The sequence below is a fragment of the Diabrotica virgifera genome, chromosome 6, assembly GCF_917563875.1.
Source record: "Diabrotica virgifera virgifera chromosome 6, PGI_DIABVI_V3a".
Lineage (NCBI taxonomy): Eukaryota > Metazoa > Arthropoda > Insecta > Coleoptera > Chrysomelidae > Diabrotica > Diabrotica virgifera.
In genome coordinates this window covers 143,255,425-143,327,513 of record NC_065448.1, presented here as the reverse complement: position 1 = coordinate 143,327,513, position 72,089 = coordinate 143,255,425, and the positions used below count along the sequence as shown (strand labels likewise).

Genomic DNA, 72,089 nt, shown 5'->3' with positions numbered 1-72,089 from the left:
AAATAACACAATCGTAATAAAACAATTACTTACTTTTATTATTCTCCAACAAATCTAGTCAAAATAAACAAAACACCAACAAAAAACAACAAAAATGAAGTGATATTTGCTCGCCGCCTAACACACGTCTAATATTTCAAAGCTAAACTGACCGACACGGACAGTTCACAATATTTTATGTTATTTGCTGGGACACCTAAGGTGCTTGAATAGTATTTCATGTACGAAAATGTTCGTGGTAAGCCGCCTTGCGTTTTGGCCGTTCTCAACATTAGACGGGATATCGCGCTTTGTCCCAGAAAGTAGAGCGGCATATGCCGCTTTGTCCGCGAACGTGTTAATCACAAAAGTTGAGTGACAAAATTTTTAAATTTAGCTTTCTTAAAAATGGTACAGCTTTTAATTTTAAGAAAAGCGTGATTTCTGTTTTTTTTTTATTTTTAGAGAAAAATTGCGATTTTGACAATGTTTCCCCACTTAAAATTCAGAATGAACTTCATGTTCGTTTTCAGTACCATCGAAAATATAAAGTATGATAAAAATTAGCCATTCACCACACCATGATCAGTATCTCGAGAAATAAGCGTTTTTTGGTGGAGTGCCACTCGTGTATAAAGTCACATAACTGTTTTCCTACTGCATATTTTGACTTGAAATTTTCCAGAAAACTGCGTCATGATTTACTTTTTAATGCTGTGTTGGTTAAAATTATAAACTAAAAAGTTTGTCACTCCTCTGTTTTAAGTAAATTAATATGAAACTAGCGAAATCTGACGACTAAACGTTTAAAAATTAACAACTCCTCTTTTAATTTGTATAAATATCTCGGATAAATCTCATTGTTATCTAAATACTTAAAAGATAGTGCTGTAAAATTTTCAAAAGAAAATATTTACAGCGGCCAAAGATAAAGAGAGTTAAAGTTGAAAAATCCTAAATTGATTTTTCGCATTTTTTTAAAAAAATTTGATTTTTGAACATGTTTCACCAATTCTAGATAAAAATAAACTTTATATTCGCATTTAGCAACCTCGAAAATATAAAGAATGATCAAATTTGGTCATTCATTTTAAAGTTGATTTTCGTGGTCGGTATAACGTCGTTTTATGGGTTGCTGCCGCTTGCCTATTATAATAAGCAGTAGAAATTTTAAAAAAACTTTTGTCTGTTATACAGTGATGAGGGCGCTAATAACCGGAAAAATAGCGCAAAAGATGGAAAATATACTACATTGCGAAACAAAAAGAAATGAAACTATTGGAGCTGCAAATGATCGTTATAAACGTATAAATTAACATTACATTACATAGTTTCCCACCTTTAGACGTCTGTGACAGGAGTATTTTATAAAATTCTACTGTCACAGTGACAGTTGCCATACTCCTCTGATACGTTTAAAGGTGGTAAATTATGTAATGTAATGTTAATTTATATAGGCCTTGGGCCCGCATATAGAATTATTATTTATGACCACACCGTTGAAACTTTTTGTACTTGTTATTTGGGTGGAGTCGGACAAATTTTGAGCTTGGCGCATTATGGTAGTGGGGCGTTTGTCTGTCAAGCGGTGACGAAGTTGTCAATTTTATGCAAGAAAAAAATTTATTACCACATTGGTCATTCTATTTTAATCAATGGATTTTGTCATATAAACAACGAAAACAATTTTGTCGGACAAAAATATTGGGGCATATGACGCGTCGGACACGCTAAATATGTCAAATTTATGAAAATAATAAATTTATTACCACATCGATAATTTTAACAGTATCTATCATAAAACCTTTTTACAATAATGTGGTAACCTTGTCGGACAATTTTCACGGGGCATATGCGCAGTCGGACGCGCCGAAGATGTCAATTTCCTGAAAATTTTTTATTTATTACCACAGATGTCATTTTTATTTTGTACTGTTCTTTTACATGTGTAATGCATATTGGATCACTTGTCGGACAAAAATAATGGGGCGTTTTGGTACAATTAAAATAAAAAGTAATTTTTATGCATACAGGGTGTTTGGTAAAGAATGGGCCATAGCTTAACCTCAGGTCCCTGAGGTTAAAATAGGCCGATTTAAGCTAACTTACCTTAGTACAAAGTTTATAATAGCCGAGATACAGGGTGTCAAAGTTAAACTTTTTTTTTATTTATTATTGAATATTTCCTGATAGGTATGAGATAACAACATGAAATTTTATATCTGGGGGTTTCTTGGGTCGAGAAATCTATATTCCTTACCAAAAATTATGCATTGCCCAGAGGGCGCCACATATGCCTTTCAGCACTCATTTATTACGTTCAATTTTTTTTATCCCTCACTCTGTATAATTTTGACATTAAAATTTTTATTTTCCTATTAGTTTTACTTAAAAAAGGTATACCTCTTTCATCTTCCTAAACTCAACCGTTTTCGAGATAAACGCATTTTAAATATGCGATACACCATCATTTTTAGCATAATATCATTGTAGTTACACCCGAAAAATAACTTAAAATTTATGAAAATAATAAATTTATTACCACATAGCTAATTTTAACGAAATCTACCATAAAACCTTTTTACAATAATGTGGTAACCTTGTCGGACAATTTTCACGGGGCATATGCGCAGTCGGACGCGCTGAAAATGTCAATTTCCTGAAAATTTTTTATTACCACAGATGTTATTTTTATTTTGTACTGTACATGTGTAATGCATATTGGATCACTTGTCGGACAAAAATAATGGGGCGTTTTGGTACAATTTAAAAAAAAATTAATTTTTATACATTTTTGACTTCATATTAAATTACGTATTTTTCGGCTCATATTACCCGTATGCGCGCCAATGGTGAATATTAAAATCTTAACTGTAGTTAAAAAATGTAGTTAATAATGTAACTGTAGTTAATACCCAAAATTAATTTTGGGTACAACTCTAAGTCATCATCATCATCATCATCATTTGGCTCTACAACTCTATGTGAGTCTTGGCCGCGTTTACTATTTCCCTCCATTGTTGTCGGTCCTGAGCAGCTATTTCCTATTGCTGTACTCCCATTTTGCGTAGATCGCTGGCTACTGCGTCCTTCCATCTCTTTCTTGGGCGACCAACTGACCTATTTCCATCGGGCCTTTCCCAGAATGTGGCGTTTAGAAGTCTTTCGTCACTTGATCTTAGTACGTGACCCGCCCATCGTATTCTGTTTGATTTAATGTAGCGTACTATGTTTTCATCTCCGTATATTGTCTGGAGTTCATCATTGTGTCTTCTTCTCCATTCTCCAAGTCATACCCTTTTAAGTTTTTTACTTAATGTGTGTAACAATTTTCAGCTAAATCGATCTAAAAATAACCGAGAAAAACTGTTTTAAAATTTTTTTTGATAATACCTCCTCGTCGATAGCCTAAAATAATGAAGTTTTCTGTTCGTTTGCCCCAACATTTTTGTCAGACAGTTACATGTTTTGGTTAAGAATATAATTAGTTGTAACTTACTACTTTGTCGGAAAAATGGTTGTAAATATAAGGGATGCACGAACCCAGCATAATTTAAAAGTATAGTTTATTAATAAACATTAAATTTTTTGTCCGACTTTGGATTTGCCCCAATATTTTTGTCCGACACTTAGATTTTTTGATTTGGAATAAAACTACTTATAACCCGATTTGTGACGGAAATTTTTTTTATTTCGAGAAAAAATACTACAGAACTATGTTTGTCGTTGTTCAAGGAGTATGTACGCAAATATCAGATCACAATTTTTCTAAAATTTTCCCTCTTGTCGGAAATTTTTTTGGAAAAATTTTGAGTACAGCTCTGCGTCTACCATTTTAAATGTTTTACTTATGCCCGGTTGCACCAACAGATTTTAAGCTTAAGTCGAGAATATCATAAGAATTAATATAATATAATTATAATATATTACAAAAAGAATAGCATAATATAATAATAGATATAATTGATAATAAGGTAAGAATCTAAAATTATGGTGCAACGTAAGTGATACTCAAGGAGGCCCTATTTATAAGTAGAGCTTAGCTAATCTGGAGCTTAAGATCTGTTGGTGCAACCAGGCATTAGTGTGTGTACCAATTTTGAGCTAAATCGATTCAAAAATAACCAAGAAAACTGTTTTAAAAATTTTTTTGATAATACCTTCTCGTCGATAGCCTAAAAGAATTAAGTTTTCTGTTCGTTTGCCCCAAGATTTTTGTCAGACAATTACATTTTTTGTTTAAGAGTATAATTACTTGTAACTTACTACTTTTGTCGGAAAAATGGTGGTAAAGATAAGGGATACACGAACCCAGCATAGTTTAAAAGTATAGTTTATCAATAAAAATTAAATTTTTTGTACGAATTTGGATTTGCCCCAATATTTTTGTCGGACACTTAGATTTTTTTATTTGTAATATAACTACTTATAACCTGATACTTGTGTCGGAAATTTTTTTTATTTCGAGAAAAAAAACTACAGAACCATGTTTGTCGTTGTTCAAAGAGTATGTACGCAAATATCATATCACAATTTTTCTAAAATTTTCCCTCTTGTCGGAAATTTTTTTGGGAAAATTTTGGGTACAGCTCTACGTCATACCCTTTTAAATGTTTTACTTAGTGTTTGTACCAATTTTCAGCTAAATCGATTCAAAAATTAACGAGAAAACTATTTTAAAATATTTTTGGATAATACCTCCTCGTCCATAGCCTAAAAGAATTAAGTTTCCTGTTCGTTTGCCCCAACATTTTTGTCAGACAATTACATTTTTTGTTCAAGAGTATAATTACTTGTAACTTACTACTTTTGTCGGAAAAATGGTGGTAAAGATAAGGGATACACGAACCCAGCATAGTTTAAAAGTATAGTTTATTATTAAAAATTAAATTTTTTGTCCGATTTTGGATCTGCCCCACTATTTATGTCGGACACTTAGATTTTTTGATTTTTTAATATAACTACTTAAAACCTGATACATGTGCTGAAATTTTTTTTTAATTCCAGAAAAAAATAGAGAACGATGTTTGTCGTTGTTCAAGGAGAATGTACACAAATTATCAGATCACAATTTTTCTAAAATTTTCCCTCTTGTCGGAAATTTTTTTGGGAAAATTTTGGGTACAGCTCTACGTCATACCCTTTTAAATGTTTTACTTAGTGTGTGTACCAATTTTGAGCTAAATCGATTCAAAAATAACCGAGAAAACTGTTTTAAAAATTTTTTTGATAATACCTTCTCGTCGATAGCCCAAAAGAATTAAGTTTTCTGTTCGTTTGCCCCAAGATTTTTGTCAGACAATTACATTTTTTGTTTAAGAATATAATTACTTGTAACTTACTACCTTTGTCGGAAAAATGGTTGTAAAGATAAGGGATACACGAACCCAGCATAATTTAAAAGTATAGTTTATCAATAAAAATTAAATTTTTTGTCCGACTTTGGATTTGCCCCAATATTTTTGTCGGACACTTAGATTTTTTGATTTGGAATATAACTACTTATAACCTGATACTTGTGTCGGAAATTTTTTTAAATCGAGAAAAAAAAAACTACAGAACAATGTTTGTCGTTGTTCAAGGAGTATGTACACAAATTATCAGATCACAATTTTTCTAAAATTTTTCCTCTTGCCGGAAAATTTGTTAAGAAAATTTTGGGTTCCGACCTACGTCATACACTTTTAAATGCTTTACTTAGTGTGTGTACCAATTTTCAGCTAAATCGATTCAAAAGTAACCGAGAAACACTGTTTTAAAATTTTTTTTTGATAATACCTCCTCGTCGATAGCCTAAAAGAATTAAGTTTTCTGTTCGTTTGCCCCAACATTTTTGTCAGACAATTACATTTTTTGTTTAAGAATATAATTACTTGTAACTTACTACCTTTGTCGGAAAAATGGTTGTAAAGATAAGGGATACACGAACCCAGCATAATTTAAAAGTATAGTTTATCAATAAAAATTAAATTTTTTGTCCGACTTTGGATTTGCCCCAATATTTTTGTCGGACACTTAGATTTTTTGATTTGGAATATAACTACTTATAACCTGATACTTGTGTCGGAAATTTTTTTAAATCGAGAAAAAAAAACTACAGAACAATGTTTGTAGTTGTTCAAGGAGTATGTACACAAATTATCAGATCACAATTTTTCTAAAATTTTTCCTCTTGCCGGAAAATTTGTTAAGAAAATTTTGGGTTCCGACCTACGTCATACCCTTTTAAATGCTTTACTTAGTGTGTGTACCAATTTTCAGCTAAATCGATTCAAAAGTAACCGAGAAACACTGTTTTAAAATTTTTTTTTGATAATACCTCCTCGTCGATAGCCTAAAAGAATTAAGTTTTCTGTTCGTTTGCCCCAACATTTTTGTCAGACAATTACATTTTTTGTTTAAGAATATAATTATTTGTAACTTACTACCTTTGTCGGAAAAATGGTTGTAAAGATAAGGGATACACGAACCCAGCATAATTTAAAAGTATAGTTTATCAATAAAAATTAAATTTTTTGTCCGACTTTGGATTTGCCCCAATATTTTTGTCGGACACTTAGATTTTTTGATTTGGAATATAACTACTTATAACCTGATACTTATATCGGAAATTTTTTTTTATTTCGAGAAAAAAAACTACAGAACGATGTTTGTCGTTGTTCAAGGAGTATGTACGCAAATATCAGATCACAATTTTTCTAAAATTTTAACTCTTGTCCGAAATTTTTTTGGGAAAATTTTGGGTACAGCTCTACGCCATACCCTTTTAAATGTTTTACTTAGTGTGTGTACCAATTTTCAGCTAAGTCGAATCAAAAATAACCGAGAAAAACAGTTTTAAAATATTTTTGGATAATACCTCCTCGTCCATAGCCTAAAAGAATTAAGTTTCCTGTTCGTTTGCCCCAACATTTTTGTCAGGCAATTACATTTTTTGTTTAAGAGTATAATTACTTGTATCCTACTACTATTGTCGGAAAAATGGTTGTAAAGATAAGGGATGCACGAACCCAGAATAGTTTAACAGTATAGTTTATTAATAAAAATTAAATTTTTTGTCCGACTTTGGATGTGCCCCACTATTTATGTCGGGCACTTAGATTTTTTGATTTGGAATATAACTACTTATAACCTGATACATGTGCCGAAAATTTTTTTTTTAATTCGAGAAAAAAATACAGAACGATGTTTGTCGTTGTTCAAGGAGTATGTACACAAATTATCAGATCACAATTTTTCTAAAATTTTCCCTCTTGTCGGAAAATTTTTTAAGAAAATTTTGGGTTCCGACCTACGTCATACCCTTTTAAATGCTTTACTTAGCGTGTGTACCAATTTTCAGCTAAATCGATTCAAAAGTAACCGAGAAACATTGTTTTAAAATTTTTTTTTGATAATACCTCCTCGTCGATAGCCTAAAAGAATTAAGTTTTCTGTTCGTTTGCCCCAACATTTTTGTCAGACAATTACATTTTTTGTTTTAGAATATAATTACTTGTAACCTACAACTTTTGTCGGAAAAATGGTTGTAAAGATAAGGGATGCACGAACCCAGCATAATTTGAAATTATAGTTTACTAATAAAAATAAAATTTTTTGTCCGACTGTCGAGTTGCCCCAATATTTTTGTCGGACACTTTGATTTTTTGATTAAGAATATAATTACTTATAACCTACTAATGTTGTCGGAAAAATGGTTTTAAAGGTAAGGGTTGCACGAACCCAGTATTTTTTAAAAGACAGTTTATTAATAAAAATTAAATTTTTTGTCCGACTTTGGACTTGCCCCAATATTTTTGTCGGACACTTACATTTTTTGATTTGGAATATAACTACTTATAACCTGATACTTGTGTCGGAAATTTTTTTTATTTCGAGAAAAAAAACTACAGAACGATGTTTGTCGTTGTTCAAGGAGTATGTATGCAAATATCAGATCACAATTTTTCTAAAATTTTCCCTCTTGTCCGAAATTGTTTTGGGAAAATTTTGGGTACAGCTCTACGTCATACCCTTTTAAATGTTTTACTTAGTGTGTGTACCAATTTTCAGCTAAATGGATTCAAAAATAACCGAGAAAAACTGTTTTAAAATATTTTTGGATAATACCTCCTCGTCCATAGCCCAAAAGAATTAAGTTTCCTGTTCGTTTGCCCCAACATTTTTGTCAGACAACTACATTTTTTGTTTAAGAGTATAATTACTTGTATCCTACTACTTTTATCGGAAAAATGGTTGTAAAGATAAGGGATGCACGAACCCAGAATAATTTAAAAGTATAGTTTATTAATAAAAATTAAATTTTTTGTCCGACTTTGGATGTGCCCCACTATTTATGTCGGGCACTTAGATTTTTTGATTTGGAATATAACTACTTATAACCTGATACATGTGCTGAAATTTTTTTTTAATACGAGAAAAAAATACAGAACTGTGTTTGTCGTTGTTCAAGGAGTATGTACACAAATTATCAGATCACAATTTTTCTAAAATTTTCCCTCTTATCGGAAAATTTTTTTAGAAAATTTTGGGTTCCGACCCACTTCATACCCTTTTAAATGCTTTACTTAGTGTGTGTACCAATTTTCAGCTAAATCGATTCAAAAGTAACCGAGAAACACTGTTTTAAAATTTTTTTTTGATAATACCTCCTCGTCGATAGCCTAAAAGTATTAAGTTTTCTGTTCGTTTGCCCCAACATTTTTGTCAGACAATTACATTTTTTGTTTAAGAATATAATTACTTGTAACCTACTACTTTCGTCGGAAAAATGGTTGTAAGGGATGCACGAACCCAGCATAATTTGAAAGTATAGTTTACTAATAAAAATTACATTTTTTGTCCGACCGTCGAGTTGCCCCAATATTTTTGTCCGACACATTGATTTTTTGATTAAGAATATAATTACTTATAACCTACTAATGTTGTCGGAAAAATAGTTTTAAAGGTAAGGGTTGCACGAACCCAGTATTTTTAAAAGACAGTTTATTAATAAAAATTAAATTTTTTGTCCGACTTTGGATTTGACCCAATATTTTTGTCGGACACTTAGATTTTTTGATTTAGAATATAACTACTTATAACCTGATACTTGTGTCGGAAATTTTTTTTAATTGGAAAAAAAAACTACAGAACGATGTTTGTCGTTGTTCAAGGAGTATGTAAGCAAATATCAGATCACAATTTTTCTAAAATTGTCCCTCTTGTCAGAAAATTTTTTAAGAAAATTTTGGGTACAGCTCTACATCATACCCTTTTAAATGTTTTACTTAGTGTGTGTACCAATTTTGAGCTAAATCGATTCAAAAATAACCGAGAAAACTCTTTTAAAATTTTTTGATATTACTTTCTCGTCGATAGCCTAAAAAATTAAGTTTTCTGTTCGTTTGCCCCAAGATTTTTGTCAAACAATTACATTTTTTGTTTAAGAATCTAATTACTTGTAACTTACTACCTTTGTCGGAAAAATGGTTGTAAAGATAAGGGGTACACGAACCCAGCATATTTTAAAAGTATAGTTTATCAATAAAAATTAAATTTTTTGTCCGACTTTGGATTTGCCCCAATATTTTTGTCGGACACATAGATTTTTTGATTTGGAATATAACTACTTATAACCTGATACTTGTGTCGGAAATTTTTTTTATTTCGAGAAAAAAAACTACAGAGCGATGTTTGTCGTTGTTCAAGGATTATGTACGCAAATATCAGATCACAATTTTTCTAAAATTTTCCCTCTTGTCCGAAATTTTTTTGGGAAAACTTTGGGTACAGCTCTACGTCATACCCTTTTAAATGTTTTACTTAGTTGTGTACCAATTTTCAGCTAAATCGATTCAAAAATAACCGAGAAAAACTGTTTTAAAATATTTTTGGATAATACCTCCTCGTCCATAGCCTAAAAGAATTAAGTTTCCTGTTCGTTTGCCCCAACATTTTTGTCAGACAATTACATTTTTTGTTTAAGAGTATAATTACTTGTATCCTACTACTTTTGTCGGAAAAATGGTTGTATAGATAAGGGATGCACGAACCCAGAATAATTTAAAAGTATAGTTTATTAATAAAAATTAAATTTTTTGTCCGACTTTGGATGTGCCCCACTATTTATGTCGGGCACTTAGATTTTTTGATTTGGAATATAACTACTTATAATGTAATATATAATGTGCTGAAAATTTTTTTTTAATTCGAGAAAAAAATACAGAACGATGTTTGTCGTTGTTCAAGGAGTATATACACACATTATCAGATCACAATTTTTCTAAAATTTTCCCTCTTGTCGGAAAATTTTTTAAGAAAATTTTGGGTTACGACCTACGTCATACCCTTTTAAATGCTTTACTTAGTGTGTGTACCAATTTTCAGCTAAATCGATTCAAAAGTAACCGAGAAACTCTGTTTTAAATTTTTTTTTTGATAATACCTCCTCGTCGATAGCCTAAAAGAATTAAGTTTTCTGTTCGTTTGCCCCAACATTTTTGTCAGACAATTACATTTTTTGTTTAAGAATATAATTACTTGTAACCTACTACTTTTGTCGGAAAAATGGTTGTAAAATAAGGGATGCACGAACCCAGCATAATTGGAAAGTATAGTTTACTAATAAAAATTAAATTTTTTGTCCGACTGTCGAGTTGCCCCAATATTTTTGTCCGACACTTTGATTTTTTGATTAAGAATATAATTACTTATAACCTACTAATGTTGTCGGAAAAATGGTTGTAAATAAAAAAATTTCAGGAAATTGACATCTTCGGCGCGTCCGACTGCGCATATGCCCCGTGAAAATTGTCCGACAAGTTTACCACATTATTGTAAAAATGATTTATGGTAGATACCGTTAAAATTATCCATGTGGTAATAAATTTATTATTTTCATAAATTTGACATATTTAGCGTGTCCGACGCGTGGTATGCCCCAATATTTTTGTCCGACAAAATTGTTTTCGTTGTTTATATGATAAAATACATTGATTAAAATAGAATGACCAATGTGGTAATAAATTTTTTTCTTGCATAAAGTTGACAACTTCGTCACCGCTTGACAGACAAACGCCCCACTACCATAATGCGCCAAGCTCAAAATTTGTCCGACTCCACCCAAATAACAAGTACAAAAAGTTTCAACGGTGTGGTCATAAATAATAATTGTATATGCAGGCCCAAGGCCTAATACGTTTATAACGATCATTTCCATCTCCACTAGTTTTATTTCTTTTTGTTTCGCAATGTATTATATTTTCCACCTTTTGCAATGTTTTGCCGGTTATTAGCGCGCTCACCACTGTATATTTATTTAGGCAATAACATTATTTATGAAAACGGGTTTTCATGAGTCCATGTAGAAACTAGAAACGGTGGTAAATTGGTAATGGATATCTTTGTTTATGCCGAACAGAAAATTGATGTATGTATTTGTTTTAGGTTTTCAATTACCAGATCAAAAAAGTTTAATAAATTATTACGTCCCATACATCGATTGTCAGTTATAAACGATTCTGTACGAAATTATCATATTTAGTATGATAGAATTGATCCAAAAAATGGCATAACCCAGACATCCAAAGTGAAAGTTATCCTCCAACACCAAATTGTTCTTTATGGTCCACATAATGTTCAGAAAAAGTCACACCATTTTGAGCGTCGGGTTTGGGGGAGAGAGGGGTGAGAAATCGGCAAATTCGTAGTTTTTTAGGTTTTACGTCAATATTTCTAAAACTGTGCGGTTTAGCATGAACAACCCTCTATACAAAAATATTCTACATTAAATTTGAAATAAAAAAGGTCCTATGCATAATCCTTCTAAAATAAACGGTTCCAAAGTTACGGAGGTAGTATAGTATAATTGGTCCAAAAAAAGGCCTAACCCAGACATCCAAAATAAAAGTTTTCCTCCTACACCAAATTGTTCTATATGGTCCACATATGGTTCAGTAAAAAGTTACACCATTTTGAGCGTCCGGTTTGGGGGTGAGATGGGGGAGAAGTCGGTAAATTAGTAGTTTTTTAAAGTTTTTCGTCAATATTTCTAAAACTATACTCTAGCGTAAACAATGTTCTATACAAAAATGTTCTACATGAAATTTAAAACAAAAAAGGTCCTATACATAATTGTTATAAAATCAACGGTTCCAGAGTTACAGAGGGTGAAAAATGGAGGTTTTCGAAACTTTTTATATTCTTTGTGCAATTGATGATGATTTTGGGTGGTGAGGTTGACGTTTCTTCAAGGGCTTATCACTAACATACCATCGGCCACTGAAATAGCAAATTTTATTTATAAAACACAATCCTGTTAAAGAAAATCAGTAGGAAATTGCCCAAAAAATATAAAAAGTATCAAAAACCTCCACTTTTCACCCTCCGTAACTCTGGAACTGTTGATTTTATAACAATTATGTACACGACCTTTTTTGTTTTAAATTTTATGTAGAACATTTTTGTATAGAACATTGTTTACGCTAAAGCATAGTTTTAGAAATATTGACGAAAAACTTAAAAAAACTACTAATTTACCGACTTCTCCCCCATCTCCCCCCCAAACCGGACGCTCAAAATGATGTAACTTTTTACTGAACAATATATTCAATTCTTTGACGGATCTACCAGGATGTTTCCTCAATGTTTTTTTATTTCGCGTAAAAAAGAGGGGCAAACTTTTTCTCGGCGACAAGTCGGAACTGTTAGAAACGTATTCCATACAGTGGTCACCAATCAAGTTTAAACTTCTTTTTGAGGTATGGGAACCTACGCCATCTCGTTGGAAGACAAAATCTTTCGCTAATTTAAACTAAATTGAAACGACTTTGTTCCGCAGTCGGTAAGAAATTATTTAAAACCTTTAAATAATATTTGCCCGTATTTAAGATTCCATCGATAAAATGCAATTTTTCCAAACTATTCGATGACACGCTGCCCCAGACCGTGATAAACGTAGGAAATTTGACTTTTCTGTTAAAACATTAAGCTGAAAAGCTTCGATTTTCCTGCGTATAACTCGACTCCTACTGTATCCAACTCGACTCCAACACAAACTTCAAATCTGGATTCATCACTCCATCACTCTATGATAACGGCAGATCAAAAGTGATTTTTCGCAAAACAAAACATTCTTTGTATTTTTTGGGCATTCTAGCAAAAAATGTTCTTACAAGTTTTTTCGTAAAATGCATAGTTTTCGAGATAAACGCGGTTAACCTTAAAAAAATCGAAAAACTGCAATTTTTGAACCCGAATAACTTTTGATTAAAAATAAAATAGAAATTCTGCTTTTAGGATTTGAAAGTTCAGGTCAAATTATAGCCTATTGGGTTATTTGCATTCCTAAAAATGAATTTTTTTATTGTTAAACAAAGCTAAAAACAAACAGTGTTTGAACGTCTTGTCGCATGCCCGCACCGCGCCAAGGAAGTCCTACCTAGTCGGTTCCGTTCAGTTTCAAATCTTGGCGCGGTGCGGACATGCGACAAAACGCCCAAATACTGTTTGTTTATAGCTTTGTTTAACAATAAATAAAAAAATTTGAAAAAAAATTTAAGAAACGCTTTTCTTTAGTTATGAGTCACTAAAATTTAAAATATTATAAAAAAATCAACTAAAAAGCAAAAAATAAAAAAATCAAACTCCAAGGATTATTCGAAAAATGTTTGTTAAAAAAATGAAAAAATCGAACACATTCGTTAAAGAAAAGCGTGGGGGCTATCCTCAAACCGTTTATTCGATGAAGACCCGCCCCACGCTTTTGTTTAACGAATGTGTTAAGATTTTTTCATTTTTTAACGAACTTTTTTTTTCGAATAATCCTTCGAGTTTGATTTTTTTTAAAGAGTTTCTTTAAAAAAAATTTTTTTCAATTTTTTTTATTTTTTACCTTTTAGTCTTACATTTTTCAAGCAATAAACGATATCGTCATGTTTAGAAAAAAGGATGTAAGTATATGACAGATACATTTTTTGCATTTATTTCAACTTTTGATACATACATTGTACATTTTCTGTAATTTCTTCATACATTTCTTAAATCAAAATCATTATTTACACCTGTTACAGTTTTCGCAGTCTTTCCATCTTTTTTGTAATGCTCTACTATTGCACGGTGTAGACCCTGTTAATTTCTCGCAATGCAGTTCTTCGATGCCCAAGCCGTCTAAAGGTTCGTATGCATACAAGGGTAAACCTCGCTCGGTGTAGCAGCTCCACATAGTGGATACGTCGGTGATCGCCGCTCGGCGCTCACCCTCTTCGATTCAACCGGTTTATATGTAGGGGAGCGCATGTTGTATCCATTTGAGCAGCTACACCGAGCGGGGTTCACCCTTGTATGAATACGTACCTTAATGCTCGCAATCGGCTCAATGAAACGTAAGCTTTGCAGGCTCAATGCAGGCTTTTAAACCTGTCCTTACGCAAACACTTTTGGACCAAGTTCACGACAGCGTAGTCAACAGTCAAACCTTGCGTTTTATAGACAGTCGAAGCCCACGAAAATACTAAGGGCAGCATTCGTCTCTCCGTGGTGCCATAATTTTTTTTCGCTGAAAACTGGATAAAAATCAGACAGAAACTGGATAAATTTATATAATAAAGCATAACGTAAACAATTAATGTAAAAAGTGAAATTATGTATAGTTCATATAATTACCTACAATCTGTAAAAGTTTCAAGTTTCTACATTGTAAAAATAAGACAATTTAAGCATTTTCCTTTAAAACCTTTTTTTTTATTTAAACAATTCATAAAGGTAAAAAAATTTTTTTGGTTGACTATTCGTGTATTGTTCCCACGACTGCGTATGTCTGCAAAATTTCATTCATTTGCATTGAAGAATAGGCAGTCAAATTAACGTCTAAAAATTTGACGCAAACGATTGAACTAAATAAAAGCGTTTAAAAATTAAATTTTGAGGAATACAAATAATCCAACAGGGTATAATTTGACTTGAGCTTTCAAATGCTGCAAGCAGAATTGCTATTTTATTTTTTAATCAAAAGTTATTCGAGTTAAAAAATTGCAATTTTTCGATTTTTTTAAAGTTTAACCACGTTTATCTCAAAAACTATGCATTTTACGAAAAAACTTGTAAGACAAAAAACTTTTTGCTTAGAATGGCCCAAAGAAATACAAAAAATGTTTTGTTTTGCGAAAAATCACTTTTGATCTGCCGTTAACATAGGGGGGGAGGGGGTAACAAGACATCATCGCACCTTCGGCCAAAAATCAGTTTTTCATTGTTAAAGGTCTCAGATAAAAGAATCCGAACATAGTTGCCGGTCCTCAGGTTTTGCATACTCAAATGCTTCCAGGGCCCGGTCTATTAGTGAATTTGTCCAACATCAAAGCTCTTTTGACCATTTTTACTTATTTTTCTTGTGTTATAATGTTAAGACTGGATTTTAGTTAGTCTGAGACAAAATTAAAATTTTCAAATTCAAAACTTTATCAATCACTTTGTAAGTAGAAAATCTTAATTTATGGACCTCTCAGTGACATTTCGATCTAGAAACGTGTGTTCCAACCAGTTTACTCCAAAAATTACTTATATCTAGATAAGTTTCGGTTTTTCACTATAATGCGTCTTAATCCCCTTCTATCTGCTTCGCTTTTTTTAGTTTTTCCTACATTTATAGGTTTTGTGATGACAAAACCTAAGGTTTTGTATCTCCTAACTATATTTCTTGCACTACATTATGACAATTGAAACATATTCGCGATTTTCGAATTGATTTTCGAGAATTAAAAAACCTATTGATGACTGAACAAATGTCCTCATCCATAACTTTACCTTCACTCATTCCCATCGATGACTTTATCCCGACAAACAGCAATAGGCTTTATAATGCCAAAAAATATATTGGACATTAATTGACAATTGTTTTGCTCTGAATTTAAGATAATAATGAAAAAATCAATGTATGTTGATGTAATTGAATCAAAAGCCACGATATAGCGATTTTTTTTATTATTTTTTGAAATAAATAAAAAAACCATTAGGGTAATGTTTTCAATAAATATTAGTAAAAAATTCAGTAATAATTAATATGGGAACTTATAAAATGTGTTGATTATCACCTGTTTATGGTAATCGTCATAAACTGCAAATTCCAAAGGTGGACCAACTGAAATGGGAAGGGGCTCGTAATTAGAGTAGTTACGGTTTTTATAATACATGACTCTCTAATAACTACATATATTTAAATATTACCAAAAATTTAAAAATTGTATATTAAAGCACGTATAAGTGAATATTGAGGTCTTTAAAACACGCGCGATTTTGCGAGCACAACGGCGCAGCTGAAGTGCTCAAAATAGAGCATCTTTTAAAAAACAGCTTTTTTTATTCGTACAATTTAAACTCATGTATTATAGGATGTTGAGGAGTATGTTGATAATAAACCTAAGGGGTCGATTTTAAAATATTTGTGGAAGTGCATGCATTCATGAAGGAAATTAGCAAGAATAATGTGGTCAATTAAAAAACGGAACTACAAATATTTCAAACAATACCAACTGTACTTTTACATTCATTTAAAAAACCAAGATTTTCAAATATTTAAATAAAGCTTTTGAAACATTTGTTAGTAATATTTTATCCATATTTTATTTATTGATGTTACAAGGTACATACTCCTGTCAGGTCAGATAAGTATTTAAAACTGTTGATATTGCCATGGTAACTTTAAAACACGCGCGTTTTTAAAAGTTGAATTTAAACACGCTGACGGTACTTTAAATAAGCAAACAGGGTACCAATAAAAAAAATAGTTCAACAACATGGGTTGTTCCCAAGCGGTCATCCATCCAAGCAAAACCGTGCTCGACTTAAAATGTATAAGCAATATCCAATGCTTAACTTCGGTGATTGGGTAAAAACCATTTATTCAGTGTTCGATGGATGTCGCTGGGTAACAATGGAATTAAATTAATATCAAAATTAAGTAGTTGGACCGATTGTATAAATGATATTATAGTTTATTATTAACATATTTTTTTCTTAATGATTTATTTATTTATTCAATTAATTATTGCCAACGTGCTAATTAAATACGCCAATAAAAACAAATGGTCGAAATTGAAATAAACCCCGATAACTCATTAGAATCTTGAAATTGAATGTTTAAACTTCAATTTAGGCACTTAACCACCTCAAAAATAATAATGTACACATTAATTTTCAAGCTTCGAAAATGCTTATTTTCGCATTTTTCAGTTTATAAATCGCTTAAAACTTGAAATCTATCAAGTTTTGAGAAAAATAACCAAAAATCTTTTTTGTTTAAGATGACACAAAAATGCTAAAAACATATTTTCGGGAGCAAAAAAGGTGATGTTTTGGATTTATTAAAAAATTGTTAAAAACAATTTCTTCCTAAAAATTTCGTACTGCACCGTTTTGATTTGTTTACCGATTTGGAACAATCAGACAGGTAGTGTTAACTCCGGACCCCGGAAGTGTCATAGGTTTTCGAAACGGATACTCAGGAAATCAGAATGCTTTTTAATCATTTTTTCATCTTATTTTAATACTTATGACTTATGATCCTATTCCCGACGTAGACAAAAATCCAAAAACACAAAAACTATAAAAATCTGTCCAGTTGTCGGTGAGTTATAAATGGTTTAACTAACACGACTTTCTTTTATATACTAGGTATATAGATAAGTCAACAAAATCAATACGATATTCTTTATAAATAAAAACGGCCATTTATATCGCACTTCACTTTTAAAGTGAAACGCTATCAAAAATATTTACCCGTCCATATGTATTTCCTTACATATTTTATTCTGTAAACTCCTTTTGGTGTTTATTACAACTCGGTCGTCCGCAAAGTGTAGCTGTAGAGTACACAGTCATTTGTCATTTATTTTTACACCCAAAGTGAGTAATTTTTCTTTTTACTGCAAGGATTTATGATGTCCTTAATGTGCACGTGCCACTTTATAGTTTTATTACATACGGTCAATACGTTTAAATCCCTGCACAAAGTTTTTAGTACCATAAATTAATTTGAATCTGAAAAAAAGTTAACATATTATTTTTTATATGCGAAATGTTAAATATACAGGCGTAACAAAAAGGCAGGTTATAAATTAAATCGCATATTCTGGGACCAAAAATAGTTTGAATGAACCTAACTTACCTTAGTACAAATATGCACATAAAAAAAGTTACAGCCCTTTGAAGTTAGGGAATGAAAATCGATTTTTTCCAAGGTACATATATTGAAAACTATTATTAAAAATGGAGATGTGGCAGTATTATGGCAGGTAAATCTAAAAAAAAATTATGGGGTTTTGTTCACGCCGCTCCCCCCCCCCCCCCATATATTTGTGTACGTTCCGATTAAATTATTATTGTGGTACCATTAGTTACACAATATTTTTAAAATTTTTTGGCTCTTATTACTTTTTCGATAAGTCCATTTTTTAAATTCTACACATATTTTTAAGTGGTAAAGTGAATAGAGACTTGTAATATTATTATGAAAATATGAATCTATAATCTTACTTTACCATTTCAAAATACTTGTTGGATTTTACAATATCAAAATATCTCTAAAAACTGACTTATCGAAAAAGTACTACGAGGCAAAAAAGTTTTAACAACAATTTGTGTTTAACTAATGGTATCACAATCACAATTTAATTGGGTTGAACACAAATATTTGGGGGGGGGGTCTAAGGGAACAAAATCCCCATAAAATTTTTGTGCAAAAATTTCACTTGTATTTTTTTAAGATGTTCCTGCCCTAAGAATCCCATAATATTATGTCCATTTTCAATACACCGTTTTCTCTAACAGTTCTAGATATATTGGACAAAATCAATTTTTACTTGAAAACATCAAAGGGCTTTAACTTTTTTTATGTGCTCATTTGTAAAGGTAAGTTAGGTTCAATCGAACTATTTTTGGTCCCAGAATATGTGGTTTAATTTATGACCTGCCTTTTTGTTACACCTTGTATAATATTATTTTTATATTATTACTTCTTCTCTATAATTTTACGTAACCATTTAAAATTATTTGGTGGATTTTAAAAATGTTCCAAATATCTTGATAAACACTGCCTTATCGAAAAATAATAAGAGGCAAAAAAGTTTTAAAAATACCACAACAAAACTACAACTACCACAATAAAAATTGTATTGAAACATACACAAATATTTGTGGTGATTTAAGGTAACAAAACCCTCATAAAATTGTTATGGGGTGCACAAATGGGTTACATCCTGTGAATTAAACGAAAAGAACTATAGTTTTACGCAATTAGAACAAACGTGTTTTACACTCTACAGTAATAATTTATCTATTCAATTCATTTACTACAGCATTCTACATACTATACCGTTTTTTCGCCATGGCAAACAAAAAACATTACTGATGCCATATATTTAGTCTACATTTTATGAGATTGTTTAAGTTAAAGGTAGAAAAATCTGAAACACGCGTATTCAAGGTTTTAGAAAGTTGTAACGTTATAACGTCATAAACACCGTGAAAGTTCGGAAAAGCGACACCTGGTTTGGTAGCTCAGCAAATTTTTCGCATTTTTAATTGTATTGGCCAATTGCATTAGTCCTGGTTGCTGGATAATTGTCAAGGTCACAACCCAAAAAACTTATAAGAAGAAAAATTAAGACTGAGGTTATGTTATTAAAAGGTAAACAATTGTATGTAGTAAATAAAATTAGTTATAAAAGCTGGACTGCAATCAAAATACAATTAATTAAATTTAATTTTATATAATAATTGCATATCATATCAATATTGTGGAGCAACATATAATTTTTTTTTCAATGACAGTAGGTATGAAATATACGTCAATTTGACAATTTCAATTGACAATAACATGAGATATTTGGGATACACACATCGCGAATACAGTGATGAGCGCGCTAATAACCGGCAAAATAACGCAAAAGATGGAAAACAATACATACTTTGTAAAACAAAAAGAGATGAAACTAGTGGAGGTAGAAATTATCGTTATAAACGTATAAATTAACATTACATTACATAGTTTCTCACCTTTAGACGTATCAGAGGAGTATGACAACTGTCACTGTGACAATATAATTTTCTAAAATACTCCTGTCACAGACGTCTAAAGGAGGGAAACTGTGCAATGTAATGTTAATGATTTATACGCTTATAACGATAATTTCCACCTCCACTAGTTTCATCTCTTTTTGTTGCGCAATGTATTATGTTTTCCATCTTTTGCGTTATTAGAGCGCTGATCACTGTATAATATTATAACGTTCTATTTAAACAATTATTTTATTCCAATTTTTATTGACATTCCTTTCTAAACACGTTGACGGACAGAACGTCTATAGACGTCTAATTTCCATTGATGTAATGTGACCACAACGTCTATAGACGACATTTTTAAAACAATGAGTTGTGACAAAAAATCGGTAGATTTTGGTCACATTACATCTACAAATGTATATGAAATCTGACACGAAAATTGTTATAAAACATTTTGTTTCCATAAACTATAAGCTCTAAAACAAATTCAGCAATTTCCCTATTCTACTTTGCAAAATTCATATAGTGTCACAACACTTGCTTATACATTTGAAGCACTGTCCGTCAACGTATTAACTTTGTGTCTTGCTTTACTATTTTCTTTTAAAACTAGTTAATGCCCAGTTTTTATCAACTAAATATCCTGATTGTTGTTTCACTTATCTGCTATTTTTATCTTGTCCCGCATTCAAAAACAATGGCTATTTTAATCACAGACATATAAAATTTCCATGGTTCTATATTCTATACCACACTCCATTTGTCAGTTGGCAACTCTTGACTTCCGTTTTGTCATGTGAGCTTTACTTATAAATAATAAAGGGAATACTTTTATAATGTCTGCCGCTATTTAAGTGCATGTTTCTATCTATAACTTTCTTTATATCGTCCAATCTTTCTTAAGGTGTTTTTATTTTGTACTTGTAGTTGATGATTTCTTTATATTTAATTTTTTTTAATGGTACCCCATTTTGCTTATTTAAAGTACACCTCAGCGTGTTTAAATTTAACTTTCAAAAATGCGCGTGTTTTAAAGTTACCATGGCAACATCAACAGTCTTAAATATGGACTGTGATAGTGTGACGTCAAAACGTCAATAGGTTTCCAAACAAAACAAAGATCTGCCAATTGATTATACACGCGGTTTGTGTAATCATTTCCAATTTTATTTTGTTTTAAAAATCATCTGCGTTTGATTATTGGGAATAATGGCAAAAAATAGTTAATTAAAATTAATGAAATTTTGAACTGTTTTACAGATATTTTATATACCTAATATTTTAGTACTTAACAATATGAAATGACACATTGTTTTTGAACATGATTCTCTTTCGGAAACTTAGAAGACTAGCAAGTTCTTCTCTATGAGGCATGAGCAGTCAGTGACAATCGGGTACCCAACAAATTACCATTTTGTAAAAATTAAATAACGTACAACCAATACAGTTGGAAAAATGAAAGAATACCTATGAACAAACATATAAAACACGCTGTATTTTCCTGGCACCGTGTCACAAAGAAAATTGTCCAGCGCAAGTTCATGTAATAATAATTATTACATGTAGTGGCGCTGGCCAATTTCTAGTACGACACGGTGACAGGAAAATACAGCGTGTTTTATATGTTCGTTCATGGGTATTCTTTTATTTTTCCTACTGTATATCATTTATAAAAACGAAAATAAAACTTTGCCACAAAAACCACGTATGCCTGACAGCTGTTTATTTTGTTTGGAAACCTTTTTCAGAGTAGCCAACATTGATTTGACGTCACGACTATTACGGCCCATTGATCTGACCTGACAGGAGTACATACCTTGTAAAGTCAAATAAATAAAATACATATGAATAAAATATTACCAACAAATGTTTCAAAAGCCTTATTCAAATATTTGAAAAAATAATCTTTTAAATGAATGTGAAAAATACAGATTGGTACTTATTGTTTGAAATATTTATACTTCCGTTTTTTAAATCAGAGGAAATGATCTTCAAGTTAATACTACCGATATTCTCGGAAGCCAATGAGGTTGTACTTTCATTAATGTCACTCTCAATAATGTTTGAAACATTCTTCTTAGTGGTAATATTTTCTTAAATGTAACCATTCGCCATAGCTACCGATTTCCATTCTACTTGTAGTTGGATTTGATCTATTTAGTCTAGGCGCCAAATAGAGGTCACCGTGTCCTTTTCAATTCTGATGGACAAACTCAACGGTTTCTTGTGAATTTTTGGCTGCTGATTACGAATTTCGAGGGTGGATTTCGATCCGAGTGGTCAAAAAATTGTTATAAACAATTTAATTGTTTATAATTTATTTATAAGGCTCTGGCTCATAGACTAAAAGAGACAAAAAATATGTTTCAAGTAAAGTTTGTTCCTGAATAAAAACGAAGAAAAAACGTTTACTAAACTTAAATCCAACAATTAGAACTTAAGCATTTTTCGAAGTTTTATCGATTGTAACTCAGCTTCTACACATGCAAATGAGCCTTAGTAGGTCTTATTTTAAAGCTTATTTAATAGGCTTCCAAACAAAGTTTGTTAAATTACCGTATATTCATTTGTTTTAAAGTTATACCCGTTTAAATTTATAATTTTCTTAAAAAAATTGTACATTAATTTGTTTATAAGGGTTTCACGGAAATTTGAGCTATAAACATGTATACTTTAATTAACAGTAATGATAGAAGAACTCAAAAGGAACAATTTGATCTTACGAAAATGTCCCTAAATTTATTTTTGGCCAAGATATCGATATTTAAATGGCGCGCTATGAGGCGCAAGATAGGCTCACCGCGTATGTATATTTTCATTTTTCATTTTTGAAGATCCTAATAAAATTATATCATATAATTCTTATAATTAAATCATCATACCGCCGGTTCGAAATAAGAATGACGTAACTGCAAATTTTGCTAATTCCTGTTTATTGCGTAACTAACTTCTAAAATACTGTATACAGATGATATAAAAGCGACAGAACTGTAACTGTGTGCTGAGCCACCACAGGGTAGTTGCGTCGTTATTGAAATACGCACCGTTTTAGACCTTGTTTTAGATTAAGAATGACGCAACTGTAAATAGGGTTGAAAATGGGGGGGGGGGCTAAATTAAAATAATGAAATTCGGACCAACAGGGATAAAAATAAGAGCCCTCACTGTAAGAATAAAGGGCATAAAAATATTTAAAAAAAAATTTTTCGCGAAAAATTTCCAGATCAAGAATAACGCAACTGTAGATGGGGTTGAAAGAAATAATGAAATTCGAACCAATGGGGATGAAACTTAAAGCCATCATTGTAAGAATAAACGAGCCGGTTACTCTCTATGTAATCACTATTTTAAATATTTAAAAAATTTTAAATGGAGAATGACACAACTGTAAAAAGGGTTGAAATGGGGGGATTAAATTAAGATAATGAAATTCCAACGATTTGGCATAAAAATAAAAGTCATCATTGTAACAATAAACGTCATACCTATGCTCCTGGACGATTGCCCCTCATTTAATCTCTATTTTAAATATTTAATAATCATTTTTTTGCTCTCCTGAGAAATTTGGATTTTTGCAGTTACGTCAATCTTATTCCGGACCGGCGATACTGTACCTCGTATCATCTTTCATTCTATTTACTTTGTCTTCTATTTTTTTTACTAAATGACAAAAAAAAACATTCACAACTAATATTTTAGAAGTATAACTAAAAAGTAAGTTGATATTATTTATTAATATTATTTTTACAAAAAAAAAAATTTCATGCATCTGCATACAGGTAATCTCAGCTTTTTTTACATCTGCATAAGTTCTTAGAGCAATTTTTACAGTTACATGGTGGTACTAAGTCTGTTCTTGTAGGCAGTAAAACTAAAACTTTTTGGGGCTTCAGAGTCTAATTATCTATATATACGATATCCATATAAAGTGGATCTAGTTCTTTTGCAGCATCATCAAGGCCCGTCAGTTGTGTGTATGCCGCCACATCATAAATGCTCGTTTCATATGCAATGATGATGCTGCAAAAGAACTCGATCCATTTTTATATGGATATCTTATAAGCTCATTTGCATGCGTAGAAGCCGAGTTACGATCAATAAAGCGTCGAAAAATACTTACTTGACTGTGAGCCGATCTTGCGCCTCATAGCGCTATTAAAATATCGATATCTTGGCCAAAAATAAACTTACGGACATTTTCGTAAGCTCAACGTATTCCTTTTAAGTTGTTTTGTCATTATTGTTAATTAAAGTATAAATGTTTATAGCTCAAATTTGCTTGAAACCCTTAGAAACAAATTAATGTACAATTTTTTTAAGAAAATTATAACTTCAAAACGGTATAACTTAAAAAAAATGAAGATAAAATAATTTAACAAATTTTGTTTGGAAGCCTATTAATTAAGCTTTAAAATAAGACCTTATAAGACTCATAGACTGGGAGATATTATACAGAAGTTCAGCCACGATTTTCTAAGTCCTGCCTTTTGCAATACTGGAAGGGTAGACGATGTACTTACAATCTGTGGAAACATCCACAAATTTCCTGTGACATTTTCCTGTAAAAATTAGATTTTCCCAAAAAATAAAAATAGGGTTTTGCGATGAATTTCTAAGTCCTGCCATATCCGTAGATAGACAGGATACTATCGACTTTATGAAGAAAATTTTTTGGGCAGGAGGGTTGCAAACGGGGTATCGGAGTATATATGTATACAAACATGTAAGGAAAATAATGAAATTTTCATGATTTTCTAGGTCCTGCCAACTAAATAAACTAAACATATTTATTTCAAAATGATCAAAAAAAATATGGGCATGACGTCTCCTAATGTTTAAGTACACTTGTCCCTTGGAAAATTTTGCGGAAAATTTTCACCCTGATTTCGTGATTTTCTTAGTCCTGCCTTTAAAAAGTTATAATAGTCAAATACAATCAATACCTTTTCGGTACTCGGCAGGAAGGTTAAACGGTTCTTGTAAGACGGCAGGAGTCCTAGATTTGTAAGAAAATTCGTGAAAAAGTCAATGATTTTCTGAGTCATGCCATTTTGCACATGTTTCGAGAATCTTAATATTAGTATATTTACAAAGGGGCAGGATGGTTTTATGGTTATTTTGTGTACAGGTTGGGGCATTAGTGTGGCAAAGTTTTTTTAAATGGAATACCCTGTGTATTTTTACATTTTTGGATTCTACTCTATGTTCTCTCTAATAAAATATAGTGTTTTGAAATATTGTACGAGGTAGTTTCAAATATAATTACGTTTTTTTGTTAATTTTGTAGGAACATTCACACCCTATACATATTGTTAGTGATTTGATATCCAAACTTCTATTAATTTATGTTTAAACGATTTTTAATATAGTCTACTATTGTCAGTTATTAATAGTATACCAAAATGTTTAATTTTAGTATACGGGGTTGGTTGAAACTCGGAATGAGTATTTTTTGAGTTTTCTTAAATGGGATACCCTGTATTTTAGTATTATAATAAAATGATATTTTATGGTACCTTTTTATTTGTTAAGCATTTTCTGTACCATATTTATATATTAATTTCGGCAGTAAATTGATACAGACAGATTACTCAAGTGGTTTTTGGGGTTTCTGAACAAGAATGTCACATTAAAACAGATCTTTACCTAGTGCTCGGGGTGACCAATATACACGCCATATTTTTAAATTTCGAGGCTTTCAGACACTAAAGTGATGCAAGTAGATTACTCGAGGAGTTTTGTGGTTGCTGAACATGAATACGCCATCAGAATCGACCTCCAAAAACTCTCTAAATTCGAGGTCAGTCACCCTGGGCACCAGGTGCTCCGAGGGTCGGTTGTAATGTCATATTCGTGTTCGGCCATCCCAAAAACCCTCGAATAATCTGTGTTCCTTAATTTATTGCCGATATCCCACGAAACTTCAGATGACGTGCCTTAGCAGCAACTCTGGGCACTAGATGATTCGGAGGTCGGTTCTGCTTGCGTATTCGTAACTCCATAAACCTCCCAAATAACAAAATTTTGCCCTTAATACACTGATTTTGACAGGTTTATGCACTTTTGGAGGCATGTTATGCACTAAAATGCAATTTCCACCCATTTTTATATTGTAGACCTTTTATTTGAATTTGAAAAAAATTTTAAAAAAATAAAAAAAACGGTTTATCTGCCGACTTAAAGCAAGAGTAAGTTTTAGTACTAGAATACCTCATAATTTAATACTCTACTCTCAAAAATGCCTAAAAATTTAAAGACCAATAAGTTATGAGATAAAATATCCGTTGATCTACCCAAGACGGATGCCTATGACCAGTACTAGAAATTCACAATTGATAAAATCGATTCATCTCTGGAAGAGAAATAAACGTAGCAGTTTTTGTTCTCCTAAATAGAATTTTTCTAAATTCTTTTAAACTCAAAAAACCAAAAAACAAAAAAAATTTCAAATCGATTTTTCTAGAACACTGCGTATTCTTCTGAGTTAAAGCAAAAGTACCTTTTAGTACAAAACTATCCCAGAATTTAATAATCCAGTGTCCGAAATGCTTAAAAGTTAGACAGAAAAGTTATTCGATAAAATATCCGTTTCCGTACCCAAAACGGACCCCTATGACTGGTAATAAAAATTGACAATTGATAATTGACATTTGACAATTGACCTCTGGAAGATAAATAAGTGTACCAGTTTTCGTTTTTCCAAATAAAAGCGTTCTGCAGCTATTTTAAAGAAACTAATTACAAGACTTCGATATGCTTCTTCTAGACGAAGCATATCGAAGTAGAGGTCTTTCGCCAACCAAATGGTCTGATGTCATCAAACAGATCGACAGAAACTTGATGCAGACAGCACAGGACATAAATGCATGGAGAAGACTGAGGGAGACCTATATCCAGCATTGGAAAGATCCGGGTTGAATTATGACGATGATGAATTACAAGACGCCATCTAAAAGGAGCTTTAGCTTTCCACGGAAGCATTTTTGAACTAGGTGAATTGAGTTAAATTTTCTTAAAATTATCTGAGGAATCTCCGGTTTTCGTTTGTTATGAGAGCTTCTGGATACCCTGTATAATATAATGGGTAGGTAAATTCCCTACTATAACCAATAAATTGTAAAAATTATTTATTTACTTTTATTGCGTTTACTTAGATAAAAATATGGTCTAATCACTTACAATAAAGATGTTACAGTTTGCTATTAGATTTGAAAAGTGTGTTAAAATTCCGAGACATTATTCAGGAAAATAATATTTAATAGGATACGATTGTTTTAATGATATACAAATTAATTTTTTGTATTATTCATCTTTGCGGTTATCCTGCCAAGTTGCAAACGGTTTTAGATTAGTGTTTTTTAAGCATACTCGACATGGTGTGACTCAGAAAATTGTGGTGATATGAATATGTTTGTATAACACCCTGAAATAATTTTACAGACACACAATTTAATTTTTTTATACGAAATAACTATATAACCATCCTGCCTCTTTGAAAATAGATTTATATTAACCTTCTTGAGATATGTGCAAAATGGCATGACTTAGAAAATCGTGTAATTTTCCACGAATTTTCTTACAAATTTTTTAACTATATATTGAAAAAAAAGGTGTAACTAAACATCCTGCCATTTTAAATAATGTCTACTGAAATTATTTATTTTATAACAAAATTTATTTTATGACTTAGAAAATCACGGAACCAGAGTGAAAATTTTATACAGAATTTTCCAAGAAACAAGTGCAGTTAAACATTAGATGACGTCATGCCAACATTTTTTTTGGTCATTCTGAAATAAATATGATTAATTTATTAAGTTGGCAGGACTTAGAAAATTATGAAAATTTCATTATTTTCATTACATGTTTGTATATCTGTATACTCCCTTAGTCCTTTTGCAACCGTCCTGCCCAAAAAATTTTCTTCATAAAATAGATAGTGTCCTGTTATTCTATGGATATGGCAGGACTTAAAAATTCATCGCAACTCCCAATTTTTTTTTTCATGGAAAATCTAACTTTCACAGGAAAATGTCACAGGAAACCCGTGGATTTTTCCACAAATTGTAAGTACCTTCTCTAACCTTCCAGTATTGCAAAGGGCAGGACTTAGAAAATCGTGGTTGAACTTCTGTTAATATCTCCCGGTTTATCATTTTCATGCGTAAAAGCCGAGTTACGATCGATAAAGCTTCGAAAAATACTTATTTTGCAATTTGAAATTTGCATTGTGCACTAATTTTACAGTATCTTGAGTTCTAATTGTTGGATTTAAGTTTAGTAAACGTTTTCTTCTTTGTTTTTTATTAAGTAATAAATTTTATTTGAAACATTTATTTAATTTCTTGTAGTTTATGAGCCACAGCCTTATAAACAATTTATAAACAAATGAATTGTTTATAACAATTTTTTGACCACTCGGATCGAAATCCACCCTCGAAATTAGTAATCAGCAGCCAAAAATCCATAAGAAACCGTTGAGTTTGTCCATCAGAATTGAAAAGGACACGGTGGCCCCTCTGGCGCCTAGACTAATAATTGTCATGCCACTAATTACGGTAAAATAACCCCGGATATCAGCGATATTGCAGTCCAGTAACCCAGCCGATCAGCAGTTTCAACATTTTCACATTTCATACCTAATCAATTAATTATATATAAATACATATAAAATTCATTTTTCGATCAGTTGTAATTTTATTAAATAAAGTGTTGTTAGTTTGTCCGTTCTAACTTTTAAAAGAGCCTTTTTTTTAATTCCTTCGGGAGTGACAACCCTTAATTCATTGTTTGCCATAATTGTTGCATGCCAACGTAATAAGCAACACGCTTCCTTTTTCTTTTTTGATGTAAGTAAGCGTAAGTCGCACAATTCATATCTTCTGCAAGAGCCAAAAATACCGCAAATGGCTACCACCTTCAAAAATAAATTCGTAATGTCTGGTGCATCTGTGAAAAACTTCCTCAAATCGTCTTTCTTATGGAGAAATCTTACGACTAGGTCGAAGCGAGTAAAGCGACATTCTGAGTGAAATAAAAAACTGTAACAGAAAAATATGAAACGTGAAAACGTGAAACGAAAAAACGTGAACTACAGTAAACGCAATTTGAAATAGAGAAATTCCTCTCAAAATTTTGTGTTTACGATCCTTGAACAAATACATAAGGTTATTTATGATGAGCGTTGAGTGACAAGGGTTGGTGGTACAGGTATACATTTCAAAAACCCTTTCAGCTGGGCAAACCAGGGAATACATCAGTGTCGTCGTAATTTTGTGGTCTAATTACGTTGGGTTTTAATTTTTATCATTGTGTGAATTAACCAACTACTAATATTTTTAACGGCCCCACTGGCGCGGTGTAATAAATATTCTTGAAGGTAGGATGTCCAACCATGTGTCCGACCCATCTTATCACAAAGTAAATATTACTAATTTTACAGCCCTGTGGAGTTGTACTGTATTCTTTTTCCAAAGTCAGTTTGCCAAGTGTCGGCTTTTGAGATTCTTTGATGCCATTGCCGACCATTGGCGTGGAAATTAAGAAAAAGGATCGGTTCATCACACGCATATTTCAAGAAAAATCATATAATTTTTGCATAATTATATTCAGGAAAATCTCTCAATTTTTGGGCAGAAATTGTTTAAACAATTTTTTAAACAAATTCAAAATATCACCTTTTGTGCTCCAAAAAATATTTTTTTATGTTTTTGGGTGACTCTAAATAAGAAAGGTACTTTGTCATTCTTCTCAAAAGTTAATAGTTTTCGAGTTATAGGCGATTTAATATCTGAAAAATGCGAAAATACGCAATTTGGAGGCTTAAAACTCACATTAAAATTATTATCTTTGAGGTTGTCAAGAGCTTAAATTGAAGTTTAAATATTCATTTTGAAGATTCTGAACAGCAATTGGGTCTAACTTCGATTTAGACCGTCGTTTTAATTGTTAATTATGCGCGTCCATCCGATTTTTATGCCGTATACTATTTCAAAAATCTCTTATTTTGCTTTGTTGAAAAACATTTTTTTGTTTATTTTGTGGGTCATTCTAAACAAAAAAGGTTTCTTGTAATTTTTTAAGATGTTAATAGTTTTCGAGTTGTAAGAGATTTAAAATCCGAAAAATGCAAAAATACGCATTTTCGAGGCTTGAAAATTCATATGTAAGTTATAGTTTTTGAGGTTATCGTATGCTTAAATTGAATTTTAAACATTCATTTTCAAGATTCTGAAGATAAATCTTTAATTAATTTAGACCGTTGTTTTTTAATTGTTAATTATGCACGTCTATCCAATTTTTATGCCGTATACCATTTCAGAAATCTCTTATGAACTTCTCAGAACAATGAAAAGAAATATTTTGTGTTTAGAATGGCCTACAAAATCTAAAAAAAAATGTTTTTTTAAATAGTATACCGCATAAAATCGGATGGACACGCATAATTATCATTTAAAGAACAACGGTCTAAATTGAAGTTAGACCCGATTACTATTCAGAATCTTGAAAATGAATGTGTTCAATTTAAGCTCTTGACAACTTCAAAAATAATAATTTAAATATGAGTTTTTTAAGCCTCTAAAATGCGTATATTGGCATTTTTCAGATCGCGTATAACTCGAAAACTATCAACTTTTGAGAAAAATGACAAGGTACCTGTCTTGTTTAGAATGACCAAAAAATTAAAAAAATTATATTTTGGAGCAAAAAAGGTGATGTTTTAAAGTTTAAACAAATTCTGCACAAAAATTAGCTCGACGCCCTTCAGATTTGTTTAAGGGGATATTTTTGAACAGCAATTTGCAAATAAATCGAATTATAAATTTTTTCAGATTGGAATTTCCTCACAATATGGAATATCTACCTATTTTCTGTGTAATAAACTAATAAGTTATAAACTGTCTTATAAACATTGATAAACGTCCTTTGCAGCGGTGTCAACCCTACCCAATTTTTTATTTCGTCGCTTTCGTTTTAAGGAATGATATGTAACAGTTCCTAATTTAACAATTTTATAGATCGTCTTATACTCGATTTTTGTTAATTCCTGAATTCTCGAAACAATTGCATTATCAGTCATTCCAGTATATTCTTTTTTGAAACGAGTTCACATTGGACGTGCAAATCGTTGTTTTTTAATTCGATTAATGATTTATATAGTAGCAAAATATAACCTAACCTTCCAGTTACAACTCCGCCACTGTTGGATGGACAACGACAAAATTTGTTTATAGAGACACAGGTGTTCCGCTGTGCTGTGTTGCCACCAACGATGGCCGAAATACGATGCCAATTTAACGATAGGCAGAGTAGGGAAGAACTAACTAATAGTGTTCTTTTGTTGTTGAATTGAAACGAAATATATAAGTAATGCATGTGACCATCACTGTTTGGTGTTTTATTACTTAAAATTTGATACTTTCAATGTTTAAACTTGTTTTAACATTAAAGCAAATTCTTAATATCTCGTTAAAATCATCAACATGGCAACGTCAATTTCAAAGCGGCTTCTTAATTTTGTCCAGCCTACAGTGTTGCCGATACTCCAAAATTTCTTTAAAATATAATATATACAAAGTTGCTTCAATTTATTAGTGAAGGCCCATTGAAATTTTAAGTACCTAGTTAACTACTTAAATATATATTTTTTAAGAATATTTTCATATTATCTTTCTAACAGTGTCATTGAATAACAATTGAATAGTAAAGTAGAGAAAACATTTTCAGAATATGTAAACTTGGGAAATTTAGGAAATATATCTGACAACCTTGATTCGAAAGCCGGTCTCTTTGATATCAATATGACTGCTGATTATGTTGGAAAATTATTAGTGGATAAACTGTACTCTCTGTCGTTCTCACTATTATATATATTATTATCTCTGTTTGCCGACGTCTAAATTTTTAAATACCTGAAGCTCGTATCAACACGCGCTTCGACCTAGTCGTCAGATTTCTCCATTAGATACATACGCCTTCTTGGTCACGTGATTATTGCTAATTGCCTTCATGAATGCATGCACTTTCACAAATTATTTTAAAGCGACCCCTTTGTTTATCCTTAACATACTTTGCAATTTCGAATGGATAGCCCACATAGTCGACGGCTTGTACTCATCCAACATTTTTGAAGGTAAGCAAACACAACCTGTTCATCTGTATCTGTTACGTTTTGCTCTTCCATCCTGTTAATGAACTTTATTCTTTTTTATACGTGTCTTCCGATTTTGGCGGTATTAACCACGATTATGAAACATTAAAAGGGTAAACCCTGTATGTACGATTATGCTTTACTATTTTAGTAATCCATGTGAGAACTCAGTTTTAAGCAATATACAACCAGTAATAACAATATTTCTACTACTGTTTAATAATATGCTCATTATTGGCTGTTTTTGAATAGATAATAACACCCATTACTTTACCCGTGAGTAATGGTTTATTACTCACGGGCTGAAGTTACTCACGGGTTGAAGTTAGATTCAAGTGGTGCATGGCACTTTTAATAATACCTATTAGCAAATAAAATTACTTAAACTTGTTTATTTAATAAAATAGTCATTGTAATTTATATCAACAATTAAATTCGAAAAATGTTTAAAGGATTTTTAACTGCAACAATGAGTTAGTATATTTTTTACGTTTAAATTTCAACATTGGACATTTTAAGATTGCCGTTATTCAAAGGTAAATATAAACAATCGCTATTAATTCCGTAAAAGGGCTTACAGATATGAAATTTATATCAATGAATTCTGTTTCGCAAGCTCAAAGAGGGCAATTCTAACAGTGTTGCCATAGTTTTATAAAATATGTTTTCTTATGAAAAATCAAATCTTTCGATTTTGAATAATGTTAGTAGTTGATAATTATATTTTCTACTAACCCAAATAACAAAGGTTGTAGAAAATTATAGTATTCTACTTGCATGTAATAGCTATTACTCACTCTGATGAATTAAAACACTCACATGATCGTTGAATAATATACTATAATCTTACGTGACAGAGTGCAAATTAATTTTTGTTTTTCTCATTTCTATAACAACGAAATGTATACTGATTTACATCACAAATTCAACCATTTTACATTATTAGCCCTTATTTAAATTTTCTGTAATAATAAATCATTATTTTAAAGGGCACCAATTCGTGGATAACTGGTCTTTAAAAGACAGACTCTGTTTAGAGCACTCCACTTCATGCTCAAAAAATGGAGCGTGTTTTAAAGATTTTATGGTAATCTAAAGAATAACTCAAAAGTAACAATCCATATAATGTAAATTTATAGATTTCTACCGCTAAATTTCCCACCTCTACACGTTTAATATCTTTTTATACACATATACGTCACAACTTATATGTTTTCCATCTTTTGCGTTATTTTGCCGGTTCGCGGTACGCGCTCATCACTGTATTGGGACCGTGCAAGTTCAGAAGAATGACACCCTTTTAATTATATTGGCCAATTATATTAGTCCTGGTTGCTGAATAATTGTCAAGGACATAGTCCAAAAAGAGGATAAGAGGAAAAAGTAAGATTCAGGTTATGTTATTAAAATGTAAACATTGTATATAGTAAAAAAATAATTATTAAAATGCAGTACTACCCACATAACAATTTCATGTTCCTAGTGGATTCATAGAACATACTTTTCAGAAAAACTATATACTGAGAATATGCGTAAATTCTATTGCGAATGTGCAGAGCAGATACTGAGTATATACTACATTACAGTACTTAAACGTTCTACATATGTATATACTTAGAATGTACTACCGCACTTCTTTTCAGTATATACCAAAAACATACTTTTTAGAAGGTTCTAAGGAGGTGCCATAAACCTTTTATTTATATACTTAGAATGTACTATCGCACATATTTTTAGTATATGGGAAGAATATTCCAAGGAAGTGCTATATACCTTCTAGTTATATACGTAGAATGTACTATCGCACATATTTTTCGTATATTAGTGCGGCCGATATGTGAAACAATTGCACATTTAATGATACAAGCATATAATTTGCACCACATATACTACACATATAAAGGTTCAAATTTAGATATGAGACCATCTCAGATTTTGTCTTTTACAAAAATGGCGGGCGTTCAAAATGGCGGTTATACTTATGTGTTTAATAGTACCATAACTTTTGAACGAAAAGTCCGATTTCAACCAAATTTGGCATATAGATTTTCTTTTTGATTTACAAGAGGGATATGATGAACCGGAAGAATCGGTTCACCAGAAGTTGTGTTTTTACTGGTTGTTTATGTAAAAATATGTTTTTTTTTTCAATTTTTTCCCTCTGTATATATTAATTTTTCAAAAAGGTAATACCGCAATTGAAAAGAGCGTAAAAATATTTTGAACTTTTTAGTTATATTAATTATCATTTAATAAATGCATAACGTATCATCACATCATTCATGTGTGGCAAATTCGTGCAAACATTATAAGAATTATTGTGCATTTAATGGTAGAAGCATATAATTTGGACCACATATACTACACACATCAAGGTTCAAATTTAGATATAGGACCATCTCAGATTTTACCTTTTACAAAAATGGCGGGCATGCAAAATGGCGACTATACATATGTGCCTTATAGCACGATAACTTTTGAACGAAAAGTCCGATTTCAACCAAATTTGTTATATAGATTCTTATTTTGATGTGTTAGACCAAGGTCTTGAACCGGAAGAATCGATTTACCAAAAGTTATGTTTTTCCTGATTTTTATGTAAAAACATGTTGTTTTTCTAATAATTCTTTCACCCTGTATATATTAATTTTTCAAAAAGTTAATACAGACGTTGAAAAGATCGTAAAAATATTTTCTAGGAAATATTTTGAACTCTTTAGTTATGTTAATTACCAATTAATAAATGCATAACGTATCTTAACATGTACCTATGAACCTATGTGCGGCGCATTCGTGCAAATAATATAAGAATTATTGTACATTTAATGGTAAAAGCATATAATTTGGACCACACACACTACACATACAAAGATTCAAATTTAGATATGAGGCCATCTCAGATTTCGTCTTTTACAAAAATGGCAGGCATTCAAAATGAATCTACCGCACATAGGTACATGTGAAGATACGTCATGCATTTATTAAATGGTAATTAACATAACTAAAAAGTTCAAAATCTTTCCTAAAAAATATTTTTACACTATTTTCAATGGCGGTATTACCTTTTTTAAAAATAAATATATACAGGGTAATTGAATTGAAAAAAACAACAACATATTTTTACATAGAAAACAGTAAAAACACAACTTCTGGTAAACCGATTCTTCCGGTTCAAGACCTCGATCTTATTCATCAAAAAAAGAAACTTGATACCAAATTTGGCTAAAATCGGACTTTTCGTTCAAAAGTTATCGTGCTATTAGTCACATATGTATAGACGCCATTTTGAATACTCGCCATTTTTGTAAAAGGCAAAATCTGAGATGGGCTCATATCTAAATTTGAACTTTTGTATGTATAGTATATGTTGTCCAAATTATATGACTCTACCATTAAATGTACAATAATTCTTATAATATTTGCACGAATCTGCCACATATAGGTACATGTGAAGATACGTTATGCATTTATTAAATGGTAATTATAATTAACATAACTACAAAGTTCAAAATATTTCCGAAAACATATTCTTACGCTCTTTTCAATAGTGGTATTACCATTTTGAAAAATTAATATATACAGGGTGAAAAAATTGAAAATAAATTATTTACATAATATAAAATAGTTTTACATAAAAAACCAGGAAAAACAAAACTTCTGGTAAAACAATTCTTTCAGTTTATGGCATCGATCTTGTAAATCACAAAACGAACCTACATACCAAATTTGGTTGAAATCGGACTTTTCATTCAAAAGATATCGTGCTATTAGTCATATATGTATAGTCGCCCATTTTGAATGACCGCCATTTTTGTAAAAGTCAAAATCTGAGATGGCCTCATATCTAAATTTGAACCTTTATTTGTGCAGTATATGTGGACCAAATTATACGCTTGTATCATTAAATGTGCAGTTCTTATAATATATTGCACGAATCTGCCGCACTCTATGGGAAGAATATTCCAAGGAAGTGCTATATACCTTCTATTTATACAGGGTGTTTCATTAATAATTGTCCATATAGTAACTGCAGAAACATTAGCACAAAATACGAAGATTTAACCTAAAACACTTAAATAAAATGTGGTTCCTTACTGAGTTACAGGGTGTTTTATCTTAAAATTAAAAAAAAAATTTGCTCAACATTTTTAAACTATTCGACGTATCCTTTTTATACTTGGCAGGAAGTATAGACACTATACAAACTACTAAATTATGTCAAACAAACGTTTGTGGCTATTACCAGAGGCGTACGACGGGGGAAAGTGGATGGTTTTCCCTTTACAAATTCTACGCCACTGGCGAAATTGCTATTTTAGTTCAATTTTTGGATTCTCCAATACTTTCTATGAAAATAATGTACTCTTCATTGGTAACGATAAAGTTATTAGTTTTCGAGATTTTTGAAGTTAAAAATGAAACGACACGATTATTTTGATTAATGTATTGTGTCACTTCATTTTTATTTTCAAATATCTCGAAAACTAATCATTTTATCGGTACGAAGGAAAGTGTATTATTTACATAAAAAGTATTGCAAAATCAAAAAATTACACTAAAATAGCAATTTCGTCAGTGGCGTAGAATTTGGGAAGGGTCAACGAGCCACTATCCCCTGTCGTACGCCTCTGGTAGTAGCTAGAAACGTTTATTTATCTTAATTTAGTAGGGTGTACAGTACCTACACTTTCTGCCAAGTGTGATAAAGATAAGCCAAATAGTCTTAAAGTACTGGGTACAAATAATTTTTAAATTTTAATCATATAAATCATATCATAAATTAATCAAAATACCTGTGCCGTTTCATATTTAACTTCAAATATCTCGAAAACTAATGACTTTATCGTTACCAATGAAGAGTGTATTATTTACGTAGAAATTATTGGAGAATCTAAAAATGGCACTAAAATAGTAATTCCTCCAGTGGTGTAGAATTTGAGAAGGGTCAACCATTCACCATCCCCTGTCGTACGCCTCTGGTAGTAGCTAGAAACGTTTGTTTACAATAGTTTCGTAGGGTGTCTAGTAGTCGCACTTTCTGCCAAGTATGAAATGGACACGTCGAATAGTTTTAAAATGCTGAGCAAAAATAGTTTTTATTATTTTAGATAAAACACCCTGTAACTCAGTAAGGAACCACATTTTATTTAAGTGTTTTAGATTAAATCTTCGTATTTTGTGCTAAGGTTTCTCCAGTTACTATATGGACAATTATTAATGAAACACCCTGTATACTTAAAATGTACTATCGCACATATTTTTAGTATATGGGAAGAATATTCCAAGGATGTGCTATATTTCTCAGAAGTATGTTTTCAATATTACCCAATCTCATCCTAGGTTCTACTAATACATTATATTTACATATTCTAATTGCATATGAGAATGTAGTTATTACATTCTACAATATTACGTAAAAAGTAAGTATAAAATATATAAACTTTAGTTAGTTATGTAGGTACCTATGTATAATAAATATTATATGGGTAAGTAGGTAGGTATATATAAAATATAAGTAATATATCTAGTTATTATGTGCACATCAAAATAAAAATGCTGCTTACATATTATACCGGGTGTCCACCTATATTTTCCCCCATTTTAACTGCCTATAACTTTTAAACGGCTCAAGATAGAAATATGCTGTTTTCGCTGAAATGTTTTATTTTAGTAAAAGTTTTGTCTGAATGGACTGAATTTTTTATTTCGCTTTCAAATACGAAAAGAAAAATGGCGGATTTTTGAAAAAAAAACGTTGTTGACTTTTTTTAATGGAACACCCAGTATATTTTCTTGTAAATTGAAAGAAAGGTCATTCACCTATCCAGCAATATAAAGTTTTTCAAAATCGGTTGTCAAATCACTGAGTAATTAATTTTTAAAATGAGAGGTGCAACGTGGATATCACATACCTAAATAACATAACTAAGCAAATTGATATTATGTTATGTGATTTCCACATTGCATCTCTCATTTTAAAAATTAATTGCTCAGTCATTTGACCACCGATTTTAAAAATATTTATATCGTTGGATAGGGAAATGACCGTTTTTTCAAGTTATTAGGTAAATGACCATTTTTTATGTCGCTTTTAAATAAAAAATTGCGGACTTTTGAAAAAAAAACGTTGTTGACTTTTTTTATTGAAACACCCAGTATATTTTTGTGTAGCTTCAAAAAATGGTCATTTACCTATCCAGCGATATTAAATTTTTTAAAATCGGTTGTCAAATGACTGAGCAAATAATTTTTAAAATGAAAGATTCAATGTGGAAATCACATAACATAATATCATTTTGCTTAGTTATGTTATTTAGGTATGTGATATCCACGTTGCACCGCCCATTTTAAAAACTAATTACTCAGTGATTTGACAACCGACTTTGAAAAACTTTATATCGCTGGATAGGTGAATAAGCTTTCTTTCAACTTACAAAAAAATATACTGGGTGTTCCATTTAAAAAAAGTCAACAACGTTTTTTTCAAAAATCCGCAATTTTTATTTTAGTATTTGAAAGCGATATAAAAAATCCAATCCATTCAGACAAAACTTCTACTAAAATAAAACATTTCATCGAAAACCGCATATTCCTATCTTAAGCCGTTTAGAAGTTATAGGCAGTTAAAATGGGGGAAATATAAGTGGACACCCGGTATAATAGCCAAATATATATAATATGTATTTAAATTATAAAAATTTATAGGTATCTATATACATACTTTTACTTACTAGGTATTTAGGAAATATTGAAGTACCAATATGAATTTATTATTTTCAAGGTGCCCACAAACAAAATAAAAAAGTTATTTATGTATGTTCTTAAAAATGTTTTAGTCCTTGTAGCTAGAAATACTTCGTCTTCGCTTAGTTCTAACAGCGTAGACACAAATTCCTAACTGTACTAGAAACTATTTTCATATTTTGCCCTTGTTACCTACCCCCTTCCCCTGTGCAGGTATAATGCAATGCAAGGGTCAGAATGACAATGAATGGCCGTTTCCGAATTCCCGTTTCACGTTGTTTCGTTGTGGACCTAAAGCTTACCTGAATGTAATGTACTTAAAAATAAAATTATACGTAAAAATACCCGTGGTATAAACTCAAATCAAAATGGTATATTCATTTCAATTGAAAACGAAACGAGAATTTCTCATTTTCCTTCAATAGAATTAAGTTTTAAACTTTTTCCCATACAATTAAAACGGTTTAAAAAAATGAATAAGATAGTTCAGTAGTAACTACCAAATTACCTAAACTTTATTAATTATTCTTAACGATAATAATCTATAGGCTAACATTGTTATTCTTCCTATAGGTACATACAGTATATTCTTTTTAAGACATTTTAAAAGTATATACAAGTATGTGTTAAGCATATACTTTTGTATATACTTACGCATATATTAAGAACATTCGATTAAGGTATATTCTAAGAATAAACTTTTACGAATATTCTGAAATACTACGTACACGAATGTGCTCAGTATATTCGATGCAAGAATATTCTTTGAAGCACATGCAAATAAAATTTAATAAAATTAATTAAATTTACTTTAATTTAATAATTGCATATCATATCAATATTGTGGAGCAACATATAATTTTTCTTCTACAATGACAGTAGGTATAAATTATACGTCAATTCGACAATTTCAATTGACAATATGAATTATTTAAGAAAGTTGCAAGATCTCTCCGATACTCTCGCATGATCGTTTCTCGTATCCTTTCCAGGTACTTGCACACAGCGAATATTAGAAAATTTAAAGCTAAATTTTAGGATGAAATAAATGTTTCATTTAAATTCTAATCCGAGTCGCAGAAATGCAAGACATTCTTAAAATTCTTATAAATCTGAAGCATACCTACCCCTTTGTTCCGTTAAGGGAAGGTGGATATAAAATACCGTAAACGAAGGATAATTAAAATTCCTTAAAGCAGAAACCGTTATGAAGTAACTCGAATAGAAATAAAAAGTCTAGACAATTATAAAAAAACCAACAATATTATATCTGTGATATTATTTCTTATACTTCGACAATTTGATTACTATATTTACAACATGTTTTATTCACTATTTGTATAACTTTATACAAATCGCAGTTAATAGCTCAGCAAATGACCGTTTTGGGGTGTAATTTTCAGGGTCACCACTCAATTGCATGAAAATTTGAATTTAGGTTTTACTTTTACTCCACTTCTAAAGGCCGCGTCCCACCATCAAATAATTTTATCAAACTGGTTTGAGCAAACTGAAAGTGACAGTTAGTGACGTCACATCCTGAGTGTTCGTTGTGGATAATAATGAAAATTTTTAATTTTCAATAAAGTACAAACAAGTTAGACAACTCAATACAAAAAATTTGATCAAACTAGACTGATAGTGAGAGCACAGATTTTTAGAATTTCAAAAAAACTGCAATTGTGACGTCACTTTGACGTACTTCCGGAGTTTGCTCAAACTGTTTGATCAAATTATTTGATGGTGAGACGCGGCCTTAAGTTGGAGTGGTGCTGTTGGTTGCTTTTAGAAACCGGAAGTATATATTTGTTTTCGTCTTGCTAAGGGTATCGCCGTATTTCTGGTTCATTTACTGATCTATAAATTATAGACTCTAATATTATAGTTTACATGTAGTCAAAGTTTGGACAAAAGGAAAAAATGAAAGTAAAATTATACAAATAGTTAGTTTAAACTCATGTTTAGTTATAGGATGAAATCTGTCATTATGGATTTCTTACGAATATAAACAGAACTCACAGTTAACTTCAAATACTTTAATAAGAAAGCGCAAAGTAGATTTGACACAGTTTACAAAGCCGAATAGATTTCTTACTAACATACATTTACATCAGATCGGTCTCTATCAACAAAATTATTTACAACTTGAGCCTTGCAACCAGATCCTCCATGTTGAGAAGCAACTACTTTTTCACATACTGGATATAATTCGACGGAGCAAACTTCATCGTTCCATCCAGTTCTAAAGTTGATTTTTTAACCAAGAGGAGTAAACTAAGAAGACAGATTCACATCCAAGAAAGTTACTAGAAAAGTCACCAAATTCATCTTCTTTTTTTGTTGATCGTATCAGCTTTCGATGATAATCTATACATATTATATTATACTAACACATCGCTGAAAATTTCTAAAAACAACTGTTTTTATATAAAAGTAGACTAAAAATCTAAAAATTAAAGGAATAATGCAGAAAACCTAAAACTTAATTAACCTATAAAATGACAGAAGTGCCAAAATTTCATAAATGTCATTAGTGTCAAAATTTAATAACAGTGGAGTAAACTTGCCTGCGGTTGGACCAATTAAAAACAAGCATTACGGCGCGGTAAATTTGAATCACTCCTCTTGGTTAAAAAACAAACAATAGTGCCACCATTAGAAATTGCGAGACAATCTTCATTTCCCTTTGCATTGTTTGGTTATCTGTTTGGTGCGTCGAATAATATATCGCTTGTACTCTTTTGGGGACTTTAAAACAGTACTTCCGGTTGCAACTCTAAAACCGTCATTAAAGATGCTTTTTTCCAAACAACTTAAAAGATATTAGTGATACGAAAAATCTTGAAGAGTAAAAAATTGTAGGTTTTGCTTTTCTAGATATTTTGGGTATTTCTGTAAGACAAAAATTAGTTATAAGTCAAGTAAATTGTAAAGCGGTACCGATAAATTTCATTTGGGATGCTAGTTAAGAGGTATTTTCACGATTTTTTACCAAAAAAAAACCAACTTTATTTTGAGCATAACATGTTTAGTTCTGATGCTAGAAAAAAAAATAGAGCTTCTATTAAATACTTTAAAATAGTTTTAATGAGTTTTCTCTGAAAAGTGCTTCATTTTATGGTTATTTCAGGTTGAAATATTCGATTTTTAATTTGACGAAATAGAACCTAGTTTTCATGAGCTGCAACTCTGCTACTACTGAGTCTAAAGACTTCATACATATACCATTTTTTTCGTTTTTTTTTCTTCTTTAGCTACATTTTTGATAAGAATATTTTTTTGATAAAACACTTACTTTTGTAGTATGACTCCTGTCACTATGACAGTAGAATTTTATAAAATACTCCTGTCACAGACGGCTTCAGGTGGGAAACTATGTGATGTAATGATAATTTATACGTTTATGTCGATAATTTCCACCTCTATCATTTCATTTCTTTTTATTTCACAGTGTATTAAGTTTTCCATCTTTTGCGTTATTCTGCCGGGTATTAGTGCGCTCATCACTGTATATTCAACATCATGGCATCTACACTCCTAGCGAAGTCATTGCTAGCCTCTTTGGGCTATTCCGATTCATTTGTAGCGGTGAATCAGTCCGCATTAACATTTTGGTTTGACCGCATAATTTTTCTCCATTCGTTCCTGATTTTGCTTGTGGTGACCCATTCTCTAACTCCCATCTTTTTAAATTCCTCTACTATCTGGTTCTCCCATCCTTTTTTTGTCTTCCCCGTTGTCTGCCAGATACAGGTCTCTATTTGGTAATTTTCTTGATAACGGTTTCTGGTTTCTCCTTTCTAAATTCTAAAGTTCTAAAGTCTAGTTTTCTAAATTCATTATTACTACCTAAGTGTAGTGGGCCTGCTATCGTTCGAATTATTTTCCTCTCTAGGATCCTTAATTTTTCTTCCTTTTTCTGTGTCAGACACATTACTTCAGCACCATATGTGATTACTGGTCTAATTGCTGCTCTGTAAATTTTGAGTTTAGTACCTATTCTGAGTAAGCTTCTTATCCTTGAGGAAGTTTTTGTATTTCCAGTAGGTCCTGTTTCCTGTCTGGATTATTTCGTTGATAACTAAGCTTCTATCATTAGTTCCATTGACTGAGACTTCTTGGCTGAGAAGTTATTTAAAGTGTTCTACCTTTTCAAACTCATATTCACCAATATTTAAACTTGTCATATTAACTGGATTTTTTTTGCCCATAGTATTTTGTTTTGTTTTGACTTATTGCTAAATCCCTTTTAGATGCTTCCTTACCTAACTTCGTAAATTCTTCCATTAAACTGGTTAGATTTCTATGTCGTCAGCATACGCTACAAGTTGCGACGTCGATGTTATAATTGTATCTTTTAGTTATGTAGCTCTTATTGTTCCTTCTATAGCACCATTAAATAGTGACGTTGATAGAGAGTCGCCTCGTCGTACTCCATTTGCTATTTCTATCTATATATCTATATATTATTGACCCTAATATTATGTTTTATATGTAGTCAAAGTTTGGACAACAGGAAAAATTAAAGTTAAGTTATACAAAAAGTTAGTTTAAACTCATGTTTAGTTATAGGATGAAATCTTTCATTATGAATTTCTTACGAATATAAACGGAACACACAGTTAACTTCAAAAACTTTAATAAGCAAGCGCAAAATAGAATTGACACAGTTTACAAAGCAGAATAGATCTCTTGCTAACATACATTTACATCAGCTTGGTCTCTGCCAACAAAAATATTCACAACTTGAGCCTTGCAACCAGATCCTCCATTTTGAGAAGCAACTACTTTTTCACATACCGGATATAATTTTACGGAGCAAACTTCATCGTTCCATCCAGTTCTAGTTTCAGAGATTGTAAGACAATCTTCATTTCCCTTTGCATTGTTTGGTTCTCCAGCCTTCCAATTAGTAAATACCATTGCCTCTCCTTTCAACCAGTACCATTTATTGTCATCAAATTTGGAACCGGATATCCAGTATTCAGTAATTATAGCTAAAATATAAAAAAATCTTAATAGTCCAGTAGAGTTAAAAAATGCATGACTTTGCAAGGAGAGCTACCCAAATTTTTGTTATACTAAAATTTAGAGGGGGTCGATAATAATGTAAATTCAAAATCGCGACTGATCAATAATTCAAAAATGATCTTAAAGGACCGTTGTAAAGAGCCGTTTATGCTTAATATACACTACTTCAAGTATATTGATTTAACTGATTTTTTAGCCTGTTACAGCTTTATGCTTCAAGAGTAGACAGGTAAATTGTCATTGTATACCGGCTGTAGCAATCAAACTGTGTTTTTCTCAAAGTTCACCACACCCAGTGGAATATTCTAGCATTTATAAAATAACTCAACTATAGCCTCAAGTGTTCTTAACATTCTTTTTTTTTATTCATTGGCTTATGTTGGATAATAAAAAAGTTAGGTACTTTAACAACTAGGCATGTTCTTCATCAATACACGGTGTTTCTAAATAAGTGAGGCCAAAAGGCGTAATTATGCATGAAAAAATAAGGACAGTTTGCTTTTTAAACATATGCGTGTCTGCAAATACATCGTTCTGCAAATCCATGCAGAATTACCCCTTAAAGTTTGTCGCACTTATTTAAAAACATATCTAGTTGTTAAAGTACCTAACTTTTTTATTATCCAACTTAAACGAATGAATTAAGAGACAAATGTTACGAAAACCTGAGGCTATATTTGGGTTTTAATTTCAGTATTTTACAAATGCTAAAATATTCTACAGGGTGATGCCACTTTGAGATAAAAACACAATTTGATTGGTACACCCGGTATACAATAAAAATTTACCTGTTTAGCAACAGTATTATTACAGTGGTATTGTTAAAGACAATCTTTTCACCGAATACATTTACCAAGGAAATGCCCCTTCCCAGTGGAACAATGCAGTCATTGTTTATTGCACAAGAAAGGTGACATAACAGATCTAAAAAAACTACCGTCCTATCAATCTGCTATCACACATATATAAACTTTTCACAAAAATTATCAAAAAAAGGCTGGAGGCTAAGTTAGACTTATATCAGCCTAGAGAACAAGCTGGGTTTAAATCCGGATATAGCACTAACGACCACTTACTGATAATAAAAAACTTGATAGAAAAGTCGGCGCAATACAACAAACCATTGGCACTGATATTCGTGGACTATGAGAAAGCGTTCGATACCATAAACCAGCAGAAAATGTTAAAAGCATTGACAGAATGCCAAATAGAGTATCGCTACACTAACATGATAAACTATATCTACCACAGTGCAACGGCTAGCGTAAGACTCTCTGATCAACAGACTAATAAATTCTGTATGCAGCGAGGAGTACGACAAGGAGACACCATCTCACCAAAGCTGCTCACAACCCTTTTAGAACACACTTTTAAGAAGGCAGATCTGAACGAATATGGTATCAATAGAAATGGAGAGAAGCTCAGTCATTTGAGATTCGCAGATGACATCGTCCTTATAGCCGATCGTATGGATGAAGCAATAATAATGTTGAACAATCAGGCTTCCTTAGAGGTCGTTCTAAAGATTAATATCAACAAGACGCAAATAATGACTAATCTGGTGCTAAATCGTAATATTGTTGTTGATGGAATGGATATTGAGCAGACTGTATCTTATAAATACTTGGGACATGAAATTCGGGTGGGAAGAGATAACCAGACGTGCGAGCTCCCACGTCTCATAGGATTAGCCTGGGCAGCGTTTGGTAAACTCAGCTATGTATTTAAATCGGACTTACCCATATGCCTGAAAAGGAAAATCTTTGACCAGTGTGTATTGCCTTACTCACTTATGGAGCGGAAACATTAACACTTACAAAAAAGGTAGTGAACAAGATTCGCATAACTCAGAGGGCTATGGAGCGCGAGATGTTGGGTGTCTCCCTAAGAGATCGAATCCCAAACGAAGAAATACGTCGTAGAACAAAAACAACGGACGTCGTCGAAAGAATCGCGTCGCTCAAGTGGAATTAGGCAGGACACGTCGCCAGATTGTTAGACAACCGATGAACAAAACGTATTGTCGAGTGGAGACTATGAGAAGAAGCACTACGGAGCAGAGGATGACCACCAACCAGATGGGCTGACGATCTGAAGCGTATTGTCGGCAACTGGATGCAAGCCGGACAAAACAGAGAAATAAGGAAAGAGCTGAGGGAGACCTATGTCCAGCAGTGGACGAGTACAAGTTAATGATAATGATTGTTTTAAAGAATCAGGCTATAACATGTTAAAAAAATCACTAAAATGGGCCAACGGGTTTAGGAAATATGAGACATCAAAAATGACCAAATTTTTAAGTGGGCCGATTTCTATGCACGTAGGTTTATGTTAATATCCACAAGCGTTGCTCGAATTTGCAAAAGCATTATTCTATCTGAATAGGAAGCGAAATATTTCACTGCTGTATTAATATGTGGGGCAACTATTATTGCGGTGTCGTTTCTGTGATCTGTTGTGTTGTTTCCAAAGTAATAAACTTTATATACAAATATATCGCATTGTCCAGAGTTTGGCCTGTGTGTTTCACTAATTCCCAATATTATGTCTATTTTTATTCTTTTTATCTCTTTTACAATGTTATGGGTTTTGACTAGTGTTGCCCAAATGCAAGACCAAGACGAGACTTAGACAGTCTTGGTCTTGGTCTTGCTCCAATACACCTGGTCTTGGTCTTGGTCTTGGTATTGCGCTCTCGGTCTTGGTCTTGGTCTTGGTCTTGCAGCAAGAGTCTTGCAAGTCTTGCAGTTACACATTAGCCTATTGCTATTCTTTAAGCGTTACTTCAGATCTTAGAACAACGTAGGTGCAGTGCACATATTCTAAAGGTGCCGGTGGGTGACGCCGTCTATTCGCAGTATTATAGTCGGTCTATGAGAGAGAAAATATTCAAAATCATGAAGTAACAAATTTTATATTATTTGTTATTTCATTATTTCGAATACGTTCTCTCTTTACACCGACTATAATAATGCACGTAGACGCCATCCCCCACCGGCACCTTTAGAATATTATGTAAACTGTAACAGAGTAGGTACATTTTAATCTTGAATTATCATAGCCATGGTAATGACCAACAAAATTAATAAATGTCTAAACTGACATTGGGTAAGGTATGAACTTACGATCTAAGCGATCCGTGCCTATACTCTAACTCTAACTAACAACTATATACCATGGCCCACGGGAGACAGTCTGTTTCTTAATAAACGTTTGCATTTAATAAGCTTACATGTGCTAAAACATGGTTAAAATACAAAAAACCAAATTAATGACAATGACATAAAGTTGACTGTATTTCAAAGAACATTATCTGTCTAGAAAAGGATTGATCGACCCTCACCTTATATGAAATGGAATAAAAGAGTTATACAATTTGCCATTTATTTAAATAAAAAGTAAAATACAATACAAATTAAATTACAGAACAGTGCGCAATTGCGTTGACTTTACTACTTTATCTTTATATTAATTTTTTTGACCAAGAATTAATACAAAGATTCTTTTATACTCATCGAATACCCTAAGTAGGGTATTGTTGTGTGTGTGGAATGATGAGTTTAAAGTTCTTTATCAAAGATATACATTATTATCGAAAAGGTAACATAAACTGTTTCGTGATTAACAACGCGACATATTATGTGTCCGTGTCATAAACAATGTCAAAGAAACGTATTGTTCATTATATAGAAATAGACTGTTAATAATTGATAGTTAGCCGCGCTTTTTCAGCAAATGGTTTGTTTAACCGATATCGCACACTCAGCACAAACGATGTTTAGTCTTGATAATTTGGGCCGACAAGATTTATTATATCTATTATTATATTTTTTTATCAGCTAAGCTAAGATGACATATATTTTTAAACGATTAGACGGCGGCTATTGGGGCGCCTATTATCAAAATCTGGACAATTAATTTCAGAGCGAAAAAATCGTCTGCTGTTAAAGCATGTTTAAAATGTTTTATTTTTACATTGTACATAGTTTTATGACCTCTCAGTACGTATCAAATGTGCCAAGTTTTCTTTTAATCCTCGTAAGGCGGTGCTTAGATTCTTACGTAAACAACGGTGCGGGGTGCATTTGCACCCCATCTGTATATCCATTTTTTTTATATGTGAACGTTGGGGAAATTAATTTGAAAAATAATTAGGACTTATTATTTATTATAGTACGAAACATAATTTTACAAAAAAGTACTCATTTCTTCCAAAAAAAAAAGTTATTATCGTCGCAAGACAAACACATGAAATTTTTCACAGAATGAGCAACACAAAGTTTTTACACACAATACAGTTATGCCAGGACTTTCGGTCTTTTTTCTCTGACATAAGTAACACCGATCTTGTCCCGTAGCTCTGTTAGCTCCAGGTGGAACATCAGAAACGTCCAATTCAGGATACGAAATTTTCATCATTTGCACCCAAAAGTAATTTTTTCAATAAAGCACGTAAACGCAAAAACTTTTAAATGCTGTAATGGGTGGAATACGTTTAGAATTGAATTTAATACGAATAATAAAATGGACAAAAATCAAAAAAATTTAATAAAAAAGATAGGTGAGAAAAACGAGGTCTGGAGTGCAGCCGCACCCCGCATCGCCTTAGGAGGTTTAATGGATATTTTGATTGGCTATGTATGCTTATGGTATTGTTCGTAATGCGCGTAAGTCCAATTTTCCAAATTTTTGTTACATATTTTTTTGCGTCTCAGAGAGCCTCTATACATCTAAGCATATACCCAAACTACTATACTTCCTAAAACGATATTCGGTCCTAACTGCAAGACGCAAGAGTCTCGCAGGGTCAGTCTTGTTCTTGCTCAAATCTTGCACGGTCAGTCTTGGTCTTGGTCTTGCTAAAATTAGGCGGTCTTGGTCTTGGTCTTGGTCTTGCGAAAATGCAAGAACAAGACCAAGACTGCAAGACCAAGACCGATTTTGGGCAACACTAGTTTTGACGCTCTCGTACATACTTCGTACCGGGTGTCCCAATAAGAATGGCGCTCGGCCATATCTCAGGAACCGTTTATAGTACAGTTTTGGGAAAAAAATTTTCTATCAAAAGTTGCCTCGAGAAAAGCCTGGAAATTATTTTTATAACTGTAAGTCCACCGCTAGAGGGCGTAATTGAATATCAAAAATTAAAAAATCGAAAATTTACAAAATTTGCCTAATGAAAGGGCACTGGAAATCCGATTACCGTATTCTTCATAAAATTCTGCGCATATTTTATTTCACAAGTTTAAGTCTACCTGTGCAAATAAGAGGTGGGGGTGAGTGGGAACCTTGTTATGAAAAAATCGTTGTAGGTCCGGTTCTGCTTAATCGATTTTTGTAAACTTGGTCTTGTTGAAAACAGCTCTTTTTCTTGAATGTAATAGTTATAATTTGGAAACAGCCTATTACGTAATATGCCGGCTAGGAGGCGCTATTTTTTTCCTTTTAGAAATCTAGTTTTCTTTGGAAAATATTAAATACAAGTATGTATTTTTGTTCCTGTATTACAAAATTAGACCAAATTAGCAACAGAATACCGAAAATCGCATGTCGATACCTTTTTCCTGTCTCGAGATATCTTAAGAAACGTGTAAATTTTAAACATAACTGTTGCTAAGTCGCACAACCTCCACCATATCTAAGTAGTAAATATACCAATTGGATTAAATTCCGGGCTATCCTTGATGAGAGACTGGACCTAAACATCCCACTAAAATCGGATGGCGAAATTGACGAAGCAGTAAATCAATTAAATAGGATAATTCAGGAAGCTGGCTGGCAGTCAACACCTAAACAACCAAGAACAATCATACACAAAGATTTACCCAACGAAATAAAAGAGAAAATCGCAGAAAAAAGAAGACTAAGGAAAGTATGGCAAAGAACCCGTGCACCCCAGGATAAAAATAGATTAAACCAAGCTACAGCGCGACTAAAAACTTTGTTAAACAACAATAAAAACAACGACATAAAACGATATCTACAAAATCTATCTTCTACGGAAACCTCCGAATACTCGCTATGGAAGGCAACACGAAAGATTAACAGACCACAACTTTCTAATCCGCCTATCCGGGCCAGTAACGGACGATGGGCTAAAAGTAACAACGAAAAAGCTACAGTCTTTGCCAAATACCTGGAGGAAGTGTTCCAACCACATGCCCAAAACAACAACTCTGATGCAGAAGATAATATTCAATTGTATTTAGAATATCCATACCAACTAGAAGCACCGTTGGAGAAATTCACAGCCAAACAAGTTTTCAACAAAATCCAAACAGATATGAATCCGAAAAAGTCCCCAGGGTTCGACTTAATCACTGCAAGAATTTTAAAAGAACTTCCCAAGAAAGGCGTGCAATATTTGACACAGATTTTTAACGCAATCTTAAGAACTGGTTACTATCCCCTTTTGTGGAAAGTGGCACAAATCATCTTAATACCCAAACCAGGCAAGCCTGTAGAAGAAGTTAAGCCCTATAGACCTATCAGTCTACTTTCAGTGATGTCAAAGGTTTTTGAAAAACTCTTACTAGACAGATTACAGCCAATCCTCGTGGAAAAGCAGCTAATACCCAACCACCAGTTTGGATTTAGACAACAACATGCTACCACCGAGCAAATTCATCGAGTCTGCAATTCCATAAACAAAGCCTTAGAAGAGAAGCAATACTGCTCTGCAGCCTTTTTGGATGTCTCGCAGGCTTTTGATAAAGTCTGGCACACTGGCTTGCTATACAAAATAAGAAAAGTCCTTCCTCTCAACTACTTTCTAATCCTCAAGTCCTATCTCTCCGACCGCCATTTCCTTGTAAAAGTTAAAGTTCAGTGCACTAACTTATATCCAATCAAGGCTGGAGTACCTCAGGGTAGTGTCCTTGGACCAGTTCTCTACCTACTCTACACAGCAGATCTTCCTACAAGCCAAAACATCATCACAGCCACATATGCAGATGACACAGCAATCATTGCAGCTCACTCAAACCCGTACATCGCCTCGCAACTGCTCCAGACAAATCTCGACAGTATAAATATCTGGTTACAAACATGGCGAATTAAAGTAAACGAAAGCAAGTCAGTACATATAACGTTCACTAATCGAAAAGATACGTGCCCAACCGTCTCAATAAATCATCAAGTACTACAACAAAAGGATGACGTAAAATACCTAGATATGCACTTGGACCGCAGATTAACGTGGAAGAAACACATATTCACGAAAAGAAAACAGTTGGGTCTGAAACTCAATAAAATGTACTGGCTGATAGGAAAAAGGTCACAACTGAGTTTGTACAATAAAATTTTAGTATACAAGGCAGTGATTAAGCCAATATGGAGCTATGGTATCCAACTGTGGGGATCTGCGTCGAGATCCAATATCGACATCCTGGAGAGATTCCAATCGAAAACCTTGCGCATTATCACAAATGCACCGTGGTACATGCCCAATGAACACATCAATCGTGATCTCCAAATGAAGACTGTCAAAGAAGAAATTGCCAGTTACGCCCAAAAATACGACATCCGACTACAAAACCACCCCAACAGGCTAGCGAAGAACCTAATGAGACCCCAGGCAAACAGATGGCTAAAGCGCCACACTCCAAGCGATCTACGAACAAGATTTTAAATTTTAAATTTTCAAAAATATTTTATTTATTATAGAGTTTTATTTATAGGGTTTTATTTATTAGTCACAAATAATTTTGTTAAGTACTAAAATTATGATTTTATAGGTTATTGTCACTGGACAGTCTCCTGCAAGTCTCTTTTAATTGTTAAACAATTTACTTATTGTAATCATTATTACAGATTGTAAATAAATGGGATGTTAAAAAAAAATTATTAGTTTTTATACCAAGTCTCTTTTTTACTCACAGAAACTAGTATCGCAAAATTAAGCCGCTTGTCCATAGAAATCACAATAAGTTAAACAAGGATAAACAATACGACATGTCTTTGATACCTTGTTTATTTATTATGAATTTTAACGTTTATAATTTTCGGTGACTAGTCCTGTCGCCAGGGGGGGTACAACGGCCTCGTTAATTCAGATGGACTTACCCAAGTTTTTTTTATGTATTTTGACCCATAGAACACGAATTTTTTGGGTAACAGTTGATCCGGATGTCGATAAGATTGTTATAGACCAAGAACTTGAGGAATCAAATAACAGCGATTTTTGGCAAAACAAAACAATATTTTGTATTTTTTGGGTCATTTTAAGCAAAAAATATTTCTACAAGTTTTTTAGTAGGATGCACAGTTTTCGAGATAAACGCGGTTGAACTTTCAAAAAATCGAAAAACTGCAATTTTTAAACCCGAATAACTTTTGATTAAAAAATAAAATAGCAATTCTGCTTAGCGCCTTTGAAAGTTCAAGTCAAATTATGTCGGTTTTGATTATTTGCATTGCTAAAAATTTATTGTGTTATTGTTAAACAAAGCTACAAACAACTAGTGCGTGAGTGATGTTTCTATGATTTCTCATTTAAAATCGAACGAGTAGGTAGAATAGGTACTAGTGCAATCAAGACTATTTCTACGTTACATGCGTTAAAACGCATGTAAAAGCACGGGAAACCCTACGTGTTTATAGCTTTGTTAAACAATAAAAAAATAAATTTTTACCAATGCAAATAATCAAAACCGATATAATTTGACTTAAACTTTCAAATGCGGTAAGCAGACTTGCTATTTTATTTTTTAATCAAAAGTTATTCGGGTTCAAAAATTGCAATTTTTCGATTTTTTTAAAGTTCAACCGTGTTTATCTCGAAAACTGTGCATCCTACGAAAAAACTTGTAGAAATATTTTTTACTTAAAATTGCCCAAAAAATACAAAATATTGTTTTGTTTTGCCAAAAATCGCTGTTATTTGATTCCTCAAGTTCTTGGTCTATAACAATCTTATCGACATCCGGATCAACTGTTACCCAAAAAATTCGTGTTCTACGGGTCAAAATACATAAAAAAAACTTGAGTAAGTCCATCTGAATTAACGAGGCCGTTGTACCCCCCCTGGCGACAGGACTAGACCGGACATTAGCGCATTTTTCGTGTTTATTAGTTTATTTTCATTTACTCTATAAGTTTTACTTATTTATTAGTAAAGTTTCTTTGGTTTTATATTTATAATATTTCAGTTAAATAAAGGAAGGGTTGCAATTCTGACTTTTGTATTATACCCGCTTTACACCAACAATAAATTGATAAAAAATTGACGAAGTTCTTTAAGGTCAAATTTGAATGTATGGTTTGTGGTACAAAGCACAATTTGACATCCAAGTTTACCCACAGATCATCTAAAGTATTCTGTGATTTTACCGTCAATCAAAAGAAAATTAAGGAATTTGACGAAATAGAACATTTGACCAAATAAAACATGTTTTATTTCGTCAAATTTCTTCATTCTATTTTTATTTACGACAAAAGTGGATGTCAAATTTTGTTTTGTACACGTCAAATTTGACCTTGAAGAACTTCGTCAATTTTTTCATCAATTATTTATTGTTGGTGTAAAGTGGGTATTAGTAATAGGGCTTTTCTTTCACAGTCATTAATTTGTTTCGAGCTTTTGTCATATGTCGTATAATCCGTGTATATTTATATTATACACAGATTATACAACAATAATCTTTGTATAATATGTGGTGCTGTATACTAAAAATATTAATTGTTTTTTATTGTAATTCACTCCATAGTTTTGAATTTCTTAATTTTAGGTAATATAAAAAGATTAACTTTGTTGTTGTGCCTTTTTTAAATTTATTTATTACCGTTATATATTTTATCTTTATAGGTACTATGCTGTTTTTAAACCAGGAGGAGTAATTAAAATTTACCGCGCCGTAATGCTTGTTTATAATTGGTCCTGGCAATTTACTTCATTTTGACACTAATGGCATTTCATAGGTTAATTAAGTTATATCGGCGATTTTTTGTGTTTTCTGCGTTATTCTGTGTAAGGAACGTTATAATTAATTTTTTCAATGGTATAATAATTATTTATTCGATTTGGGGGACAATCGGTATAAAAGAGTCGGCTACTAATTCAGTGAGGTAAATTATTCATTTTTATCCTCTCGGGAGAAAACCTTTTAAGTTTATTGTTTTGTAACTACTTACCTACTCGTATTATTTTAAAAGACAAGAACAGTCGCCTTACAACTTAAGAAAAGTTTACAGTACAGCTCCTCGCGAGTGCATTCAGCAACTATCGGAAATAGCAGTACGAGGAAGGGGCAGGCCTGCTGAATATTCTGCACTGAGAACTTACTAGTTAGGAACATCTATCATACAAATTACTTTAAGGGCCGCCTTTGTGTTACTATTATTTTTTTTTCAATTTTCTTATGTATTACAGTTCATTTTAAAGCTCACTGAGTTAGGAGTTTCGTATAATAAAGATTTATTGGTCCTTCGAGCCGGATCTGAACCAGCGACCTATGGATTAGTATAATATACTATTTATGAATTACCGTCGAAGGCCGACATGATCAACCAAAAAAGAAGATGTATTTGGTGATTTTTCTAGTGACTTTCTTGGGTGTGGATCTCCCTCCTGGTTTAGAAACAAAGCATAGTAATAGTCCACCATAAGATGATAATAGACATTTATTAATTATTACATTGAGAGAACGATCAATGACATTACACATCAACGTAAGTTTCACTTTATGTTTTGATTTAATTCGTTAGAAAATGAATCATGACGTTTGGGGAAAGATAAAATGGAACATCTATAACCAGTGGCGCTCTGTGCGGATACTCATTAAAATACATGGACACAACTGATTGGCAACTAAAGTTTACAACTGGCTTTTCAGTAGCTTCATGTGTATTTTATACAATTAAAATGACTTACGGGAGGCAAGTATTACAGCATTAACAGCGTCGCTTTTTTCTTTTGTCTGCAAACTAGCTAATTCCATTCCAGCTGCCGCACATGCAGCAACAGCCCCCTTATAAGTAACCTATAAAAGATTTTATGTATTGAAATATAATATATTTAATTAAATTATTAGACACCATGAAAAGTGTTTTAATAGGTGGATTAAATTAGAACATTAAAATTTTCAAAAAAATTTTCAGTCTTATCTTCAAGTTAACAAGTTTTCGGTTTTATATCCTCGCTAGATGTGTTTGTAGTATTTTGGCAGGTAAAATCTTAATAAACAAGTGTCTTTGGGGGTGCTATTCCAACTTCTTGGCAAAATGCGCAGGAACTTTTACTACACCAGAAAGGAGACAAACACAAACTCGAAAATTATAGACCAATAAGCATGTCGCCATATCCGTATAAATTGCTTACCAAAACAATTACCAACAGACTATGAAATAAATTCGATAGTTACTAGTTACCAGATAAAGAAATGTTTATACAAAGCGATCAAAACTTTTTTTTGTTAATCTTACCTAAAATACATTTAATAATAAGCATCAACAATAATCAATGTTTAACAAAAATTTTTTTTTAACTCATACATTATGTCTGCCTAACGTGAAACCCATTGATAACTTTTTTATTATCAGTTTTACGAAAAAATGTCAACTTTATAAAATATTCTGCATCATACAACATAATCTAGGTTGCAACCGTCAAATATCAAATTTTATTAATTTTATACAAGGTATGTCAAAAAATATGAATTTCACTCAAAAAGTACCTTTATATTTCAAAATAACGAAAAGTGTTATAGAGAAAAGTTCTTCGGAATTAACAAATATGTTTTAATATTCAAATACATCCTTTTAATTTAAATATTGTGAACTATAAAGGCACTTAACTGTTAAGCGAAATTCATATTTTTTTATTTATTTAATATAAATTTTTGATTTTTTGGCCTATAATACAAAAAATATCTTTTTCTACGAGCGTGCAAAAATGTCTACTTTCGCGCACGCGTTTTAGTTTAGAAAGTTTTACTTTTCCTCACGCGTGTTACTTTTCCGCACGCGTTTTACTTTTCCGCACGCGTTTTGCTTTTCCGCACGCGTGTTAGTTTAGATATGTTAATATGACCTTAAAGTAATTATAATGCATGCAATAAACTAATATTTAGATATTATTTACTAATTTATTTCAAATATTTCTTATTTTGTTGGTGTTTTAATGAAATTAACGCGAGAGTTCGATGAAATAAAATAATTTTGATATAATATTCGAAAGTAAAATCAGTAGACAATCACAGTGGTTTTGAATCGTCGTCATGGAAACCAAGATCGTCGTCATGCTAACCAATTATGCTGAAAGTTTGGTTTTGAAAACCTTGTCAAAAAATTAATTTGTGTATGGATATTCATATTAATTAAATTAATTGATTAAGATTTGGCCATTTTTTAAAGACTTGTAGAAAAAATATTGTTCCTAACGCTTACAGAAAGTCTCTTTTCCGCACTCGACTGCTTGCCAAACTCCCGCTTCGCGTCGTTCGGCAAACTGCAGTCGCGTGCGGAAAAGTATGACTTTCTGCACTTGTTAGGAAAATAACTATTTCTTTAAATTTGAAAGCTTAGTTCGTTTTTTTTTATTGTGGGTATTTTAATTCCCTTTTTCATTAAAAAAACTAAAATACTATAGATGACCGTACTTTGAATAAATTAAAATAATAATATAGTTTTAGTAAACTTATACTTACTAGAGTACTCAGTATTTGATAAGTTATGACTGGGGGGTATACTACATCCTTTTCTATTTTTCCTTTGCAACTTCCAGAATTTCCATTGGTAGGGTAGTGCCCTAAAGGTTTAAAATTAATAGTAAAAATATTTTTTTCTACGAGCGTGCAAAAATGTCTACTTTCGCGCACGCATTTTAGTTTAGAAAATTTCACTTTTCCGCACGCGTGTTATTTTCCGCACGCGTGTTTCTTTTCCGCACGTGGTTTTTACTTTTCCGCACGCGTGTTAATTTAGATATGTTAATATGGCCTTAAAGTAATTATAATACATGCAATAAACTAATGTTTAGATATTATTTCCTATATCTTATTGTGTTCCTGCTTTAATGAAATTAACGCGACAATTCGATGAAATAAAATTATTTTGACATAATATTCGAAAGTCAAATCGGTAGACAATAACAGTCGTTTTGAATCATCGTCATGGAAACCAAGATCGTCGTCATGCTAACTAATTATATTGAAAGTTTGGTTTTGACAACCTTGTCAAAGAATTAATTTGTGTATGTATTTTCATATTAATTAAATTAATTGATTAAGATTTGGTCATTTTTTAAAGACTTTGCCGAACTCCCGCTTCGCGTCGTTCGGCAAACTGCAATCGCGTGCGGAAAAGAATGACTTTCTGCACTTGTTAGGAAAATAACTATTTCTACGAGCGTGCAAAAATGTTTACTTTCGCGCACGCATTTTAGTTTAGAAAGTTTCACTTTTCCGCACGCGTGTTACTTTTCCGCACGCGGTTTTTACTTTTCCGCACGCGTGTTAATTTAGATATGTTAATATAGCCTTAAAGCAATTATAATACATGCAATAAACTAATATTTAGATGTTATTTACTAATTTATTTCAAATATATCTTGTTGTGTTCCTGTTTTAATGAAATTAACGCGACAATTCGATGGAATAAAATTATTTTGACATAGTATTAGAAAGTCAAATCGGTAGACAATAACAGTCGTTTTGAATCATCGTCATGGAAACCAAGATCGTGGTCATGCTAACTATTTATATTGAAAATTTGGTTTTGACAACCTTGTCAAAGAATTAATTTGTGTATGTATTTTCATATTAATTAAATTAATTTTGGTAATTTTTTAAAGACTCTTAGAAAAAATATTGTTCCTAACTCTTGCAGAAAGTCTCTTTTCCGCACTCGACTGCTTGCCGAACTCGCGCTTCGCGTCGTTCGGCAAACTGCAGTCGCGTGCGGAAAAGAATGACTTTCTGCGCTTGTTAGGAAAATAACTATATCAACAACACACGTTAAATAGCAGGAATTAAAAAGAAAAAGCCGTGAGACTGTTTAGTGTCTAGCGTTACACCTGCGACCAGAATATACTGTCTAAAAGTTTGCATATTTGTCTTTTTCTTCTTCTTCTTCTTCTTGTAATATGGCTATATCCTGTTTCTTCTGTTACAGTCTTTGCTGCGATCCGGAGCTCCAACTCTCGTACCATCGTTGTTTGGGTCTTCCTATGGGTCGCTTGATGTTGGGCTTATGTGTTTTCGCCCAATGCGTCATATATTCAGGGTCCATCCGATCTAGAGATGCGTCGTCGCGCTCTTGTCCATCTCACTACGTCTTGAACGCATAGCTCTCTCAATGTGTTTTCGTTTCCTATTCTATCTCTGAGTGTGATACCTCTTATGGATCTTAGGGTTTTCGTCTCTGTTGTTCTCATTATTTGTTTGGTCTTTGTTGTCTCGTCTCGGCCCTTATGTCTTATAAATGCGGACTTTGCTTTCGGTGCTCATATATTTATTCCGCCAGATTATATCCCTCAGGGAACCAGATATTCTCGCTGCTTTCGTTGCTTGCTGTTTTGATTCTTGCCACAGATGCCTGTTGCTAGATATTTCCTTCTTCTTCTTCTTTAGGTGCCGTGTCTGTATTCAGACGTTGGCCGTCATCATGTTTACAATTTCCTGAAATCTCTCTCTATCGGCTGCTGCGCGAAATAATTCTTCTACTGTGCAGCCACACCATTGTCTAATATTACGCAGCCATGAAAGTTTCTTTCGACCAATCCATCTCTTTCCCTCCACTTTTCCTTGTATTATAAGGCGAAGCAGATGGTATTTAGGTCCTCTAATTATATGGCCGAAAAATTCTGTTTTTCTCCTCTTTATGATGCTTATGAGCAGACGTTCCGAATTCATCATTTGAAGAACATCTTCATTCGAAGTGTGCGAAACCCACGATATCTTTAGGATTCGTCGATAGCACCACAATTCGAATGCTTCTATTTTGTTTAGCATTGTGGTTTTTAACGTCCATGTCTCACAACCATACAATAGGATAGACCACATAGATATTTCCACACCTAAGTATCTACAATCCATTACCTGTTCGATTATATGGTCGTCCACTACTAATTTACATCTAATTGGGTTCCTGGATATTATCATCGATTGAGTTTTCTCTTTGGATAGTGTCAGGTTATACTTTTCGGCGGTTATTTTGAATTTTTGTAGTAAGCGTTCTAAGTCATCTTCGGTTTCGGCTATTAAGATTGCATCATTTGCGTAGCAAAGTATTCTCATGGTTCGGTTACCCATTTTGTATCCCTGATTCATTATGTTAACACTACCTATAACTTCATCCATTATTAAATTAAATAGACATGGACTGAGGCTGTCCCCTTATCTAATGCCTGCATTGATTTTGATTTCTTCCGTGAGCCCGTGTGTGGTTTTAATTCGTGTTTTGTTGGATCTATTGAGCTCTTTGATTATGTTCCTATACCTCTGACCTATGTTTTTCTTTTCAAGGATAGTGAGCACGTCCTTTAATCGTACTCTGTCGAATGCTTGTTTCATATCTACAAAGCATGTGAACATGGGCTTGTCGAATACTATTGATTTCTCAACTAATTGTCGCATTATGAAAATAGCGTCTATTGTAGATCTGTTTGGGCGAAAACCCTGTTGCATATTTGTGAGTAATGTAATAAATAGAGCTCGGGAAATATGCAAAATGCATATTAAGTGCATATTTGCATATTTTTGATAAATTGTATAAGTGCCTATACATTTATTAAAATTACATATTTTCACATATGTATACTCAACGAATATTTGCCGTACCCAGGACTATACAGGGTGTCCCGGAAAATAGTGCGTTCCTTAAAGGTATAGGTAGAAGGCACCATGTAGAACAAAAAACTCTTGTAACATTTTTTTCTAAATTCAACCGTTTGACCAAAAAACTATAAAACATTTTGGAACGCAAATTCAAATCTGGCAACTCTGTGAAGTACAAAAATCTAAACGTAAATAGTCCCATGTTTAGTAAACAGATAATTTGGAAGAATCCTGTTTAGTGTCAACGCCGAAAATGTTTTTGAATCGTGTGTTCATGAGTAATATTATGATATTATGTTGTTTATTTATGGCAGATCAATAAATGGAGAGGCATAATACCTACTAAAATTCTTTCAAAATGTTTTGCTGGAATTTCTCGTCGTATGAGTGCATGTTACTCTATGAATTCATGTGTTCGCAAAAGTGGTGGTTCAGTTAAAACATGTGTTTTCATCTTAAAATATGTAAGTATAATTCGTTTAAAATTATGCCATATTTCAACTACATTTTAAAAAAATTATAGTAAACAAAAATAGTAAGTATTAGGTTGGATTATTTTAAATAGTGTAAGACAAAAACGAGTTCTTATTCACCAGTGCGTATCATGTTGCCAGATTATTTAATTTTCTGAAGATTAAAATTCAGGTATATGGAAACCAATGTAATCTTTTTTTTTTTTTGGAAACGGTTAACTTTAGAAAAAAATGGTATAGGAGTTTTTTGTTCTAAATTGTGTATTCTATCCATACCTTAAAGGAACGCACTATTTTCCGGGACACCCTGTATAGCAGGAACAAGTTACGGAATCCCGATTTAACCAGACAGCACAAGATTGATCACGTAAATTGGTGTCTTTAATATTAAAACTGGAACATTAAAAATTGGAAAAGTGTGCTATTTTCAATCGAAAGTATAGGATGTGTAAAATTAGATGATTAACGAATTCGTGTACTTAGAGGGCGAGGAGGACAAGCAAGAACGAAAACTGTCAGATTTGTTCATAAATATAAAAGAGGAAGTAGACCAGTAAGGATTTGTGAAAAAACGTCTATTTTTGGATATGAAAGGTGGCATTCGGATTTTTGCAGATAAAGTTAGGTGACACCTACAATAATAATAATTGACTTATGCTCCTTCTCAAATATGCCCGGAACATTAATAAAAAAATTAAAATATTTAACGAAATATTTTAATTATTTTAAATATTTTAAATATTTTCGAAAAACATCGATTTTTTTCTGCTTTCTTTGCTTATAACTTTAAAACGATTCGTTTTGGAACAAAGTTGTAGAGAAATAAAGTAAACATAATTGAATTTTGTATGATACACGACTGGTCAAAAATGTCTTAACGTATTACCTTTTCTGCAATATAGCAATGAATACAAAATAAGGGGGCAAAATACGCCTGTTGTTTTTCAATGTTTTTAACCACTTTGGTGGAACTTAGAACCTTAGTAATTCACTTAGGAAATTCTTTGTAACATACTTAAACCGTGTACCAAATTTCATTAAAATCGACTTAATAGATTTTGCATAATAAATTTGCAATCTAAATGTTTTTAAAAAAGTTAAAATTTTTTAAAATCTTTCTGAACAAAAAGTAGAGATCATTTAGAAGTTGTCTAATTTTTTTTACATAAAAAGAGGTGCTCTACCTATCTAATACACTTTACAGAATTAAAATCGGATTATTGAAGGGGCCTCAGCAATGTTTTAAACTTATAAACAATTTTTTGGCTTATAAAAAATAGCTTTGCTTAATAATAAAAAAATTAATTTTTAGCAATACAAATAATTAAAAACGGCATAACTTGACTTAAACTTTCAAATGCTGTCAGCAGAATTGCTATTTTATTTTTGAATCAAAAGTTATTCGCGTTAAAAAATTGCAATTTTTCGAATTTTTGAAAGTTCCACTGCGTTTATCTCGAAAACTATGCATCCTACGAAAAAACCTGTAAGAACATTTTTTCCTTAGAATTACCCAAGAAATACAAAAAAATGTTGTTCTATTTTGCGAAAAATAGATGTTATGTAATTCCTCAAGTTCTTTGTTTATAACAATCTTATCGACATCCGGATCAACTGTTACCCAAAAAAATCGGGTTCTACGGGTCAAAAAATACATAAAAATCTTGGGTAAGTCCATCTAAATAAAGGAGCCCGTAGCACCCCTTCCTGGCCACAGGACTAATTTGTTTATAAGCCAAAAAATTGTTTATAATTTTAAAACATTGCTGAGGCTGCTTAAACAATCCGATTTCAATTCTGTAAAGTGCATTAGATAGGTGGGGTGCTTATTTATACGTAAAAAAATTTGACAAATCTGTGTATGTTCTAGTTTTTGTTGTGCAAGATTTTAAAAAATTTTAATTTAAAAAAAAAAGTTTAGATTGCAAAATTATTATTCAAAATCTAGTAAGTCAATTTTAACGAAATTTGGTGTACAGTTTTATCACATTACCAAAAATTTTCTAAGCGAATTACAAAGGTTCCAAGTGTAACCTAAGTGATGGAAAATCATTGAATAGGGACAGGCTTATTTTGCCCCCTTATTTTATATTTATTGCTATTTTGCAGCAAGGGTGATAAATTAAGACATTTTTAACGGATCGCATCTGATAGAAAATTTAATTATCTTTGTTTTATTCCTATACGACTTTGTGCCAAAATGAATCGTTTTAAAGTTATAAGCAAAAAAATTAGAAAAAAAAACGAAATTTTTTGAAATTTTTAAATATTTTATTTTTTTTTATTAATGTTCCGGGCATATTTGAGAAGGAGCATAAATCAATTATTATTAACGAAGTTATCACCTAACTTTATCCGCAAAAATCTGAATGCCACCTCTCACATCCACCTAAAAACAGATCCTTACTGGTCTAAAATGTCATGTTCTGGGAGAGAATTATGATCGGTAAATAATAGTTATTAATGAAACAGTTCGTGAAGTATGCTTTTTGCGAACGCATGCGATGTTTAGAGCACGAGCGACAACGGAACGAGTGCTATACTTCGCGTAAGTTCGCAAAAATTACTTCGCGCACAGTTTCATACAATATTTTATCTATGATGAACAAATAAAAAAACTGTAACTCTTCGTCACTGGAAATTATTTCTATTCTACCATTTTTAGAACTTTGACATTTTAAATTCTAAGTTCTTTCAAACCACAAAACTGTCAAAACTTTTGTCGTAATTTTTATTGCTCATTATGTCATGACCTTGACAACGCGAAAGTTACGGATATTTGATTATATGAAAGTGTGTCAAAAACAGTGCGAAAAAGTAAGTCCCATTTAAAATACATTGTTACTTCACGCACACTTTAAACACTTCACGCACTGCTATCTATAATGACAGTTTTCACAGACTAAAACTTATACATAATATTACATAGAGTAGATAAAATCCTTTATTTTCATCCAACCAACCATTTGTTTCTCTAACCTGTAGGTGGGCTCCTTAGAGATGCAATGGAAGAAAATTTAATTCGGCATTAATTCGCATAATAAAAAATATCAGATGATTTCATATAAGTTTGGTTGAGTGTATATCACAATATGGACAAACATCTGATGACACAATATCGCAATGTATCGATGTAGGTAAAAATATCCCTCGGGAATACCCCTTATTATTAGTTATTAGTTATTAGCATAATATGACAATAGACCCTAATGGACAGTAATGCAATAATCCGATTGCCGGCATTAAAAATAAATTGATAAATCAATATGGCTTTTCCCGAAAGCTTAACAAATAACCAATTACCAGAATTTTACAAGCAAAACACAAATTTCAATCGTCGTTCTGTCTTGTCCGTAGATAATTCAGGAAAGTTTCGCTTAAGTGTAGGTAGAGGTATCAAAAGTTTTTGATAATACCAAAACAGGCTGAAAAATAGGGCAGAGAACTGCTGCAAATTTTGGTTGATCGCACTACGCAGTACAGCGAGAGGTTTGGAAGGGCTCTCAACAAAAACAAAAACGAAAACAAAAATTATGATCGTCAGTAAGAACAGGGTTGAAGACGAGACACTATACGTTAAAGCAGCGATTCTCAACCTGTGGGGCGCGTCCCCCTATGAGGGCGCGCTTTTAATAACGGGGGGGGGCGTGAGCATATAAAAAAATACACCATCATTAACTAATTTACTAAAATCAAAGCAAAACAAAATTCTGACAAAACAAAAAATAAAATACACATGAACACTGAACAGGACTTATAATTATAAAGAGCACTCAATACTAAAAACTAAAAAGTAAGATTATACTGTTTTTTGTCAAAATTATTGAACGAGGGGGGCGCGGTGAAAATAATTATAGAAGATTGGGTCGCAAAGGGTAAAAGGTTGAGAAACGCTGCGTTAAAGAAAAAGCTTTAAAGAAAATATCCAGATATAATCAGTTGGGATGTGAGCTATGTGAACAATGGGACCGCACACTTGAAATAAAACGACGCACTGAGATAGTCAGAAGATGTTTCAATAAGATGACAGTATTTTATGCGATGGAAAACTGGAAACAGAAGTTAAGAATCTTGAGATGCTACGTATTATAGAAACATAAAAATGGACGAGAAATGATAACTCAATACTAAGAAGGGAAGAAAAATATGCTACTTTGGTCACATAATAATAAATAAAAGTATGAGTTGATTCGAGTGGTTACACTAGTGAAAGCGGAAGGAAAAAGAGGACCAGCGAGAAGATATTGTTTACAAAATTAAATTCCATTTTTTAATTATTATGATATACATTCAATAAAAAAAATAATAAAAATACAATACAATACCAGTTCCGAGAACCAAGGGAAAAATAAAGAGCAACAAACCAACACACCAAGAATACATTTTGTTTTTGTTTAAGTATTTTATGTCGTCGAAATTATATATATACACATTTTATCTCATATAATATACACGACCAATTACTACTGATAATGAAGACATATTTACACCATTTAAAATAAAGACCGGAATATAACAAACTAATTATTTTCTTGCAAGGGAAACATTAATTAAAGGGTACCTATAGGGAAAAGAGGTAAATAAGCCCAAAAACTATATTTTTCAGAAAAAAGAAAACAAAATTTTAAAGGAGAAAAGTCCTACGATTTTTTACATTGTTAGTTAAATATTATTGTATATTTACTTTGTATATTTACCTCGATATGTAGCTAAAATAATGTTTGTAGTGATTGTAATGATTGTATTTTTACTTCGTTGTTATACCTAGTTGTGGACTGAGTTGGTTATTCCTCTGATAAGGGAGTCAATAAAGTTTTTGCTTACGCAACAAGATATAATTTTTAGTAATTTCATTAAAAAATGTTTAATAAACAAAATATCAAAAAGTTCGACTCCAAAAGTGGGTGCTTCACTTTCTATTAAACAAATAAACTGCGAAATTAGTTGTTTTTTAATTACGTACAAAAATATAAACTTTAGAAAAAAACTAACTTGACCATTGAAGAAATAAAAGTGAAATTTGTGCACCCCATAAAAATTTTGTAGGGGTGAACCTCTCTAGGTCCCTTGAACCTCTCCAAATATTTGTGTACGTTCCAGCTAAATTATTATTGTGGTACCATTAGTTAAACACAATGTTTTTAAAACTATTTTGCCTCTTAGTACTTGTTTGATAAGCCAATTTATAGAGATATTTTGAAAATTTGTAAAATCCAACACATACATTATAAAGTAAAATTATAGAGACCTGGTACTATTATGAAAATAATATTCTATAATTTTAAACCATTTAAAAATATGTATTGGATTTTACAAATGTTCAAGTTATCTCGATAAAAACTGGCTTATCGAAAAAGCACTAAGAGGCAAAATAGTTTTAAAAACATGTGCTTGACTAATCATACCAAAATAACAATCTAATTGGAACGTACACAATTATTTGGAAATTATTTGGAGGGGTTTAAGGGAACAAAACTCCTCAATTTTTTTATGGGGTGTGGGAGTGGGGTGGGGCGTCACCAAGGTGATGGTTGTCAGTAAGACGCCAATACAACCGGAAGTAGTAACAGCTTATGGTGAACAATTAGAGAGAACTAACAGTATCATCTACCTTGGTTGTAATCTAAATGAGAACTGGAACGAGCAAAGAAAGTAGAATACGTATAGAGAAGGCCAAAGCTGCATTCTTTACGATAAAGAAACTTTTATATAGAAACAACATTACTTTGAATCTGAAAATTAGATTAGTGAGATGTTATCTGTTCTCTACTCTTTTATACGGCGTCGAAGGCTGGACTTTAACAGATACACTTCTCAAGAAATTGGAAGCCTTTGAAATCTGGGTGTATCGGAGTAAGCGAACACGAATAAGTTGGGTGGATAGAGTTCGTAACGAAGATGTTTTGCACCGGATGGGAAAAGTCACGGAAGTCGTCAAAACAGTTAAAAATCGAAAACTTAAATATTTTGGCCATGTTATGCGACACTCAGAGAGACATAATATACTCCATTTAATAATACAAGGCAAGGTAGACAGAAGAAGCGGGCCAGGTCGAAGAGGAACGTCATGGGTTAAAAACCTGAGATAATGGTTTAAACGATCCTCTGCATCCTTTTCCGAGCTGCCGTCACCATAGCAAAATTACTATAGCCAATTTGATAGCCAACACTCAATAATCGAGCATGGCATACGAAGAAGAAAGAATACCACATGTCCATTTTCAATAAAAATTCTCTAATAGTTTTCGATATATTGGAAAAATCGATTTTCATTTTGTAACGTTAAGGGGCTGTAACTTTTTTTATGTGCACATTTGCACAGTTGAGTCCCTGAATCTTTACCCGTGCGTCATCATTTAAAGTATACGAAATAAGTCGATGATTAGAAGGAAATTGAAATTTACTAAACGCAACAGCAAGTGACAGTAAGTGACTTGCTGTTGCGTTTAGTAAATTTCAATTTCGGACTTATTATCGACTTATTTTGTATGCTTTAAATGATGACGCACGGGTAAAGATTCAGGGACTCAACTGTACTAAGGTAAATTAGGTTCAATTGAACTATTTTTGGTCTCAGAATATATGATTTAACTTATGACCTGCATTTTTGTTACATTCTGTTAAATATCAAATTTATAAGGATTAAAAAAAAAGAAACTTAAGTAGATTGGAATAAGTATATTTATTTTCTTAAGAAAGCCTATTATTTTTCTTTAGTAGACCTACTACACAAACTTGTCATACTATTTATCAAAGTTTTGTATCGGAATTGCTAATAACAATATGCAAAACTATTTCTAGTCCAGTCAACAGCCATTTTTTCGTGGAATTTTGAGAACCAAGGTCGATTTCCTTAAAAATTTGGATTTAGGTAGTATTTATAACCTTTTGTTATATCCGGTAAAATCTACCCTACGCCGAAGCAAGCTTTTGCCCTGGGGTGAAAACAACCCCACCTAGGGGATGAAAATTTTTTTCAATCAAAATTACTATGGAAGTCGATTGCTGGCCAATTTTGTTCTATAAAATTTTTCTGCAAAAACCGATAATTTCCAAGTTATTGGCGATTGAAACTATGCATTTTTCATTGAAAAAACTCACGTTTTATAACCATTTTTCATGAATAATTTAAAAAAATTTAATTTTAGAGAAAAATCAATAAGTACAAAATTGTAGGTTATAAAAAACAAAGGGACTAGCGTCAGAAAGACCTATGTAAACCCAATGACGACTGAGTTATTGCTCTTTTAAGGGTGGTTATTTTCGAAGAACCTCGAAATTCAAAACCTTCAGTCTTAAATAACTCAAACGTGGTGCAATTTTTTTGGGAAAACTGATGATACATCTTTTAAAGCTCATTAAAACATCTTTAAAATAAGCTTTGATAAAGTTTTTTGTACAAGAAGTGACTGACTTAAGACGAAAATAAAATTGCTTCCTGCTTTTTTTTAATTTAACAATATCTTATTAAACTCTCGTCATTAAAATCCTAATAAAGATGAATAGTTTCCTACTTGAAATTAACTTTATTTGGGTATAATTTATACGATCCATGTGATTTCACCGATTTGGAATGCTTGGTTTAGAAAAAATAGTTGATTAAATCGAAAATGATATTTTTATAATTGAAAAAAAAGTGCATTTTTCGTAAATAAACCTAAAATTATTCATGATACAAAAAAAAATCAAAATTTTCAGTAAAAAAATCCTAAAATTGATATTTAAAACATTTTTCATATTATGAATACTTTTAGATTTATTAAAAAAAAATACTCTTTTCTTAATCATAAAAATGTAATTTTCGGCTTAATGGACTATTTTTTTCTAAACTAAGCATTCCAAATCAGTCATATCACATGGATCGTATCAATTGCACCTAAATAAAGTTAATTTCAAGTGGGAAGCTACTCATTTCTATTAGCATTGTAATGACGAAGGTTTAATTATTGTTACATTTCAAAAAAAAGCAGGAAGCGACTGTATTTTCATCATAAGTGAGTCAGTTGTTAATCAAAAAACGTTTATTAGAACTCATATTATAAGGAATTTAATGAGCGTTAAACATGTTTGTTAAGTTTTCCTAAAAAAATCCACCACATTCGAGTTATTTGAGATTGAATGCTCTCCATCTCGAGGTCCTTCGAAAATAATCACCCTTTAAAGAGCAATATCTCAGTCGTCATTGAGTTTACATAGGTCTCTCCAACGCGAATCGCTTTGTTTTTCATTAGCTACAATTTTGTTTTTAATGATATTTTCTCTAAAATTAAACTTTTCAAAGCTATTCATGAAAGACTGTTAGAAAACGTGAGTTTTTTCAATGAAAAATACATAGTTTCAATTGCTAATAAAATGCTAATAATTTTAAAAGTACCAACTTTGCAGAAAAAATTATGGAACAATATTTACTCAGAATTGGTTAATCTATCAACTTCCATAGTTATTTTAATTGAAAAAATTTTCATCCCCTAGACGGGGTTGTTTTCACCCCCAGAGCAAAAGTCCAGTTCGACATAGGGTAGATTTGAAGAAGCGTGTCAATCGACCTTAAATACAAATTTTCATTAAAATCGGTGTTGCTGCAAACGCCACGGTTTTACAGTTTCTACCGCTGATTACTGCTCTATTTAGGTAGTTATCACAGTTTTTGGGAGTAAACCACCATGTAAAAATAATTTTTCCACCTACCTTTTCCGAAAGTATACTTTTCCGGACCTGATTGTAGGGACGAAAGTTGTACTTTAGGGAGGAAAAGTAAAAGTGACGTCATGGTATTTCATTCATGAAATATAACTTATTGACGCCCTGTACAATATCTATTTTCTATTACGTAAGTATCTATACATTTTAACTTTTATAATAAAACACTCTTTGTTTTGCAGAATGGTAAAAAACAGTAAATTGTTATTCTGATTTAAAAATGTTTACATTAATAATTTGACTTATATTTGACAGTTGACAGTTATATTGTACCTACTTGTTAGTTTTAGTTCTAATAAATTTTGTTGGTTAGTTATATAAATAAATTAAGTAAAAATGAAAAAATGACTTGTTATTTGAGGAAGGTGGAAAAACCATATGTATAACATGGGAGTAAAGTTTCCTCTACTTTCCTCCCTTGTTATACAAATAGCTATTTCCTTATCAACACAATTAGAAAATATACAGTTTTGCCGAACGATTTAGGATATTTATTATATTTTACCTACATATTATCTATTTAAATTAAAACATTAAAACAAATTAAAACAAAAATGGTAATTTTCCAAATTATCATTTTTGTTTGTTTATTTACATTAAGTTAGTCAAATAAAGCCTGGATCAATCAAGTTAGTCAAAAATAAGCCTTTTTTCGACATAACTGGAAGGACGGGGTTTGACAGTTGAAATGTGTACCTAGTGTGAGATATTTCAAAAAGAGTACCATCTTGAGATTCATCAATTTTTTAGTGGAACAATTTTTAAATAAACAATCAAAACGTCAAACTTATTTTTTTGCTCATAACTTAAAAACTTGTTTATTTAGAGATTTGATGTCCACAGGTAACTTTTTCATAAAAAAAAAGATACATCGAATGAGATACGCCAAATGAAAATCGGTTAATGAACAAAAAAGTTATTGCAAAATGGTCGACAAAATCGCTGTTTTTGAATATCGTTAATAACAATTTTACTTTTCATTAAAATATAATTAAATATACCTAAACATGGGGGTATTAGGGTGTTCGAATGGTTTACAAAAATTGATCCAGATCTGTTAAATAATTTTTGCGAAATTGAATTTGTTTTTAATTTTTTTTGAGAAACGAGCTAATTTCTGAGACTGGTGAACTTAATTTGGCTGAATGGATCTCAATAATCCGGTGCTTATTTCCATCGCTAGTATGTATACTAAAAGCCTATGAAAAAAAAGTTAAACAAATTACATTTATGTACAAAAAATTATTTGTTAATAAATAGCACTTTTTAAGCTTGTAAGCTAAAATTTTGTACGAGGTCTGTAAAAAATATGAATTTCGCTTAAGAAAGTCTCTTTATATTTCAAAATATTTCAAATTGAAGGATGTAATTGAATATTGAAAAATACTTTTAATTCCAAACAACAACAATTCCTGAGCGTAATTCACATTTTTTGACATACCTCGTATAAAATTAATAAAATTGGATATGTGGTGGTTGCGTTTAAGAAATTGTACGATGCAAAGTATTTTATAAACAATAACTTTTTTTGTAAAACGGGTAATAAAAAAGTTATCAATAGCTTCCAAGTTACGTAGACATACTGTGTAAGAGCTCAAAAAAAATTGTGTTTTTTTTAACATTTACTATTTTTTAAGCTTGATATTGTATTTTAGGTAAGTTGTATAGAAAAAAGTTTTGATGTCTTTGTACAAACATTTTTTCAACTGATATTCTTCGGTTTTTTTTATTACATTTTTTACCTTTCTGAATTTTCTCAAAAAGAAATTGTTTATTTTATGTCTAAAATAAAATAGTGTATTGCATTTCAAAGATTACATATTGAGCTTTAAAGACACCTACAAAATTTGATAGCCTATCTCATGCAGCTATATGGAAAATTTTAGAGCTAAGAAACATTTCTCATAAAATAATTTCCATTATAAAATCACTGTACACTGAGGCGACGTGCAGCGTGACACACAATGGGATAAACAGTGACGAGTTTGACGTACTTACTGGACTCAGACAGGGATGTGTGCTTTCTCCGTTTCTGTTTAACATAGCTCTAGACTATGTTCTCTCCAAACTAGACTTTGACACAAAAGGGATACAATGGACGTTAACCACACGCCTAAGTGATCTGGAATACGCCGACGATATCTGCCTGTTAGGACAAAGGTTCCAGGATGTGGCCGATCAATTGGAAACACTATCCACTGAGGCCAATAAAATAGGTTTCAAAATCAATATTAGTAAACCCAAATCCATGAGAATAAACGCAAGGAACAACACGCTATTTAATATCGACAACATGCAGATTGAAAATGTGGAAAACTTCACGTACATTGGAAGTGTCATAACATAAAGCGGAGGTACAGAAAACGATATTCGTATGAGGATACGAAAAGCTCAACAAGAATTCAGCATGCTTAACCCTATTTGGAGGTCTGGGGAATATACTACAAGGACAAATATCCGAATATTCCAGTCAAATGTTATATCTGTTCTACTCTATGGATGTGAAACCTGGAGTGACAAAATCCCTTACAGACAAATTGCAGGTCTTTGTTAACAAATGTCTACGAAGAATTGTCCGTATTTTCTGGCCAAACACCATCAGAAACGAAGATCTGCTACACTTGACCCAACAAAAAGGGTAGAAAATGAAATAAAATCCAGAAAGTGGGGGTGGATAGGTCACACACTCCGAAAAGATAGTTCCAGTACTGCAAAAACTACCCTAGAGTGGAATCCCCAAGGAAAAAGAAAAAGAGGTCGCCCAGCACAAACTTGGAGAAGATCCATAATGGACGAGATAAGAAGTCAAGGAAAGTCTTGGAATGAGGTGAAGGCCCTAGCGCAAAATAGAACCCGATGGCGCATTTTCACTGAAGCTCTATGCTCCACTTAGGAGTTCAAGAAGATTATATATAAAATTGTAATTTATCTGTTTGAACTTGAGTAATACCCTCTTAAAATTGTGGGTAGTAATTCCGTAAAACTACGAAGTTTTCAAAAATTTTTCAACAATTTTTACATAAACAATCAAAACGTCAAACTTAGTTTTTTGCTCATAACTGAAAAACTTGTTTATTTGGAGATTTGACGTCCACAGCTAACTTTTTCATAAAAAAAGATACATCGAATGAGATACACTAAATGAAAATGGGTTAATAAACAAACAGGTTATTGCAAAATGGTCGACAAAATCGCTGTTTT

General features: G+C 31.9%; 1 protein-coding gene across 1 annotated transcript; it reads right to left on the bottom strand.

Annotated features, from left to right (window-relative positions):
• Window positions 1-43,533: 43,533 nt before the first annotated feature.
• Window positions 43,534-68,626, bottom strand: LOC126878454 (E-selectin-like). The gene is made up of 5 exons (XM_050653067.1): window positions 68,598-68,626; window positions 64,886-64,938; window positions 56,587-56,687; window positions 54,813-54,921; window positions 43,534-43,908 (listed from the first exon to the last, which is right to left on the bottom strand). The coding sequence occupies exons 1-5, from the start codon at window positions 68,624-68,626 to the stop codon at window positions 43,607-43,609; spliced, it is 594 nt and encodes a 197-aa protein (XP_050509024.1). The 3' UTR covers window positions 43,534-43,606.
• Window positions 68,627-72,089: the final 3,463 nt, after the last annotated feature.

Excerpts from the sequence above, each read along its gene's own strand:
- LOC126878454 (XM_050653067.1), bottom strand. The coding sequence starts at position 68,626 with ATGGAAGTTGATAGATTAACCAATTCTGA. Across the intron at positions 64,939-68,597 it reads GATAGATTAACCAATTCTGA|TAAAAATACAATCATTACAA; the intron begins GTAAATATTGTT and ends ATAACAACGAAG. Across the intron at positions 43,909-54,812 it reads TGCTGTAATACTTGCCTCCC|CTATAATTACTGAATACTGG; the intron begins GTAAGTCATTTT and ends TTTATATTTTAG.